The sequence below is a fragment of the Papaver somniferum genome, chromosome 7 (assembly GCF_003573695.1).
Source record: "Papaver somniferum cultivar HN1 chromosome 7, ASM357369v1, whole genome shotgun sequence".
NCBI lineage: Eukaryota > Viridiplantae > Streptophyta > Magnoliopsida > Ranunculales > Papaveraceae > Papaver > Papaver somniferum.
The window spans coordinates 190900821-190972909 of record NC_039364.1 but is presented as its reverse complement, the minus strand read 5'-3'; the positions used below and the strand labels follow the sequence as shown (position 1 = coordinate 190972909).

Genomic DNA, 72089 nt, shown 5'->3' with positions numbered 1-72089 from the left:
CTGTAAGAGGGAAAAACCTTGCCAACCGTCCCAAGCCTATTTTCCTGTGCTTTCATGTAGTGCAGCCGGCATCCTGACGAATTAATAACATGCCGACCTGGGAGGGCCGGCAGGGTCGTGTGACAAATACAATGCCGACCAAAGGAGTATACACAAAAAAAACCACATCCATTTCATTCATTTGTAGTACGCCAAAGTACATTACACAAAACACGAATGCGATTACAAAAGTACTCCAAAAAGATCCTTTAGTTCCTACCATAATCAATCATCACTCAAATTTATTGGAGGGAGTTCATTCAAATCTATTAAACCTCCTTTAGTCAAATCTATGGGACATTCCTTAGACTCATTTAAAACATTCCAAAGGTCCATGTTGTCCTCATAAAGTTTCATCCATTCCTTGCTCTTGTTGTTTGTGAACTTCTCCCAAAAACTAAACCTACAAAGAGGAGGTAATGGACATTCCTTGTTAAGTTGTAGACCAATAAAATGATTTTTATCCACCAAAGCCATGACAATTATTCTATGCTTGAGTTGCTCCACGCAAACCGCATGTTTCGGTGCAAATGCTATAGATAGTCCCTTACTAAAAAAATGTACCACGCAATTCCACGTATCCGCCAATAGATGGCCACACTCCGGCATTCTCATCCAATGATCCCATTTGACCGGTGCATTTATGTAGATGGGGAAAAACGATTTGCTGGTTTTTACAGAATTGAGGAGACGACCGTACGGAGGAAACTCCTTGAACCGAGCGAAATGCTTAACCTCACACAGATGCACTGCAAGAAGGGAGTGCTTTAAGTTAGAGAGATCAATCTATAGGACTCCGTCCTAAACCAAGAAAATGGCCGTTCCAGAGTCAATCCGGTCACAAGAGAGGATGGGTCGATCTGTAGGAGGGAAGCTGAGAAATGTGTGAGATCAATGGTGATCGAAGATTGTGGTTGTGTTATGTATTCTGTGAAGAAATAAAAATAAGCTCTGATTGATTGAATTTTCTCTGTTGAGAGTAAATGCTCAGACGATGAGTTGTTAATCTCGTGTTGTCTGTTTGACGAAAGATTGTCCTTGTTTTCAATCGTGATTCAGAGACTTATTTATATTGCTAGAATTGTAAACACCTTGATCCCATGAAGTGTGACAGTTGTTGGAGTCAAAGAGTGGGTAAGTGGAAATCGTGTTAAAACCAGTTGCTCATCGTGCGGAGACTTGGTTAATTTTCTACCCACTACTTTGTTAACTCCTTCAACTGATTGCACGACTTGCTCACATTCTCATCTTGTGTATGAATAAACATTTCTTAGACCGCCAGACCAAAACCCTAGTTAATGTCCCCCCATGTAACACGATTGATGTCTCGTTATTGTGGAGTCTGCAAGGCAGACATGTATTTAGTTAGTCAGTTGTTGACTGTATGGGACGATGAGTCCTGAGTCGAACGTGATTTTCTAATGTTCTGAGACTCATGAATTGAACGCGTCTGTTGAGATAGAAGTATAATTGTCGAATAAATATTGATAGTTAAGGTGAGCAAATATTGCTCATGGATCGTTGAATATTGATAGTTGAACCAATACTCCTTAGTCTGAGCAAATATTGCTCATTTGATCAAGTGTTGCTCGTTTGATGAATTATTGGTAGCATGACCAAATAAAATATTATTTTAAGATACTGGCAACTGAACCGAGTATAATTAATAAAATGTTGATCATGGGATCGTCGTAAAATTATTAGTGTTTGAATCTGCTCGGAATTATGTTTTTGCAGAGCTTTGGATTCGAAACCCTAATTTTGATCAATTGCTGATCAATTGATGATTTATTGAAAATCAACCATGGAGTGAAGGAGGGACATGCTATATGGGATGATGAATCGACCATGTAGCTCCCAGATGCTCGAGTGAATAAAATACCAAAGTCTCTTGAAGACCAGTTGGTGAAAAGATGATTAAATGCTGATTTAATCATTTATTCAAACAATGTTCGTCTGAACCTTAGGTGATAAAACCTAATAAATTATGAAGAGATGAGGGACCGACAAAGGGGTCATGAAACCGGCCCTGGGTGGTCATGGGATCGAATGACGATCATTTTATGAAGTTCCAAATTGTTTGTAAGAGTTTGAACCTAATATGAACAAATTAGGTCGAATGATGAAAATATGTGGGACCGGCCTCTTGCAAGCCAAAGAGCCAACCTTAGTCGGTCAAGGTAGTATGCTCGCGTCACCAAAGTGTTTGTGTCTCAGTCCTGAGGGTTTTGATATTTTCTGATGTGCGTTTGAGCAATCATTTGGAAAATACGAAGAAATCTGGGATTTTTTACTGAGACTGAGGAAACTTCATGAGATGAAGGAAAAATAATAATAAAATGAAGGAATCATGAAATATGGGACCGTCTACGGCCAAGGCATGGCCGTCCGGCCAATGAGCCCATCCCATAGCATTTTCCTAATTTTATTATATTTTTTCATGATTTTATGGAAATATCGTAAAATCAAGGAGTTTGTTGAAACTAAAGAGTTTTGTTGAAATCAAGGAGTTTCCATGAGATGAAGGAAACAAATAATATTAATAATAATAAAATAAGGGTGTGTGGGACCGTCTTGGGCATGTCTGGCCGGACGGGGCCCGATGCCGTGAGTTTTCCCTAATTTTATGTATTATTTCATGATTTGAAGGAATTTTCATAATTTGAAGGAAACATCATGAAATCAAGGAATTTCATGGGATGAAGGAAACATAAAAAATTATAATAATAGAATAAGGGGCGTGTGGGACCGGCTAGGGCATAACCGGCCGGCTAGCGCCCGTCCCCACGAGTTTCCCTAATTTTATACTATTTTTCATGGCTTTAAGGAAAAATCATGAAATTAAGGAGTTTTCATGAGATTGGGGAAATAATAATAAAATAATGAGGAATCATGAGGTGTGGGACCAGCCATGACTAGGGCATAACCGTCCGGCTAGTAGACACGGTCCCAGGACATCTTTCCCAATTTTATATTATTTTCTTGATGCGAAGGAAACACCATGAAACTGAGGAGTTTCCTTTAAACGAAGGATATTTGTTCAAATGAAGGGATTTTCATGATATCAAGGAAAATAGTGAAAATATGATAAAAATATAAAATTGGGCGTGGGACTGGCCATGGTTCGACCGGCCGGCCGGTGGGCCCAGTCCCCCAGCGCCTTGATTAATATTTTATTATTTATTATTTTGTTCCTATTTTGCATAGGTTCATCGTTCCTTCGTATTTTGGAATGCTCGTTCGTGCATTCAGATGTTTGTTAGTGCATTATTGCTAAGTACACTTGCACCATTTTGGTCGGGGCTTACTCGATAGTGGCTCAGATGCCCGTATGTTGAGTATTTATTACTAACCCATGGAATTCTGCTGGGAAGAACCATGAATTTAAGTAATGAAATATTATGGAAAACATAGAATATTTTCCAGGGATTCAGTTAATGAATCTAATGATTTAGGAATAATTGATTGATGGCTCTATACTAGTACGATCGTCTAGGAGCATTAATTATTCATGAATTGAGTGATATGAGCCTGTTGAAGCGTCATATTTCTTTTACATAGTCAGGGAAAACGTTGAAACATCCTGAAGACGTTATTGATCTATACTAGTAGGCAAGCTGTCTAGGAGCCGTCCAATCTTTCGATTATATATATAAGTAATTACTGAAATTTCTCAGTATTCATGAGATATGCCGTTGTCTCAGCTGAGAGACTACACATCTGCATATACTCTGAGAGACCGTTGTTTATGGGTGAAAACTATTTCTGCTGGTTTTGGTAATTTTGGGTGTGTGTGGATGAGAAATGAATCTAAACCCTAAACAAATGCACTGCACGGGAGTGCTTTTGATTCGAGAGATCAATTTATACAATTCTGGCCTAAACCAAGAAATGGTCGTTACAGACTTGCTTCGGTCACAAAGTGAAGGAGATGGGGTTGATCTTAGGGAGGGAAGCGAAGAAGGTGTTGAGATTGTGAAGGTGTTGGCTATTTATGACTTGTATCCGAATGTTGAATTGGCTTGCAAAATGTAAGCTGTCAGCTCTGGTGTTTTCTGGATACTGTGACAACACTCGGTTTTTCTGTGCTTGTCTCTTGTGCTTTGGAAATAGGTAAAGGACCTATTTATACAAGTCATTGAGCGCAAAACCCTCATCTCGTAGGAAGTGTATGAAGTTGAGTTATGGAGTATTGGGGTCGTGTGAGTGATTGCACGATCACGTCTTGGCCCACTTCCCTCATCCTCTTAACCGTCCATGTCTCCTAACACGTTCTTGTAAATGGGTGTGTTGCACGCCGCACGCTGTAAACCGCCAGACCAATACCCCAGTAAGTATCCCCCAGTTTGTGACATGCTTGATGTCTCGAATGAGTGGATCGTGGGACCCACATGAAGTAGTATACGATGCTAGGTTAAATAACTGAATTATTTAGGAAATCGATATTCATAAAATATCGTGTATACTTTATGCATGTAATGCATCGAATACAATCAATATGTATGAAGCATCATTGTTTTAAAGCTTGGCCGAATAAGTCGCGGATCAAGCGCCTTAAAATAGCATCACGTCCAACCATCTTCAAGTGATTGTTTGGAGGCTGCTTGGGCGAGCCATGCTTTGGTCGGTCACTCCCCGTGGAAGAGTGGCGGACGGTGATCATCGGGATGCTTTATTGGTCGTCTAGCTTTTAACCTAGGTTGTCCAACCAAGCTAGCAAAGTTGGACGGACGAGATGGTTTGCGACTCTCATTTGCGACCGTTGATGGAATTTTAGGGTTTTTAAGAGGTACGCAAGCATCACTCTTTTGCTCGATCGAATTCAAGCATGGACACCATTTGGTGGGACCGACCAGGCATGCGTGTAGTCGGCCTGCCGGTGTACATGTCCATTTTGTCTCGTCTCACGAAGGTGCAATTTAGGCCACTCAATTTGACCGGCAAAGGTGAGTGGTTGAGATCGGTTTCGACAGAAATCCATTGCCGCAAAGGATTTGGAAGCTGCGCGACATGCCACTTTTGGGCGTGCGTTTCGAGGCGCTCGGCCATGGTTGGCCTAGGCCGATCGGTCACACGCATAGGTGGGCCCACGGTGATCTCGTTGATACTCTCTGGACCTCTTAAGTCTGCATCTACACCCTCCATCTAAGCTGGCGGAGATGGATGGTCGTGATCAAACTGCGACACATATGCCATGCCGCAACCTAATTAGGGTTTAAAACGGTCACGCACGCATGGTTTTGGCTAATCGATTTTGCAGGTTAGGCTTCTCCTTTGGAGAGGTTGATCATGTGGGGTCCATGTTGGGCCGACGGTGAACATATATGTACTTGTTCGATGGCTCTAGGCGCGATCTAAGCCATCCAAATATGCAGGCGAAGTTGGATGGTTGTGACCGACTTAAGATGCTAGTGGAGTTCCCACGACCCTTTAAGCATCACGCCAGCCTCACTTCGAGCAAGCGTTAATTTCTCTAGGTCTAGGTCGTGAGAAAACCGATCAGGTGGGTGAGGAGTGGGCCCGCTAATGCGTGCATTAGCGCTTCACTGATCAATCGTGGGATGATCAAAGCCGTCCAACCAGGCTGGTGAAGTTGGACGGTCATGATGACTTTAAGGCTGCCTTGAACAGTCTAAGCTCGTCGAGCTTCTTCCAAAGCAGCGCAACCACCCTATTTTAGGACTGGTGTTTGACGTGCTGGGTGGAGTTTGTGTGATGTTCGACCGGCTAGGGCATAAGTGGGCCCGCCGGTGGTCATCACGATGCTCGCCTACTCTTGCCAAGATTTGGCTAGGATTGTTAAATTGCGTGACCAACTTGTGTGGCCGCGATCGTTTCTGAGACTGATTTGGACAGTCTAGAATTCCCTTAAGGAAATTAAGCATGCTCGATCGGGCTAACCAAAGAGCGTCGATGCGATACTCTCCCTGTCAGAGAAAATGGTGTATCCTGTGTGGATATTTCATGTATGTCTCAATATTTGCATGGACATTCGTGCTACTCTGCTGAGAGTGAACACTCAGTCGTCATGTCATGCTAGTAATTAGAGTTCAACTAGGAACAACATATGAAATACCAGGCTAATCATGCATTAATTAATAATATTAAATGCTAAAAAATTCACAGAATATTTGGGATTGTTGCTACATGCACCATTCCGGGTGAATTTTATGTGCTTATTGAATTGTTTCTAATAAAGCGAAGAGATGCTCATCACTTATCAAACGTCTTTACCCTTTGCAAGATGTCAGCGCATTAGACTTGGTTTTACAATTTTAGCCCTGAACTAAAATCCACCATCAATAACAGTATTCTCAGTCAGAGATTCTTGTGGCATGAGCTTTCATGCTTTCGATAAGAGACATGAGCCTCGATATCCATCTGATTGCTGGATCAGGAGCATGTACAATTATGGGTTTACGATTTTAGCCCTTGTCAAAAATCAATCATCTACGTTGAGTCCCCTGCTTAGTGAGGGACAGTCATGTTCCTCAGTCAGCACTGAATGGTGATTTTATGGTAACAAACAATATAAGCAATTGAACTTAGTCGTAAGATGAGACCTTACCGTATTTTTGATAGTACGAGCAAACCACGGCTTGAACAAATATTCTGGTGGCATGATAAAGCATCGCCTAATAATCATGATTTGGTGTTGAACCGCTAATTTTGATGACGGGACCTGGGTCGTTTTAGGATTCACAGGTCGAGCCCAATAAGGAAATCCTTGTGAGATTAGGTGAAAAAGCGGGGGTCTAACAACACCACCCAATATTTCGCTTAGCAATCTTTATGGACTAACTCCTAAATACTTTGCTAGAGAATCAACTAGACAGTCAGACTCAATTTAGATAAAAGTATCTCAAGGAGTTAATATCTCTATCTTGATTTGATTTTTACTCAAGCTAAAAACAATAGCGAGTCTTTATCAAATACAAGGAATAACTTGGACGGTACCAAAGACCAATGTCCAAGTGTTAATCAATGAAATCAACAACCACAAGGTCAGATCTCTAATCGATTAAACTTTAACGCACAACATGTGTTATTTCAACTATAAAGATAAACAATATAATGCGGAAAATGAAATAACACAGACACCAGAAATTTTGTTAACGAGGAAACCTCAAATGCACAAAAACCTCAGGACCTAGTCCAGATTGAATACACACTGATCCCAATCTAAGCAGCTACAGACACTAGCCTACTCCAAGCTAACTTCAGACTGGACTATAGTTGAACCCCAATCAGTCTCCCACAAATTCAAGGTACAGTTGTACTCCTACGCCTCTGATCCCAGCAGGATACTGCGCACTTGATTCCCTTATCTGATCTCACCCACAACCAAGAGTTGTTGCAACAATCGCAGACTTGATAATAAACAAATCTGTCTCATACAGAAAAGTCTATCAAAGGATAAATCTGTCTCCCACAGAAAAACCCTAGGTTTTTGTTCCGTCTTAAGATATGAAATCAAGGTGAACAGGAACCAATTGATAATCCGTTCTTATATTCCCGAAGAACAGCCTAGATTAATCAATCACCTCTCAACAGTCTTACTTGAATACACAAAAGGACGTCGAGGAATCACAAACAGTGAGACTAAGATGTTTGTGACTTCTTTATCTTGCATATCGGAGAACTCTCAAGATCTCAATCCAATCAAAGATTGTACTCGTACGATAGAAGATGGAAGATCAGATCACACAACTACGATAAAAGTAGTATCGGTCTGGCTTCACAATCCCAAAGAAGCATTTAAGTCGTTAACCTGGTTTTAGAGAAGAAAACCAAAGGTTAGAGGAGAATCGACTCTAGCGAGCGCACTAGTATCACACATACGTGTGGGGATTAGTTTTTCCCAATGCTAGATGTCTCCTATATATAGTCTTTAAATCAGGGTTTTTCCTTAGTTACAAAGCAATCAATACTCACCGTTAGATGAAAACCTGATTTAGATTCAAGATAATATTTCTCAACCGTTAGATAGAAAACTTAGCTTGTCACACACACTTGAGATATACGTTTACTGGGTTTGTGAAAACCGTGCCCAAACGTGTACGTGTATGTTGGTTCAACATAGTGACCCAAAAGGTCAACCATATGAGCATTTCATATTAACCTTGTTCTTCTTCACCATAACTAGTTCAATTGACTCAAATGAACTAGTTAGAGAGTTGTTCAATTGCTATGAGATCTTATGTAACTACACAATTGAAACAAAGATGATTCGATTCGATTGAATCAGATCATGAACTTTATAGCCACGGATTGCATACTGCATTCCTTAGTAATTTAAGTTTCATGTTCAGAGCACATCTTTAGATCATAACCCACTTAAGTACGCAAACAAGTTAGCGTAGTTAAGACAACCGACAGAGTTTTCCAAACTCAGCAGAAAATCTCGGCAAGGAGACTTCCACCAGTTCGCGGACTAAACACGCAAACGAGTTTTTTGGAAAATCCCAGCAGAAATTCTCGGCAAGAGAACTTCCGTCAATTCGCGGACTGAGTTCGCAAACTGAGTTCGCGGACTTGGCAAAGCTAATTCCTCCGGTTTCTCTCAATCAATAAAGTTCGCAAACTTCGGATTAAGGAATAGGACTTATGCACATATGTGTTTCCACACAATGCTTATATCCATCATTAGTTATATAGACCTAAAATCTCATTCCAACCATTGAAACATTCTTAGAGGACGTTATATAGTTGTTACACTATTTCTCGTCAAAGCGATTTTCAAAGCGATTGAAACAATATGACTTTCGTCATTAGGTGAAGATAAACCCGATCAAAGCGAAACGCTTTACCAACACATGATTTCGAGATATAGATAGGCGAGATATACTCAGCTCGAAATATCAAATGTGTATGATCCAGTCTACATAGCTTACGACTTTTGTCTCATAAGAAGTAGGAGATAGAAGAGATAGACTTTTGAGTGATAGATAAGTTCAAGTCTCCACATACCTTTTTGTTGATGAAGTTTCACGATTCCTTGAGATCAACTACACTTTTCTATCCTAGTCCGAGACTTAACTATGTAGACTAGAAATCAAGACTCATAGTTTTGATCACTAACATTGACAAACATGCTTGAGATATCAACGCATGTGAGGTCGACCGAGCTATGCTCTAACAATCTCCCCCTTTGTCAATTTTAGTGACAAAACTATTAATACATATGAAATACAAAAAATATAAACTTTAGCGGCTCCTATTCCATAGTCTACTCTTCAACGTTCCCTGAAATCTTCGTCCTTCCAAGTACTCCAATGATCCCAAAGGTTGTAAGTTTAGCATCCCCGTTGTTGAAAATCCGTAGCTATAACAATGAGAGAATTCGAGATTCTCGATCATCATTATACAGTGACATAGTATTAGAGTTATTTAGCGTCTGGGTCGTATATTTAGGTATGCCTTAGTGTTTGGGTCGTAAGTTTGTCCAATTTAGTGTTTGGGTCGTTGACCCGTTAGTCAACTAGGTCAACTAGCGGTTTGGTCAACCTGTTAGTCAGTTAATCATGGATGATTAAGCCTCTCTTGAGCATTTTTTCGAACATGTAGTAAGCAATTCCATTCTTCTCCGATGATCAGAAAGTCAAGGTACATCAACATACTAATCAATTCCATTCTTTTCTAATGATCATAAACTCAAGTTACATCAACATTAAAATCAAAGAAAAATAAATATGAGATTCATAACTATAAATTATGAATTCATGAGACCCGTTCCATTTCAACACAGACTTTGACTACCATGAGTTCTGGTCCCTCTGGAATGTGAGGAACAAAACTAATTCCATAAAAATGTAACATCGACGTGTAAATTGACCGAGATAAAAGTCCGCAACAACTTTACATATAAGAATCTTGAGCACAGACCAAACAACTACTTTGCATATAAGAAATAACATGAAACTTGTGGGAGCTAAAGTGTACGGATGATTGTGGTACCTGTACCAAAAGGCTTTGAGTGGCCATGGCTATCATCGATCAACTTCTAAAAAGAAAGGCGCATGTTACTATAATCATCCATTTCTTCTCTTCATTTTATGATTTTTGTCTTTATCGTTATCATCACACCACCTTCTTTATCAAAAAATAATAATAATAATAATCATCACACCACCTTAATTTGAATCCTGAGAGCATCCACAGTCATGGAGTCGACCAAATGCCAAATAGCAGACCAAAAGCTAAAAAAAATTGGCATTTTACACTGAGCAACCACAGTCGTGGAAGACTATTTTTAGTCAGGCGGAAGTATAACAAACGCCCCAGTTCAGGCGCACTTTTAATGACCGTCCCAGTTCAGGCGCGCTTTTAATGACCGTCTCATTCAGGCGCATTTTTAATGTCCGCCTCATTCAGGCGCACTTTTAATGACCGTCTGATATCAGGCGCATTTCAGGCGCACTTTTAATGTCCGTCTAATTCAGGCGCACTTTTAATGATCGCCTGATTTCAGGCGCACTTTCAATGACCGCCTGATTCAGGCGCACTTTTAATGACCGCCTGATTAGTGAATTTACATAAATATTAGCCACTAATCTTCTTCTAATAACGTATTAGCCCACTAATCTTCTTCTAATAACGTATTAGCCCACTAAACGAGTGAATATACCAACGTCCCATTGGGGCGTACATTAAAGCAACGTCCCATTGGGACGTAAAATATACCAACGTCCCATTGGGGCGTACAATATAACTACGTCTGTGTTGGGGCGTATGTATTACATGCGTTTGGTTAGGCGGAGTTTATAGATGCGCCTGATTCATACGTTAATTATACTTCCGTCTGATTTCATACGGTCACTAAAATCTCGTCTGCTTTCATACGCTATTAATACTTCCGTCCCACTATATTTCGTTTAGTCTGGGTTAACGACCACATTTGGTCTCAAACCCTAATTTTGGCGATCAAATTTGGGTTTGGTCCCTTCCGTTGCGGCATATTTTGAGACCAAATTTGAGTTTAGTCCCCAAATTTGGCCGTGACTGTGGTTGCTCTGAGTAATAATTGTTATTCACCATTTGTTCTTCTTATTATTTTCATCGTTAATGGTAGTGGTCAACTGGTTGTAAGAAGAGGAATCAGTTTGTTTTCTGTAACAGAAAAAAACCAACTCCGAGCCACTTAACTGAAATTATCTAACGGATGACAAACGGGTAAATATAAAGATTAACTGACGTTAGCTATAGTAACTGTTTGGCCAAAAAATGAGGTTGACTAACGGGTCAACGACCCAAACACTAACTTGGACAAACTTAAGACCCAAACACTAGGACATACCAAAATCTAGGACCCAAATGCTAAATAACTCATAGTATTATTATGTAACATCAAAGTCCAATTGCATCACGACTTTAACAATAATACTACGGTGATATGTATCACTCCCCCTTAGTCAATACTCCATCTCACATGGAAACCACTCCCCCTTACACAATGATCCGAAAACCATATGTATATGTAGTAGAATTACGCATTAATTCTCCCCCTTTTTGTCAATAAAATTGGCAAAGGTACAAGAACGGGATCCTAATGAAATTTCCGAGAAGAGACGTTTCATAGACTAAAAGAAGAAAATACATACCAACTTAATTTAGATGCAATCATAAAGCCGAAGCTAAATGCATTCATCGAGGAGTTTTAAGATATTAGATAACCCCTATAAAATTCCACAGCCGCACACCCTGCAAGATATTACCAATAATCACAAGTTCAAAAGAACTCTCCCCATTTGATGTCATTCCCGAGAGAACAACAAGAGCGACCTTAATTTCGAAGGAAAAGAAGGATTTTTAATTGGACACCAAAAACCATAGGAAAATGATTTTCTATATCAATAACTCAATCAAATTAATCACAAGTAAACCCATGATTAATTTAATTGGAATACGCAACTAAATTAAACCACAAAAGTGATCAATTTAATTGATTGTGCTCAACATAAGTAAACTTACGGAGCTACGACTAAGGTAATCATACGGAGATGACTAACTTAATCGTTCACATACTCAACATAAGGAAAATATTACGGAATATACGACTACATCAACCAATAGAACATAGTTAGTATAGCCGTTCATATACTCAACACAAGAACTTGTGGAATATATGAAAACTCAACTAGACTAATTACAAGAGAACCCATTATTAATCTAATTGGAATACAAACAACCAAACTAATCACGAAGGTAATCAATTTAATTGTCAAAAGTTTTGCTCGATAAAAGAAGACTTTCGGAGCAAATAACTAAATAACCAACCAAGATGATTAATTTAGTTCATAATGCTCAACATATAGCATCTTATGGAACAACCAACAAAGCCAGTAAGAATAATCGACTTAGTTGTATCGTGCTCAATATAATATACACAATGGAGCCTTCACGGTAATACAAAAAGAATGGATCAAAGAAGATCAATACCGTGGATAACATACAAGGATTTATTCTATTTTCTATCACTATATGCATAACGACATAATAGACTTTATCCTTGTCTTACAAAAGATTTCATCCTATTTTCCATCAAATAAATGATTGCATAGGCATAACTTTTGTATTTGTCAAAAGTCCATTCGTCCTTTCATCAATACGAATATCAATATATGAACGACTTTACTTTTGACAACATATGGGACCTTCAAGTTCACGGACGCAAACAATACATATCCCATAAAATATTGCAATACTTCAGAATCAAACAGATTAATACTGCAATAACATCATTCTTCAAATATTTTTAGAATTTAAAAACAAATAAACCTAAAAAACATGAAGATGAAAAAGTTGGACATAGATATGTGTAATCACAATAATGTCTATTCCAAACTCTAGTAATCCTTCTCAAAAAAAAGAATAAATTCTCATAAGAAGTTTCCTAGGCATCAAGACAAACTCGTAATGCACATATAAGATGATTTTTCCTTAGAGGGTAGAATCAATCTTTTCCGCCCGGATTTATACCAAGAATATCTACCAAAGGCGTATAAAAATATTTTCACAAAGAATAACATACAAAGTCACGAACGACCATGCACCATAGTTCACAAAGGATGATTGTGAACATTCAAGAATCTGATAGCAGTGCGTACTAATTTCCATTCTTGAACTTCCTTCTTTGTGATTTCCCAACAACATTCTAGTAAAAGCTACAAATTATCTTAGAAGAGTATTACTCCAAGAATCCAAGTGCCCAAGTCCAAGAGAAGTGGAACAAGTGCGACGAAATGGAGCAAAACACTCAAAAACAATATACATGACAAATACCAATCTTAACTCATCCAAAATCAATAATTCTCATCTTCATTTTGAAGAGAATTCAAAGGGGAAGATAATTCAGAAAGAATGAGTTCATTCCGAGTTCGTACGAAGAAGTTACGGCCAAGACAAGTTTACCGAATATCGACGTCAAGTATGCATACGGGTTTGCAAACGAATTTTCATGACAAAAAAAATTGCAGACTGGGTTTGCGAACTTAAACCCCTTAATTTTGATTTTAAATGATGGTATGCATCCCTGGAATGTGTACCATGAAGTCCAAACATCCCGAATAACTATTTTCAAACCTAAACATATAAGAACCTTAAACACAGATCAAGTTAGGTAGAAATGAACGATAAGCAAGATTATTATAAGTATTCTAAGCAAATAAAAGTACAAATCTTTCTCAAGTTTATAGACAGACCTTTTTAGATGAATCCAATTGAATTTTACCGCCTTATCGAACATAATCTGTGTGCCCCAGTTCTTGTGCTTCCCTCACCGTATACAAAGCAGTGCATTCCTTGGTGACGATGCACTTCCAACACAATCAAGTTGCGTTGGGTGAACAAAGTCTTGCTCACCACAAGTGACCTTTGGATTATCATGAAAGAGATCACTTTTAGAACCTTTCACATCCAATTCCATTTTTCCAAAAAACTTGTTAAGTTCCAACATCATGGATACTTCCTTTTCCATAGTCATGGAGTTTTCTGGAAGAACATTCCTTTTCACACTCAAAACATCATTGTCTTTCTTCGGTATCCACTTATGAGTGCGTTTAGGAACAGTCAGAACCTTCTTCCCATCACTCTCTTCTAGAATTCTTGGAAGAGAATTGGATTGACTATTCTTTTGCAAGTTAGTCTTTCTCCAATTGGGAGCATCGGATCTTGTCTTCGTCTTTACAAAATTATCCTTTTGATAACCATTACGATTATGAAAATGATTCGTACGACGTTTATAGGCAAATCTAGGTCTATCATAGCACTGATTCCTTTGCCTAAAGGTTGGACAATTACAACCTATAACGTTAAGAGGATCAGTCTTAACGTATGATCTTGGTTTCACAACTTCTTGTGATGCCCAAAAAAGAACATCATGAAGTTTCTCATTCCTTATACGGAAACGACATCTCCTTTCCAGGTGACCTTTATTTCCGCAATAGTGGCAAACATAAGGAATGTTCTTACCTCGATCCGTGTGTGCTAACTTTGGAGGTTGATAGACTTTGCTCTTTTGAACCTTAACTGCCGGAGAAGGTATTTCACTTTTGCCATTAGTGGAAACCTTTTGTTGAGAAAAATCACTAGCCTTGACAAATTTTACCTCTTTGCTAGTACTTGGAGCATCTATTCCTTTATAGCCCAATCCTCGTGTATCACGATGATTTTTACTTGCTCCTAGCATAATGGTTAATTTGCTTGAACTAGTATTGAACTTTTTCAAGTCATCTTCCAACATCTTGATTTTATCAAGAGAAGCAGCTAAATCAGCCTCAAGGCGCTTTTCTCGAGTGAGATAAGCGCTTTCTCTGTTGTCAAAACTTGTTTGCTGGAAGTTAAACCTTGCTTCAGATTCTGTAAGTTTCTCTTCCAACAAAAAAGTACTTTTGATAAAGATTATCACATTCAAGTGACTTTATACGTAGGTTTTCCTCAGAATCCTTGAGGATCAATTCGGTAGAACGATTCGAAAAATAAACACCTGCGTAACATCTTCTCAATTTCTTGTTTTCTCGACAGAGAGGAGTCAGAAGAGGTGTGACTCTGAGACTTCCTCATCAACATCTTTATCAATATCTGAATCACCTTCATCAGAAAGTTCATCCAACTGTTCTTCTAGGAGTGTTTCCCAATCAATAGTTTTTACATCAAGAGAATGTTTAGATATTAACTTAGATGTGACAGTTTTCTCAGGTGAAACGAAGCTTTCAAAATTATCTGGTGATTTCTGAATTGGTACGTTATTAGAGATAGACTCGTCCATAATCAGATCGCTACAAACACAGACTTATAAGGTCTTTAATGTGTTTGCCTGCTCTGATACCAATTGAAAAAGAGGGGGTCTAACAACACCACCCAATATTTGGCTTAGCAATCTGTATGGACTAACTCCGAGTTACTTTGCTAGAGAATCAACTAGACAGTCAGACTCAATCTAGATAAAAGTATCTCAAGGAGTTAATATCTCTCTCTTGATTTGATTTTTACTCAAGCTAAAAACAATAGCGAGTCTTTATCAAATACAAGGAATAACTTGGACGGTACCAAATACCAATGTCCAAGTGTTAATCAATGAAATCAACAACCACACGGTCGGATATCTAATCGATTAAACTTTAACGCACAACCTGTATTATTTCAGTTATAAAGATAAACAATATAATGCGGAAAATGAAATAACACAGACACCAGAAATTTTGTTAACGAGGAAACCGCAAATGCAGAAAACCCTTAGACCTAGTCCATATTGAATACACATTGTAGTAAGCCGCTACAGACACTAGCCTACTCCAAGATAACTTCGACTGGACTATAGTTGAACCCCAATTAGTCTCCCACTAATTCAAGGTACAGTTGTAGTCCTACGCCTCTGATCCCAGCAGAATACTGCGCACTTGATTCCCTTAGCTGATCTCACCCACAACCAAGAGTTGCTGCAACCTAAAATCGCAGACTTGATAATAAACAAATCTGTCTCACACAGAAAATTCTATCAAAGGATAAATCTGTCTCCGACAGAAAAACCCTAGGTTTTTGTTCCGTCTTAAGATATGAAATCAAGGTGAACAGGAACCAATTGATAATCCGTTCTTATATTCCCGAGGAACAGCCTAGATTAATCAATCACCTCTCAACAGTCTTACTTGAATACACAAGAGGATGTCGAGGAATCACAAACAGTGAGACGAAAATGTTTGTGACTTCTCTATCTTGCCAATCGGAGAACTCTCACGATCTCAAGCCAATCAAAGATTGTACTCGTACGATATAAGATGCAAGATCAGATCACACAACTACGATAAAAGTAGTATCGGTCTGGCTTCACAATCCCAATGAAGTCTTTAAGTCGTTAACCTGGTTTTCGAAAAGCAAACCAAAGGTTAGAGGACAATCGACTCTAGCGAGCGCACTAGTATCACACAGACGTGTGGGGATTAGTTTTTCCCAATGCTAGATGTCTCCTATATATAGTCTTCAAATCAGGGTTTTGCCTTAGTTACAAAGCAATCAATATTCATCGTTAGATGAAAACCTGATTTAGATTCAAGCTAATATTTCTCAACTGTTAGATCGAAAACTTAGCTTGTCACACACACTTGAGATATACGTTTACTTGGTTTGTGAAAACCGTGCCCAAACGTGTACGTGTATGTTGGTTCAACATAGTAACCCAAAAGGTCAACCATATGAGCATTTCATATTAACCTTGTTCTTCTTCACCATAACTAGTTCAATTGACTCAAATGAACTAGTTAGAGAGTTGTTCAATTGCTATGAGATCTTATGTAACTATACAAGACACAATTGAAATAAAGATGATTCGATTCGATTGAATTGGCTCATGAACTTTTGAGCCACGGTTTGCATACTGCATTCCTTAGTAATTTAAATTTCATGTTCAGAGCACATCTTTAGATCATAACCCACTCAAGTACGCAAACAAGTTCGCGGACTTAAGACAACCGGCAGAGTTTTCCAAACTCAGCAGCAAATCTCGGCAAGGAGACTTCCGCCAGTTCGCGGACTAAACACGCAAACGAGTTTGTTGGAAAATCCCAGCAGAAATTCTCGGCAAGAGAACTTCCGTCAGTTCGCGGACTGAGTTCGCAAACTGAGTTCGCGGACTTGGCAAAGTCAATTCCTCTGGTTTCTCTCAATCAACAAAGTTCGCAAAATTCGGATTAAGGAATAGGACTTATGCACATATGTGTTTCTACACAATGCTTATATCCATCATTGGTTATATAAACCTAAACTCTCATTCCAACCATTGAAACATTCTTAGAGGTTGTTATATAGTTGTTACACTATTTCTCTTCAAAGCGATTTTCAAAGTGATTGAAACAATATGACTTTCGTCATTAGGTGAAGATAAACCCGATCAAAGCGAAACGCTTTACCAACATATGATTTCGAGATATAGATAGGCGAGATATACTCGGCTCAAAATATCAAATGTGTATGATCCAGTCTACATAGCATACGACTTTTGTCTCATAAGAAGTAGGAGATAGAAGAGATAGACTTTTGAGTGATAGATAAGTTCAAGTCTCCACATACCTTTTTGTTGATGAAGTTCCATGGTTCCTTGAGTATATCTTCGTTGATGTATGATGAAGCGCCATGAAGTCCTTGAGCTCAACTACACTTTTGTATCCTAGTCCGAGACTTAGCTATGTAGACTAGAAATCAAGACGCATAGTTTTGATCACTAACATTGACAAACATGCTTGAGATAGCAACGCATGAGAGGTCGACCGAGCTATGCTCTAACATCAGGTTTTGGAAATAAAATTTGATATAAAAGGGAATTAATCCCTTTTTTTTATTTCACCTACACGACCACCAACCTCATCTCTTCTTCATCTTCACGTCAGGAAAAAAAAGAGAGAGAAAAAATTGTTGGAGCATCTCCGCCGACAGTCGCCGTCCGATCACCGTCCGACCATATTCCGGCCGGCGCCGACCAGGTAAGCGAATTTTTTTTTTGCTGGTCTCATGAGTTGTTCATGCCTTGATCATGTTGAAGTTATATACATGTGCATATATGAGTGTGAGTTTTGTATAAAACCCTTGTTTTTTTAGAAAACGTATGTTCGTTCGATCGTTAGTTTAAGAAACTAATAATAATCCCTGACTTAGGAGAGATTTTTTTATACATAGACCTGTGTCCAGTGATAAAATTTTGTTTATGAGCTTTCACGGAAACCCAAAACTTTATCTTAAAAGATGTGAACTTTTCACAAAACCAAAATAAACCCTCGTTTCAAAGAAAGACGTACGAAGGAAAAGAGTTTTTTTTTTTTTTATAAAACCATGACTTGTTTACGGAATATTTTTTTTGAACCGTGGAATATCCACAAAATTTACGTGAGCTTTGCTCACGTCAATTTTTTTTTTTATTCATGTAAGTAAATCACGTTTTTTTTTTAATTTATTTATATATTAAAAATCAGAACTTGGATTTTGTGTAGTCATTAGAAGTAAACAATTATTGATGATGAAATAATGTTTTAGTTTTCATAACTCCATGGTGAATGTTCATAACGTAGAAATGTTCATGATTTTATGAAAATCTGAGTTTTGTTCGTCTTTTTGTAGATTTGAAGAAACGAGCGAGTTTTGAAGTGTTAACTCTTGCATCACAATCACTACTGTTAGTGGAATCGTAAAAAGGTAAGAGTTAAGAGTTACCATTTCGGTAGATGCTAGTTGAGCATTTTGCCATTTGCATGATTCCATCATCTTGTCGAAGTTTGTATCTGGATGATGTACTGAAGTAGAATGTTATGTGAACTTTACAGCTACTTCGCAAAGATGTCCGATTCTCAAGCTAATGATGCCTCCAAAGATGATACATGTGTAGATAATGATGCTTCCAGGGACGATACATGCATGTGAGACTTCTATTAGTGAAGAAGAAGATGAAGCACCTGGAATCAAGAATGTTCCAAATATAGAAGATGCATTCTTTGTGGATCAAGGGTCTGAAAAGCGTCTCAGAACTCCAGAATTTCGTCTTCTGATAAATCCTAGAGAGGTTACTCAGAAGGAATTGGTGACTCCTCAGGCAACCATTCGGTTCTGTCTCGAACGAAGATATTTTTCTGCATCGATCATTGAATTCAAGCTTTCTAGACGGCCTTTAGAGAAGTTTTCTGGATGGGCGAGGTATATGATGGGTTTTCCTCGCGTTCGAGCCAAGTTGCATGATGCACAGATAATACGGGTTATCCAAGCTTCTGGAGACTTGTTCATTTTTCACGATGCGCGAGGTATTGTAGCTCTACTTGCTTGTTGGTGTATTCAAACTCATACCTTCATATGCAGATGGGGAGAGTTTACTATTACTTTAGAAGATGTAGTTGCTTTGTTACATCTTCCAATCACGGGCAACCTTCCTGAAGGTCTTTCTTCCTTAGAGGAAACTGCAATCTCTAACATCTTGACAGCTGCAATGGAGGATATCAATAAGGCATCTGGCATCAAAGATTGTTATGCTCATTGGTTAATACATTGGTGGACGATATATACTCCTCTGGAGTGGCCTATTGACGGTACGTTATCCATTGCTGCTTTCTTGTGTTTATGGCTGTCCAGAGATGTATTTGAAGATACTGGAAACTTGTTGAAGCCGTTCATGATTCCTTTTGCAATTAAGATGGCTCAGGGTGAGCAATTCGCAATAGGTAGTCTGTTCTTGGGTTCTTTGTACTCTAACTTAGACTCTCTGATTATAGACTCCAACATCTCGAATGGTTTTATGAAGATTGAATGTTATGCTAATACGATGTTTCTTCAAGCTTTGATGTGGGAACGTTTCAAGAATCCTATTCCACGTACCATCTTGCAAGGATTGAATGATGATGCTCTCCACGTTTTCTCTGAGAAGACCAATGCTAGGATCATGAGATGGTCCACAAAGCAACCTCGAATCAAGACCCGATTCATTGATGTGTTAGACCGTGAATCTGAATTCAACTTTCGCCCATGGGTGTCAGTTCCTTCGTATATTTCTCAGTCGACAACTTTCAATGATGAAGAGAGTATGGCTTTGAAATCTGGTGCTGACTTGAGTGACGGCTGATAAAAACGTAAATGCTACATTTTATACCCATATTTATATTAGCTAGGACTCGATATTTGGCTAATGACATGATCTTGGGGATTTTACAGGGAAGACAAGAAAATCTGTTCTCAGACAGATAAAGAGCTAAATAAGAGCTCAAATAGCGTTTACGACGAAATAATAAATGTCGTTGCAAGATCACTAGAGGAGTCGGAGCTCAATTAGTCAGTGGTGGGCTGCAGAGTCAACACATGTTTCAACACCACCACCTATCCTATGAGTTACAGCCAGGGAACAGTACCGCAAAACAAAGAAATGTGCTTCTTTGCCACAAGAGATGCACAAGGGAGATACATGGCAGCTCTCTCACCACGTTCCTTTTGTGGTCTGTGATAAGCCCAACATTTACATTTCTTTTCATATCAGACTAAAGGTTCAAGCACCGTTCACATCTTCTCATGGTGCTGTGTTCGAGAGTTAAACACGGATGATGGAAGAATCATTTGATGGGTTCGTTGGCAGAGGAATTGACGATGAGAAACGCAGAGAGGGAAAGTATCAAGAGCTACTATCGGAGTTCTTGTCGTCGGTGACTAGGGGCTGGATGATATTAGCAACTGCAGTTCTGCCATGAGTTTGTGATCGCAGTTGGTGTTGTAGACGAGATGCAGTTGGCTAAGAATGATGTTGTAACCGGAAGTAAAGAATGCTCATAACGTTCAGGTCTGCAGACGTATTAGAGATGGTCCTGATGTTGGCTGGCTTATGGGACTTGGTCGTAGTGGAAGATATAAGAGTTATCTGAGCTTGTTCCGTTTTATGTTGCTGTTGTGGACCGAGGATGGGTTTTGGTCTGAAAATGTTTATGAATGTGTGGTGTGCATGATTATCGTGTTTGCAGGGGAAAGGAAGCTATACAAAGGCAGCCTTCCACGCGTAGGAAACTGCATGTAACCTGCTTGTGAATAAGCCTAGAAGAGAATAGTGAATAGTCCATGGGTTCTGAATTTTGTCAGCTGGAGTTTACAGGCATGTACGAAAAGTGGTGCATGTGGTTGGATGTTGTCGAATCGGTGTTTAGATTGAACGTGATTGGAAGATAAATGGAAGCAAAGTTAGAGTTCAGAATTTAGATGGCATTGATCTTATACTCGAACTGAAGTCGATGGAGTTGCTGAGTGATGGAGCAAATAAGCGCAGGCAATGGAGTCTGTGCAGTCGATGTCTGAAATCAGTGCAGGCAGCAGTGGTTGATGGCAGACGTTCTTGAAGTCCAAAACAGATTGAAAGTGGCTGGATTCAGTTGAGAGAAGATCTCAGGTCAGATAGAGATGGTTGCAGTCGGAGTTAGTTAGACCTGAAATGCAAACCAGGTTGATAAGATACTCAGATGGCCGGAGTTTGGAGATGGGTTTTGTACTGATTTATAGCTACGGTACCCAATTGGTGATGAAATTTAGATGGCCAGGAGTGGATCGAGTTGGAGTTTGGCTGATGCTGAACTGGGGTTAGTCCAGAGCTATGCCATCGATGGCTAAAGGGTTAGACTATGGATTCGTATATGGGGGGTACTGGACTGGGCCTTTAGCAGGACTTGCTAGGTCTTATTTTAAGGCTCTTCGCAACACTATAAAAGCGAACAGAAACTGAAGAAAAGGGGGGGTCGGCCTCTGGAGCCGAAACTGGGAGAACTGAACAGAGAAGGTAAAGAAGACGACGGCCAGAAGCGGCTACAGATCCTTGAAGGGATAAGGGTTTGCGTTTGGGTTTGCGTTCTTTCGTTTTCCCAACTCCATTTCGATTGCTAGTGATTCTCTTTGATTTATTTATGGTTTTTGAGAAAGCCATGTGTTTCTAGATTTTGTACCTAGGGTTTATCGCAGAAACCACTTGTAGTTTTAGGCTATTTTGAATTGAATAAAAATTGAGCAAAAGACTATTATGAATTGAATAGATTAATTCTTGAATATTGTTTATTGGTTTATTGATGATATGTGTTGTAGCTTCACAGGTTTTGTATACAATAATCTTTGCACATAATTGTTAGGAACACAAATATGTTTGTCTACTTATTTGATATTTCATACTTGGGTTTAAATCTTTTGATGGGGTATGCTTAGAATAGTCGGGTATCATTTGTGAACCTAAATTTAGTTTCGTATAATTTTCTCGCTAATGCAATTTGATGGTGTATGCTTTGGCTTAGTCTTTTGATATGCCATGCTTAGGGTGTCCCAGCGATATTTGCGATTCTAAAACTTATAATAGGTGATGTCGATAGAACGAACAATAGACAAATATTCAGGAGTTATGTTTCATTTCAGTAATTGAATAGAAATAGTGGTGGATATTATAAACCCTGGTTACCTGCTCTCACTCTGCGAGTTCACTTTATTACTTTACTTTAATTTTATTATTCATTTTCAATTTTAAAAATCCAAAAATATTGTTTCTGTTAGTTCTATTAGAGATATTGATTACAGTATTTCCACCGTTCCATATGGGAACGACCCGTACTTGCCGATGTCTACTAGTTGGACGCCGTGCGATTGCGGTTATACATATAGGCAATCCCGAAAGCCTATCAATTTTTGGCGCCGCTGCCGGGGAGCGGTTGTGGAATATTGTGATTGGTATTTTTGATTTTGTAAATATCTTTTTATTTTTATTCTTTTGTACAATATTCTTTTTATTTTTAAGGATTTCTTTTTCCTTTTGACTTGTTTTGTGCTTCAGAAATTTATTTCAGGAGCCTTTTTGAGAACGATGAATTCTTTGCACCAGACATCTTAGATGACGCTCGGTGAATACTAACACGGAAGGTCATCCTCTGTTCGGCAAACACTCTGAGGAAGTCAGAGGAAACCCACCACCTACCAATGTTGATCTCATCAAAGTGCAAGAGACCCTTGTACAGAATCAAACCGATATGGCTACAGCACAGAAGGAGTTATTTAATCAACTGAAGGCTCTCACTGATACAATGTCAGGGAAGACCCAAGGAAAAGGAAAAGAGAAGGAAAAATCCTCAGACGCTGATCCTGAGGTAATTCTGATTCATACAGTAGATGATGATGAAGTCCGCAAAGCTGCAGACGATCCATCGGCGAAGGAGTCATCAAACTTCATCACTCAGGAGGATTTGGAACGCCTTCTGGAGAACCGCGGAAAGGACAAGACCCCACATGTCCATCGTCACCAGCCTCCATACCATGTTGCTACGCAGAGGATTCCTCTTCCAAAAAGTTATATCTTTCCAACCTTTACTTTGTACGACGGAACCGGCAATGCTCGGGAACATGTTTCTCGGTTCCTGCAAGCTTTGGGTGAACATGAGCATAACCATTTTGTTCGCCACAAAGAATTTTCAAAATCCTTGAAAGTCAGAGCATACACCTGGTACAACAACATCGTACCAGGAACTATCAACGGTTGGGGGAAAATGGTTAATGCTTTCTATAGGAAGTATTTCTTCGTTTCAGAGCAAACTACCCTCTCTGATCTCGGAAGGATGTTTCAAAGGAACAACGAACATCCTAACGATTATGTGAAAAGGTTCAGAGTTCAAGTGTTGGATTGCCATGATTCGAACGTCACGGAGCAGCAACTGGTAGACTTTTGTATCAACGGCATGATACCGGTCTGCAGAGCTTTATTGGAAAATATCCGTTTCCATACCTTCTCAGAGCTTCATGAAGCGGCGAAGAGATCGGCAACTACTGCACCCGCTTTACTGGAAAGAACAAAAGCTACAAAGGCTGAAGAACCGTGAGACACTCGAGGTAACAGACGTCTGATCAAGAAGCAGTAAAACCTTCAGCCTTCCATAACTAATGTTGCATAAGGGAGCAAATGGAAAGCCAAACCGCCGCGCAATCATACCTCAGCTCCTTCAAAAGCACAAAGGAAGGATAAGCAAGATGCACAAGCCTCTGACCAACGCACAAGAGTTCCTGATCAAGAAGCACTTGACTTTCCTTTTTCCATTAAAGAGGTGATCGACCTCCTGGATGTCTGGTTCCAAGATGGTGCAATCAAGTTGCCATATGTCAAGAAATAACCAACTGAAGAAGACATGGAAAGTCCTCGTTACTGCCGCTTCCACAGGTTCGTCAATCATCCCACAAGCGACTGCGGAGTTTTGAAGCACATTTTCATAGAGAAGGTTGATCCACAATAACTTCAACTGGGGACTAAAGGAGTACACAAGAATCCTCTCCCAGTCAAAACCTTACACTCTCTGAACAACCTATCAAAGAGGCAGTTCAATCCTTGGTCAAACATGAATTGCATTATCTGTCGAAGGCACAAAGGAGAGACATGTTCACAGTACTGAACCACATCGTGTCAAGAAGTCCATTACGAAAATACTTCTTGAGCCTCCAACCAAAGACCAAGATATGTATGACTGGGGACTGCTTACCACAGTCAATCTCAGAAGAAACAAATTTGGAAGAACGTTGATCGATGCTAACACCTCCATCAACAACATTACACTAAAAACCATCGGATCCACATGCATCACTCGACAAGAAGATACTCATGCTCCATCTCAATCAGAGACCTTGAAGGAGCGCTCGGAAATACTTATGGCTACATCATTCTTAAAGTGAACATAAGTTCAACCTGGACAGAAACCAAGTTTCACATAATCAATCAAGAATATCCAGGATATGACATGTCCTTCAGACGAGCGTGGATCCATGCTGAAAAGATGAGTACTTACAAAGCGCCTTTGATTACACATCTCTCCAACGAAGAAAGTTCTAATCCAGAAGATTTGACGTACATTCCATCATCAGAGTACTTTGAGTAATTTCGACGAGGTTCAAGCAAGAACCTGCCAAATATGCATAGAAATTCATCAAGAGGTTCCGCGCTCAGGCAAGTCTCATTCCATGTCTATGTCATTTATTTCCCCACATGCTATCCTAGCATGGGGACTTAATTATGCTAGAAACTCTACAAGACGTTATGAATGGTAGCTTCACCGCATTAGTATTTTACCAAGTGGTTGAATCTGACGTTTATCCGAATCAAGCGCTGAAATATTCATTACTGACTTCCAAACATGGCAAAGAACACTTTGGGTGTTTCTCCTGCAAGTCCATGTGTTCCACAAAATCAGAAAGCTCTGATATCTGCACAAGTGTCGAATCCCACTACTGCAACGAAAAGGATTCTGAATCAATAGAAGATACTCCAGGGCTGAGACGATCAAACCCCTAAGACATTCGATGCTTAAGGAATATACGCTTCAACGCTCAAGCATCTAAAAAAGCCATCAAATTGTACTCCCAATCAAAGAGTACAACATCAGCACAAATATCTCGACGATGACACATTGATTCAACACCAGCACGATCAAAGTGTAACTAAACGATAAGTCTTCATTATCCCATGGTAAGACTTCTGAAGCATATGCAACATCATGGATGGCGCTAACTCCTTCAATATACACTGGGCAACCTGAGGTGATTCCGTGAAACTTCATCAACGGGTTTTCGCTACATCACAAGCCCCTGCATGATTGAGGAACTTTCTCTCTTCACCAATCACATCCAGTATGAAAACTCTTGATGCCATCTACCGCAACAATGTCGACTCGCTGACAAAGCCAGTTCGTGGTAAAGTTATGCTTTCAGGAGCATTCAGGTTGAACTCTCAGTACACCTTCATCTTACGGACGCTCAACTCATCAACTAGTTTGTGAATGTAAAAGGCTCACTGGATGAAGTAGCAAAGATTATATCTATAATCATGGTTCTAGCCTTTCCGGTCTTTGGAGCAACTTCAACCATGGTATCAACATCAACAATAATCTCTAGAGGAACACCATCCATGATCTCAGCATCGACAAGGATCTCTGGAGCGTAATCATGGTCTCAGCACCAACAACGGTCTCAGGAGCAACATCCTCAGGGCTTCATCAACTAATCATTCTCTGAAGTGTTACACATGAAGCGGACTCCTCTAAGAACCAATGATTCATATCAAGATGTGTAGACCTGATAACATGCTCACATGAAAGTCTTCCCAAAGCTGGCACGACTGGTGGGCATAATCCAAAGTCTTCTACAAGATGTTCTCATCACCTCTACAAATGAGATACAACACATTCAGGCCATGGGTTTGCAAAAACGTACCAATGGGTGAGGAATGGGACAATGCTTCCTCAACGAAAGATGTTTCTATGTCTCTTCTACAACATACCAAAAGGGCGCATTGATCGGACATACGAGCTGAAAGATATGGCCTTTACAGTCAGGTTTATGAAATATGAAAAATGTACGGGATTACAAATCACAAATGTGCACGCTTCGTTGGCTGACCTCTACAACTCCGAATTGAGTGATTCTTTTCTCATGTGACAACTCAGTCTCTTAGCTTCAAAAGTTGGGGTCAAGCATCAGATTCCGACGTCGTATGAGGTTCCTACAGCTTCCTGAGCATACAACATGCAAGCAACAATTCTTAGACGGGATTCATGACTTCCACAGTCGATCGGTGTCCACCAGGTCTTTTCGCTAAGTCCTTCATCAAGGTACCTCCAATTTCGACTACCTGGGTCTTTACATCAATTTTTCTACCCGGATCCTCTATTTAGGTCCTGCCAGAAGAAGGGAAAACGAAAGAGAGATTCAACAAAATACTGGGGATTGACGGTCCACTGGTCAAGACGATCGATTTCACAATCCAAAACCAACCAAGAAATCAAGACCAGAATAAAACCTCACATCTCTCAGAAGTCCAAGGTTCAAGATATCATGGAAAGAAAACTAAAGAAAGTCAGCAAAAGATTTGCTTTTCTGCATCCTCCAAGACTTGCAAAGCAGCTTTCTCCGCCTCCAGCTTCTTGGTCAGCTCAGCAACTTCATCCATCTTCTTCAACACGGCATCACTGGTGGTGAAAGGAGTGTCACCTTCCACTGCTTTCCTGATAGCATCAATCTTTTGACGAAGCCATTTCAGATTGAAGCCAAGTTCTTCAGCTTTCTTCAAGTTGTACTCCCAATCAAAGAGTACATCCCGGGTGACAGTATTTCCAGCTGTGATGCGGATATCATTTATAACACACAAGATGGCTTCTACTTGCCTCGTCAAGAAATAACTATGCTCCGGATCCTTGGTAACGACGATGTGCCCATACGTCTTCCACGGTTTCTTGTACATAGCAACATATCTAATGGGAACGCTAAATCCACCAACAAACCTGCGATATGGGAGTATCTCACCAAATGGAGGAGTAAAAGCAGTCCCCGCATTTGGATACTCATGCACTATTATCCGGTTCTCAGTCGCTGGAGCAGCGTCAGCAATCATAAGAACAACTTCGGTTGAAGCAGCTTCTTCCATTCTCGATTCGGGTTCCACCATCTCACGCAAAATTGGAGTTTCAGTAACCTCCACGGCATCAAAAACGATCTTTCCATGACCTTGAGGTACAGGGATGGAGGTCTCATTATCAACGGCTCCATAGTTGCTCAAGTCATCATTGTTGGATCCATTATTCCCAACTTCAGCATTTGGCACCTAATGTGAAGATTACATGGGATTAGAATGATTCAAGCGTGGAAACCCAACACAACCATAAAATTCAGAATGTAAGTGAACTAACATCATCTAAGTTCCTTATTATGCACCCAAGACATGCGCAAATAGTGTAGAAGTCATGAAACACGTTTTCAAACAAGCTCAGCTGAAGAGATTTTACACTGCCCTGTATTCAACGGAGAACTGGGAGAAATTGATAAGGAATTTAAGGTTGGTCATATACCATTCTCTTCGTATGGATGTTGACTACAACATATCAAAATTTCATAGCAATCGGATGAACGAGCTAACAGATGTGGCCAAAACATCGGACAACATGCAATCTGGAAAAGTTCTGAAGGTCTCCTGGAAGTTCACTATTTCGCCTTTTTCAGGCCCTAAACATGCTCAAACTTCAAAGATTCTTTCTAAAGCTTGGAAATTTCCTGGGCTTGAAGATACATATGCAAACCGAGAAAATCTGACTTCGGACGAGGATTCTACAGCGTTTCTAGTAAAATCTGAAGTCTGAAATTTTCTGGTGACGTATTTCGGCAAAGTTATCCATAAATTCACATGGATTTTCATTCATTCATTCACGAATCAGCGATATCATACTTCTTTGAAGAAATTACAGGAGATATACTTACTAAGGGAGTCTCTAAATCATTTGAAGCCTCGACAATGCCAGAATCTCCGTTGACAACACCGTATCTCCATTCGGTTCGGGATTTCGGGAATTCTCCATATTCCCATGTCCCAAAGAAGAGTGCGCTTCATCAACATGCTTCTTATCTACAATGGTTTCTTCCTGGATTCATCAACAAAAATTATTATTATTTCATTCAAGGAGATGCGCGATCACCTGCACGAAAGAGATATTTACATCGACTTCTTCATCAGTACTGGATTCCTGAATTGTTCGCCTGGGAACAAGTTGAAGACCGTCAATCGATGGAGAAAAGGTCTGAAAAGAAATAACAAAACCTTGGTCTCGTGATCCTAATTGCACGGGCAGGAAAAAGTCATGACACAAGGAGCGCTAACAACTCACCAAAGAAACGGCTGGGGACTGCACGTCATTTGCTAACATCCTGTAGTCCTTACTTCTGGGTGCTCCGCCCCGAAGACTTTCTTCCATTTGAGGAGTCTACATTGATCTGAAACCTCACTACACGATCATCCTGTGGTATAGTTGATGAAATAACCAGGAGTACAACTCAGTATGAAGGATCTCTCACCATCACTCAGAGGTCCCAGAAGTACCATTTCTTGAAGTTGCACCCGCGGAGATGTCATCCCTGGAAACATCGTCTTTGAAAGTGTCATCATGGGAGTCAGTCATTCTTGCAAAGTGGTGTGACAGATGCATAACATTCAGCGCATCATTCAAAGCGCAGGATTCAACAAAACAACGAATCATGGAATAAAGATGCTCACATCAGCGTCTGCAAAAATGGTAACTTTCAACTCTTACCTGTTTACGATTCCACTAACAGTACATGAGTTAATACTTCAAATCTTGCTCGTTCCTTCAAACCTGCTAAGACGAGCAAAATTCTGACATGATTTTCATAAAACCGTGAACAACCCACGTAAATTTTACAATGTGAACATTCACTGGTTTCTCAAAATCTGGACAGACGTCCATTCTACGATTGTGAAAACTCACATATAGACATTATTTTACCATGTATAATGGTCTACATTCAACAGTTGTTCAAAATCAAAACATGATTTTACAAACTATATAAATATTTAACGTGAAACTCACGTAAATTTGGAAAATATATCTATATATTTTTGCTCCCTCGCACGAGCATCTGTCTCTGAAGCGAGAGTATATTCTCAAAGATTTCTGAAAGCTCGAGATAAAAAATTTCATGAAAGCTCATAAACAAAATTTTATTACTAACAGAGCACGTCTATTTAAAAAAAAAACTTTTCTCTCGTACGAGCATCCACCTTTGAAACGAGAGTTTATTCCACTTTGTGAAATCTCACATATTTAAAAAATAAAATTTTGTTTTTCGTGAAAGCTCATAGACAAAATTTTTATCATTAGACTCAGGTCTATTTTGTTGTTTCTTAAACTAACGAACGAACGAGCGTCCGTGCTAAAACGGATTCCTTTCTTGGGCCCGGCCCGAATCCTAAACGACCAAGGTTCCATCACCAAATCAGCGGTGCTACCACTTTATGCTCATCAAACGATGCTCTATCATGCCACTGAGATCTTCATTCAAGTCATGGTATGCTCGCACTATCAAAATCCGGTAACGTCTTAACTTACGACTAAGTTCAATTACTTATATTGTTTATGACCGGAAAATCACCATTCAATGCTGACTGAGGAACACGGCTTTCCTCACTAAGCAGGGGACTTAATGTAGATGGTGGATTTTCGACAAAGGCTAAAATCGTAAACCCATAATTATACGAACTCCTGATCCAGCAATCAGATGTGAGTATTGAGACACGGGTCTCTCATCGAATCCTCTGACTGAGAATACTTTCTCTCAGAGTACATGCAGATATGTAGTCTCTCGGCTGGACAACGGCATATCTCATGAATACTGAACACTTCAGTAATTATTTCTATATAGAATCACGAGATTGACGGCTCCTAGACAGCTTGCTCTGCTAGTATAGAGCGATAACGTCTTCAGGATACAAACAACAGTTTCCCTGACTATATAAAGGATATGAAGCTCCAGCAAGCTCATGTCAGAATAATTAATGCTCCTAGACAGCTTGCTCTGCTAGTATAGAGCCATAAGTTAATTATTCCTAAATTCTTGGATTCATCCACTGAATTTCCGAAAATATTCAAATATTTTCGCATATTTCGTTACTTCAATCTATGGTTCTTCCCAGCAGAATTCCATGGGTTAGTAATAAATATTCAACGCACGGGCATCTGAGCTACCTCTGAGTAAGCCCCGGCTCAAAAGGTGCAAGTGTACTCACATGATACACTAACAATCACCGCACGAACGAGTATTTCAAAATACGACGAAACGATGAACCTATGCAAAATAGGAAAAAATAATAAATAATTAAAATATTGACCAAGGCGCCAGGGATTGGGCTCACGACCGGCCGTTGCCTGGCCAATCCCACGCCAGTTTTATATTTTATCATATTTTTTGTTATTTTCCTTGATCTTATGAAAATCCTTTCATTTGAACAAATATCCTTCGTTTTGAGGAAACTCCTCAGTTTCATGGTGTTCCTTCGCACCAAGGAAATAATATAAAATTGGGAAAAACATTGTGGGGCCGTGATTATTGGCCAACCGGCCATGCCTTGATCCCGGCCGGCCCCACACCTCATGGTTCCTCATTATTTTATTATTATTTCCCTAATCTCATGAAAACTCCTTAATCTCATGGTATTTTCACAAAACCATGAAAATATAATATAAAATTAGGGAAACTCGTGGGACCGGGCCCCAGCCGGCCCCATGCCTCAGCCGGTCCCACACGCCCTTATTTTATTATTATTATTTTAAGGTTTCCTTGATCCCATGAAATTCCTTGATTTCATGGTATTTCTCAAATTATGAAAATTCCTTCAAATCATGGAAAAAATACACAAAATTAGGGAAACTTGTGGGACCGGGCCCAAGCCACCGGCCATGCCCTAGCGGCCCCACACGCCTTATTTTATTATTTTAATATTATTTGCTTCCTTGATCCCATGGAAACTCTTTCACTTCAAGGAAACTCCTTAATTTCAACAAAATTCCTTGATTTCATGATATTTTCATAAATCATGAAAAATATTATAAAATTAGGAAAAGGCACCATGGGACCGTGGTCACTGGCCGGCCGCCATGCCTTGGCTCAGCTCCCACGCCTCATATTCCTTCATTTTATAATTATTTTCCTTCATCTCATGAAGTTTCCTCAGTTTCAGCAAAACCCTGATTTTGTCATATTTTCTCAAATGGTTGCTCAAACGCACGCCAGAAAATATCAAATTCTCAGGACTGAGACACGGACGTGTTGACGACTGAGCATGTTACCTTGACCGACCAGGTTGGCTCTTTGGCTCGCAATGAGCCAGTCCCCATATTTTCATGATTTGACCTAATTTGCGCAATTGCACATATTAGGTCCAAAACTCTTCCAAATAATTTTGGAATTTCATGAAGTGATCGTCATTCGATCCCACCCACCAGGGCCGGTTTCATGACCCCTTGGTCGGTCTCTCACCTCTCTCATAATTAATTAGGTTTTATCACCTAAGGCTCGGACGAGCATTTTTCGAATAAATGATTAAACCAGCATTTAATCATTCTTTCATCAACAAATCACCAACTCTTCAAGAGATCTTGGTATTTTGCTCACGGGCATATGGACGCTACTAATCGACCCACGGTCTCATGTAGCCGGTCCTCCTTCATTCCATGGTTAATTTCAAATAAACCATCAATTGGTCATCAATTGATCAAATTAGGGTTTCTGAGTCCAAGGATCATAATTCCTCGAACACTAATAACTTTACGACGATCTCATGATCAGTATTCTTATTTATTATGCTCGGTTCAACTACCAGTATACTAATTAATGTTTTATTTTGGTCACGCTACCAATAATTCATCAGACGAGCAACACTTGCTCAGATGAGCAATATTTGCTCAAACCAAGGAATATTGGTTCAACTATCAATATTCAACAATTCATCGATGAGCAATACTTGCTCACCTCAACGTGAGAATTATACCTCTGTCTCAACAGGCACGTTCAATTCATGAGTCTCAGAACATTTTCAAATCATGTTCAACTCAGCAAATACATGGACTCATCGTCCCATAAAGTCATGAAGTCAACAACTGACTAATTAACCACGAGACGTCAATCGTGTCACATGGGGGATATTAAAGGGTTTTGGTCTGGCGGTCTACGGCACGTGTGTTCATACACACGATGGAATGTGAGCAAGTCGTGCAATCAGTTGAAGGAGTTAACAAAGTAGTGGATGGAAAATCGACCAAGTCTCCGCACGATGAGCAACTGGTTTCAAACACGATTTCCATCCCCACTCTTTGATTCCATCAACTGTCACACTTCATGGGATCATGGTGTCTACAATTCCAGCAATATAAATAAGTCTCTGAAATCATGATTGAATACAAGAACAACGATCTCACGTCTCACAGACAAACGAGATCAACACTCAACATTGAGTAATTACTCTCAACAGATTCAATCATTCAGAACTTATCTTATTCAGAATTCACAACACACCCACAATCTTTGATTACCATTGATTCCACACATTTCTCAGCTTCCCTCCTACAGATCAACCCATCCTCTCTTGTGACCGAATTTACTCTAGAACTGCCATTGTCTTGGTTTAGGCCGGAGTACTACAGATTGATCTCTCGAATTCAAAGCACTCCCTTCTTGCAGTGCATTTGTGTGAGGTTGAACGTTTCGCTCGGTTCAAGGAGTCTCCTCCGTACGATCGTCTCCTCAACCCCGTGAAAACCAGCAATCGTTTTGCCCCATCCACATGACTTTCACGTTATTTGTTGACATCTAGCATGTAGAATGAATAACTTTGATGTTGTTAGACCACTTGTGTGCTGTGGTTTATGATTTCTTTTGGTTTCATGCTTGGATGATCCTAATCTCATGTAATCTTCGTATTAGATGTCAAATACCGAAGTTGAGAATGAAGGAGCTAATAATGATGGCCTGAGCAACACATAGGTTATTGATGAAGAAACAACCATCTCTGCACTCCAAAGTCATGAGGGAGTTATTGTTGATGTTGTTGAAGAGACCGAACTTCAATTGTTGTTGCTTCAGTGGCGAAAGAAGCTGAACCACGAGTAGAGAAAACTGAAGAAACTGTTGCTATGACCGTGGAAGTTGCTACAGTAATCGAGAATCTTATAGTAGTGCATGAATACCCGAGCGCAGGGATTTATTTTGATCCTCCACTTGATGCATCACTCCCATATCACGAACTGGTTGGTGGATTCAACGTTCCCATTGGATATGCCGGCTTGTAGAAGAAGATATGGAAGAAATTTGGTCACATCATCGTTACCAGAGATCCCAAGCGTGCTTATTCTTTAACAATGCAAGTAAGTGTTATCTTGCGTGTTGTAAGTAACATATGCGCTAGGGCCAGAAATATTGTTACTCCAGATGTACTCTTTGATTGGGAGTTCAACTTGGAGAATTCTGAGAGACTTGGCTTCAACGTGAAGTGGCTTCGTAAAAAGATAAATGCTATCAAGGACTCATGTGAGAAGAACATACCCTTTCCAAATGATGTTGTGATAGAGAAGGAAGACAAAATTTCCAGGTTGATTGAAGAGATGAACATGGAGAAGGCGGCTTTACAAGTCTTGAAGGATGCAGAAGAGTAAAAGTCTTTCTTTGCTGATTTTCTTTGATTTCTTTTCATAATCTCTTGAACTTCTGAACTTCTGAGAGATGTGAGGTTTTGTTTTTGGTTTTGATTAGTTTTGGATAAGTAGATGATTGAGGATTTTTTGGGTTTGATAGAGATTTTCTTTAAGTAGACTGAATTTTGATAAATTGTCGAATTCAAATTACTGAATGCAAGTATTGCAAATATTTTGGAGGAATTGAAAAAAAATCTAAACGCCAGATATTTGGGGTGTTCGTGCCTTGAACATCCAATACCTCGAATATCCAAAACCTTAAACATCAAAGGACTTGAGCCAATTCTCGTGTATTACGGTCACAATCTCCTTGCTATCCATGTTGATTAATTTTTAGTCCACCAGCAACAGACTTAGAGATCATAAAAGGTCCTTCCCAGTTGAAGTTCTTTGCAGAATAAAAGTTACGCTTAGTTGCTTTGAGAACTAAATCTTCTTCCTGGAATTTGTTAGACTTGATCATCCGTGCTCTGAATATCTTATGTTGGTTTGGGATTCTTCGTACAGTGGAATTCCATTTTGTTGAAGTCTTCCCACCTTGCGGCACATGCGGACATTCGTGCAAAGAAGAGTATTTGGGATATTGTTTGTCGAATTCAGCCATTATTTCAGCAATGACTGTATTAGTGAGGTGTTCGATTCAGAGAGGTTCTGTATCCAGCCACTTGGTGAAATATTGCTGAGGTGAGGTTATCCATTCATAGCATTTTGTAATAGCTAAGTTGTTGGTGGAGTGAAGCCCTCGGACCAAATAAGCATATTTGAAAACTGATGATGTGGACATATGAGGAAGCATAAGACTTGCCTGAGTACAAAATCTTTTGTTGAAAGCATTTGTATTTTCTTCAGGATTTTGTGTTAGCCTGTCAGGGATTTGACCTCCTCCAGATACTCGAACGGTGAAATATCTTCTTTTTCTTCTTCTGAGTCAGAAGTTTCTACAACGGAGAAGTGTGCAATCGAAGGTGTTGGTGTTAACTTTCCAGCATGAATCCACGTACACCCTAAGATCATATCATATCCTAGATCTTCTCGGATTATGTAAAACTTTGTTTCTGTCCAGGCTGAGTTTATGTTCACCTTGAGAGTAATGTGGCCATAAGCCTCTCTGGGCGTTCCTTCATGATCCATAATTGATGTTGGAGCATGAATGGCTTCTTGTCATGTGATACCGGCGGCTTTGAGAGTTTTTAGAGGGATAACGTTGACAGCAGTGCCAATATCAATCAATGCTCATTTGAATTCGTTTCCCTTGAGATGGTCTGTGGTGAGAAGTCCCTAGTCATATATTTCTTTGTCTGTTGCTGCTGAGGGCTCATGTGGCGTCTCCTGGATCGATAAACGTTTTCCTGACACAATGTGGTTCAATGCAGCAAACATGTCTCCCCTTTGAGCTTTTGATAAATACAGCAATTCGCAAACATGCTCAATTAAGGATTGAACTGCTTCCTTCACAAGCGGTTCAGAAAGAGTGAAGGCTTTGACTGGGAGAGGATATTTGTGTACTCCTTCAGTCCCCAATTTAAGCTCTCCTGATTCAATATTTTCCTTAAATATGCGTTTCAAAGTTCTACAATCACTTGTGGGATGGTTGATGAACCTATGAAAGCGACATTAACGAGGATTTTCCATGGCCTCTTCAGTTGGTTCTTTCTTGACATATGGAAACTTGATCGCACCGTATTGAACCCAGGCATCTAGTAATTCAATGACCTATTCAATGGGAAAGGGGAAGTCAGGTGCCTCTGAATCAGCTTCCGCGTGTTGAGCAGGAACTTGTGCATTATCCTTTTTTTGTGTGTTTGAAGGAGTTGAGGAAGTATGCTTGCGTTGTGGCTCGGATTTTTGTTTCCCTCCTTCTGCAACAGCGTTTGTGGAAGGTTGGAGATTGTATTGTTTGTTGATCAAACGTCTGCTACCTCGAGTCTCCCGTGGTTCTTCGGTTTTTGTAGTTTTATCCCTCTCCAGTAAAGCAGGTGCAGTAGTTTCCGACCTCTTAGCCGCTTCATGAAGTTCGGAGAAAGTATGAAACCTGAGATTTTCCAGTAAAGCCCTATAGACTGGAATCATTTCGTTGATGCACAAGTACACAAGTTGATGTTTTGTGACATTTGGATCATGTCAGTCCAAAGCTTGAACCCTGAATCTTTTCACATAATCGTTAGGATGTTCGTTGCTCTTTTGAAACATCCTTCCGAGATCATACAGGGTGATTTGCTCTGAAACGAAGAAATACTTTCTGTAAAAAGCATTAACCATTTCTCCCCAATTTTTGATACTTCCTGGTACTATGTTGTTGTACCAGGTATATGCCCTGCCTTTCAGAGATTTTGAAAATTCCTTCAGTCGGACAGTATGGTTTTGCTCATGTTCACCCAATGCTTCCAAGAATCGGGAGACATGTTCTCGAGCATTACCCGTTCCATCATAAAGGGTAAATGTTGGAGAGGTGTAAAATTTTGGCAGAGAAATCCTTTGTATGGCAGCAGGGTATGGAGGTTGGTGACGGTGGACAGAAGACGTCTTGTTTTTTCCACGATCTTCCAAAAGACGCTCAAGGTCTTCACAAGTGATAAAACTAGATGATTCTTTCGCTGGTGGATTATCTGCAGCCTTAGGGATTTCTTCATCATCTACTACATGGATCGGAGTGACTTCAGGATCAGCGCCTGAAGATGTTTCCTTAGATTTTCGTTTCTCCTGAGTTTTCTCTGACATCTTGTCTGTAAGAGTCTTGAGATAATTGCATAATTCTTTCTGAGTAGCGGCCATGTCAGTCTAATTTTTGGCAAGAGTCTCTTGCACCTTCATGTTTTCACCAATGGTAGGTGGATTTTCTCTGATTTCTTCAGGAAACCGACCAAAGAATGGATTGTTGATGGCGCCAGTGCTGTCACTTGCAGGGGTGATCACCGGAGCATTTGGAAGAGTGGTGGTGGAAGGCTGCACCGGAGGAATAGTAATGGCAGTTTGCGTCGGAGGAGTGGTGTTGGCATTACCACTAATCTTGTAATATCGGGGTCGGGCATTGAACCCAGATTAGTAACTGAACCAGACCTAAGACCGACCATCTTTGTGAGAATTGAGATTGCAACCGAGAGAATGATCTCCCACTGTGGTCGCCAATCTGTAGATGGGGAAAAACGATTTGCTGGTTTTTACAGAATTGAGGAGACGACCATACGGAGGAAACTCCTTGGACCGAGAGAAATGCTTAACCTCACACAGATGCACTGCAAGAAGGGAGTGCTTTAAGTTCGAGAGATCAATTTGTAGGACTCCGGCCTAAACCAAGACAATGGTCGTTCAAGAGTCAATTCGATCACAAGAGAGGATGGGTTGATCTGTAAGAGGGAAGCTGAGAAATGTGTGAGATCAATGGTGATCGAAGATTGTGGGTGTGTTATGTATTCTGTTAAGAAATAAAAATAAGCTCTGATTGATTGAATTTGCTATGTTGAGAGTAAATGCTCAGACGATGAGTTGTTAATCTCGTGTTGTCTGTTTGACGAAAGATTGTCCTTGTTTTCAATCGTGATTCAGAGACTTATTTATATTGATAGAATTGTAAACACCTTGATCCCATGAAGTGTGACAGTTGCTGGAGTCAAAGAGTGGGGAAGTGGAAATCGTGTTAAAACCAGTTGCTCATCGTGCGGAGACTTAGTTAATTTTCTACCCACTACTTTGTTAACTCCTTCAATTGATTGCACGACTTTCTCACATTCTCATCGTGTGTATGAACACACGTGCCATAGACCGCCAGACAAAACCCTAGTTAATGTCCCCTCATTTAACACGATTGATGTCTCGTGATTGTGGAGTCTGCAAGGTAGACGTGTATTTAGTTAGTCAGTTGCTGACTTTATGGGACGATGAGTCCTGAGTCGAACGTGATTTGCAAATGTTCTGAGACTCATGAATTGAACACGTCCGTTGAGACATGAGTATAATTGTCGAATAAATGTTGATAGTTAAGGTGAGAAAATATTGCTCATGGATCGTTGAATATTGATAGTTGAACCAATACTCCTTAGTCTGAGCAAATATTTCTTATTTGAGCAAGTGTTGCTCGTTTGATGAATTATTGGTAGCATGACCAAATAAAATAATATTTTAAGATACTGACAACTGAACCGAGTGTAATTAATAAAATGTTGATCATGGGATTGTCCTAAAATTATTACTGTTTGAATATGCTCAGAATTATGTTTTTGTAGAGCTTTGGATTCGAAACCCTAATTTTGATCAATTGTTGATCAATTGATGATTTATTGAAAATCAACCATGGAGTAAAGGAGGGACCGGCTATATGGGATGATGGATCGACCATGTAGCGCCCAGATGCTCGAGTGAACAAAATACCAAAGTCTCTTGAAGACAAGTTGGTGAAAAGATGATTAAATGCTGATTTAATCATTTATTCAAACAATGTTCGTCTGAACCTTAGGTGATAAAACCTAATAAATTATGAAGAGATGAGGGACCGACCAAGGGGTCATGAAACCGGCCCTGGGTGGTCATGGGATTGACTGACGATCATTTTATGAAGTTCCAAATTGTTTGGAAGAGTTTGAACCTAATATGAACAAATTAGGTCAAATGATGAAAATATGTGGGACCGGCCTCTTGCAAGCCAAAGAGCCAACCTTAGTCGGTCAAGGTAGTATGATCGCGTCACCAAAGTGTTTGTGTCTCGGTCCTGAGGGTTTTGATATTTTCTGATGTGCGTTTGAGCAATCATTTGGGAAAATATGAAGAAATCAGGGATTTTTTACTGAGACTGAGGAAACTTCATGAGATGAAGGAAAAATAATAATAAAATGAAGAAATCATGAAATGTGAGACCCTCTATGGCCAAGGCATGGCCGGCCGTCTAATGAGCCCGTCCCATAGCATTTTCCTAATTTTATTATATTTTTTCATGATTTTATGAAAATATCATAAAATCAAGGAGTTTGTTGAAACTAAAGAGTTTTGTTGAAATCAAGGAGTTTCCATGAGATGAAGGAAACAAATAATATTAATAATAATAAAATAAGGGTGTGTGGGACCAGTTTGGGCATGGTCGGCCGGCTGGGGCATGGTCTCGTGAGTTTTCCCTAATTTTATGTATTATTTCATGATTTGAAGGAATTTTCATAATTTGAAGGAAACATCATGAAATCAAGGAATTTCATGGGATGAAGGAAACATAAAAAATAATAATAATAGAATAAGGGGCATGTGGGACCGGCTAGGGCATGACCGGCCAGCTAGGGCCCGATCCCACGAGTTTCCCTAATTTTATATTATTTTTCATGGCTTTAAGGAAAAATCATGAAATTAAGGAGTTTTCATGAGATTAGGGAAATAATAATAAAATAATGAGGAATCATGAGGTGTGAGACCGGACATGACTAGGGAATAGCCGGCCGGCTAATAGACACGGTCCCACGACACCTTTCCCAATTTTATATTATTTCCTTGATGCGAAGGAAACACCATGAAACTGAGGAGTTTCCTTTAAACGAAGGATATTTGTTCAAATGAAGGGATTTTCATGAGATCAAGGAAAATAATGAAAATATGATTAAATATAAAATTGGGCGTGGGACTGGCCATGGAACGACCGGCCGGCCGGTGGACCCAGTCCCCCAGCGCCTTGATTAATATTTTATTATTTAGGGCTATTTTGCGTTTCCTCCCCTATAAAGATCGCTAATTTGCATTTCCTCCCCAAATAGATCGAAATTAGTGTTTCCTCCCGTCGTTAGTTTTTCCATCCAACTTCCGGTTAGCTGAGTCAGCGATACTGTACACGTGGCATACATAAAAATTATTTTATTGAATTTTCTAAATTACCCTCATCTTCTTTACTGATAGGGATTACAAAGCAAAAGTTGCAGACTTAGGAGATTAACTCAACGGTAATTCCGACAGATAAAACTCAGTTAAGCACACTTGTTCATGGCACATTAGGGAGAAAAGAAACATATACAACTTCCTGAGAGTAGTTTGGTGAGGAGTAATGATAACGAACGGATCAGTAGTATACACGGACATCAACAGATCCAACACATGGCTGAACTAGCCCAAAAATGCTTAAGAACGACTGGATAGTTCATCGGAAATTTCTTCAGCTGATCCTGCTGGTATATCACGTGCAACAACAGATCAAGATACCTTTTGCAACTCAATTTAATTTACCAACAATACACCGTGTATCATTCTAGTTTTCTGTTTCTGTCAAATACAAACACAAATAATCACTAGATTGTACAAATTAATATTAAACCAAATAAAAATCATAGAGAATCTGTCCAAATCCATTCGACATTGATGTAACATAAATCAATTAAAAGAAGTGGGGAACCATGAGAAATTATTGAACAAATTAATTAGAACCCTTTTTATATGAATTGGAGATAATGACGAAGAACCCCAATAATTCAACTTAACTCCATATCTATTCAAAAACACATCCCCTTATTCACCACCACCGTTCGTATATAAAACTAAATTAAAGCTCCAATTAAAATTAATTTCTAGTTAATACCTAAGTTTGGCTGAGTGTCACCTTCTCATTTGAATTCGGATGATATTGATTTGTTAGAATCGTGTGAAATTGAGGAAGAATTATATCGACTAGAACGAATCTAATTGTGCAGTACTTTTGGATCTTCATAACTTATTTCAACAGAATCACAAATCACCCTTTATTTAGACGTCTGCAAGCAGCTTCTTTCACCATTAATTCCAACCATCAAGTTATTTTCTTCCTTCACCATTAACTCGGGCTATTACCTTCCTTCTACTGTAACTGTTTCATTCTTTCATGAAGAACTGATGGTTTTTTTCTTTTTTTGTTTGGGACGGAAAACCAGTGGAGAAGACGAAGAAAAGAAGAAAATCGATTCAGATTGTGACTTAGGTTTAATTTACTGAAACAGATGAGGATATTTTGGTAATTTTATTCGACATGTGTATATTTTTGCCACGCGTATATCCTTGCTGACTCAGCTAACTGAAAGTTGGATGGAAAAACTAACGATGGGAGGAAACACTAATTTTGATCTATTTGGGGAGGAAACACAAATTAGCGATCTTTATAGGGGAGGAAATGTTATTTATTATTTTGTTCCTATTTTGCATAGGTTCATCGTTCCTTCGTATTTTGGAATGCTCGTTCGTGCATTCAGATGCTCGTTAGTGCATTATTGCTAAGTACACTTGCACCATTTTGGTCGGGGCTTACTCGATAGGGGCTCATATGCCCGTATGTTGAGTATTTATTACTAACCCATGGAATTCTGCTGGGAAGAACCATGAATTGAAGTAATGAAATATTATGGAAAACATAGAATATTTTCCAGGGATTCAGTTAATGAATCTAATGATTTAGGAGTAATTAATTGATGGCTCTATACTAGTACGATCGTCTAGGAGCATTAATTATTCATGAATTGAGTAATATGAGCCTGTTGAAGCGTCATATTTCTTTTACATAGTCAGGGAAAACGTTGTTACATCCTGAAGACGTTATTGCTCTATACTAGCAGGCAAGCTGTCTAGGAGGCGTTCAATCTTTCGATTCTATATATAAGTAATTACTGAAATTGCTCAGTATTCATGAGATATGCCGTTGTCTCATCTGAGAGACTACACATCTGCATATACTCTGAGAGACAGTATTCTCAGTCAGAGATTCTTGTGGCATGAAATTTCATTCTTTCGATAAGATACATGAGCCTCGATATCCATCTGATTGCTGGATCAGGAGCATGCACAATTATGGGTTTACGATTTTAGCCCTTGTCGAAAATCCACCATCTACAATTTCCCTTCGAGCCTTTAACACTACTTAGCAAATCTTCCGCCCTCGTCTTTGTGGTAGGTGGTCTACCGTTAGGATCTTGTTTCGTCGGTTCTTGAAGTTCTTCCATAAAAGGGTAAACAATCGGCATCAACTTATGCTTCATAGTTTGTTTGTCCAACCTATTCAACTAGGGGTACTTTTCAAGGATTATTCTCCAAAGTTCCATGTCGCCAAACTCTTCACCGGGATCTTCTCTTGGAGACGGTTTGAAAGATAATTGCTTCCAATAAGGATCAATATCATCAAGAGGAATGGGAGTTTTATACCTACCAAGCATATGAAGACATGGAAGTCCGATAGCCTTCATTATCCTACACTTACAAGGAGTGCTCGGGTCATCATACTTTTTATACTTTTTATACAAAGCGAGATGTTTCATCATAAAACGTATTGCCCAATGCGAGACGTTGCAATGTATACCAACAAGCATCCGATTATCCTCCTTAAACTCCCTCAACTTCCGGAAGCTACTTTCTTGGAATTGCTTTTTTATCTTGTTGATATCATTATTAGTGTACTCATGGATAGCATGTTGCACCTTCACAATCCCATTTTGACTCGTGAAAAGTAGACCTTTTAGTCTCCCATAAGCTTGCTCTACCATACTTGTGGATTCAAGTTTGAAATGTTTATAGTCATAAGTAAAAGCATACACAAACCTCTCTTTGTGTGGCCTCAACCATTGTTTCTTGCAATATTCCACTACTTTGGGGTAATTAGTCCCCCAATCTTCCTCGAACTCCTTCAAGTTTATCTCATATCTTGCAACACTCATCGACCAAACCACCTTATCCCACGCTTTCATGAATAACCCAAACTTGATCTCACCTTATTTCCATTCTTCGTATTCTTTCTCTTTCTCCTTCTCTCGCTCCTCTTTAGTTAGTTTGCTAAGATGTTCATCTTCCTCTTTTTCACATTTAGTTCTTTTCTTTGCCTTCGGTTTTTGGATATGACTTCTACAATTCTTTCTAAGATTGCATTGTATATGCCAAGTGCAAAGGAAATTTTGTGCATTGGGAAAGACTATCCTCACGGCATTCATTATTGCTTGCTCATTGTCGGTGACTATAACCCCGGGAGTCTCGTCTTCGTGGTAGAGAAGCTTCAAAGTTTCCAATGCCCAAATATAACTATCATCATTCTCACGATCCATAAAACACCATGCCACCGTGAACGATTGCTTATCCGAGGTTTGTCCAACAATGTTCAACAAAGGCATGTTGTACCTATTCGTCTTATAAGTACAATCCATGAACAAAACTTGGTAAAAGCAACGCGCCAATTGAATCATATCGGGATGCGCAAGAAAAATATGATCCACCTTCCCCTCCGATGACTCATGGTGTCTCACCGTGTAGTTGTATTTGTGTATTAACCATTGTGATTCTTTCATCACCTTTCTTCCATCCCGTTCAATTCTTTTAATTTATAAATTCCTTTATTAATTCTTTTAACCATTGTGTATTTTCCTTGGCCGCATAAATTGTAGACAATGAAGAAAGATTACCCGGGTCGTCCCTCTTGAACTTACTAAGGAGCTTGCTTGGTTTAGTTCCCCAACTTGTTCTTACTTGTTCGAACTCGTTCGGTTTCAACTTGGCAACTTGACAATGCCCAACAAGAGTTTCCGGATATTTATGGTTATGCCAACCAACATAAACTCTACTTATTCTTCACACGTTGTCGGTTTCTTTGTTCCTCCAAAAAATAATCTTGAATGGGCATCCACACTTCTTTGACTTCGTCTTGTACACCCTGGTCGTCTTCTTATCATACACATAACCCTTTCTCTTGTGACTTTCTTCCGGCGACCCATAATACTCGCATACCATTTCAAACCGCGTAGATTTTTGTTGGGTGTTTTTCACTAGAACGCACATCTTCTCTTTTGCTTTCTCAATAATCCATTTGACCGCGTCATTTTTATCCTCCCATTCCAAATCATTAACGTAATGTGCGGAAGTATCAGGACCCCTAATTTTCTGAGCTTGAAGCTGATCCGTCATCAGTACCAATGCAATAATCTACAAAACATCAAAAGTTAGTTGATATGTATTACCAAAGTCGGCAAGGTCGACATATATAACCCTGCCGACCACAAGACAGCCGGCATGGAAGAAAAATTTAATAGTGCTGACTAGACTAGAGTCGGCAGGGTTCAAAAAGATTAAAATGCCGGCTTAAGCATTTTCAAGTAACGACTCCTGTGTTGTAAAACTGAAAGTCGGCATGGTTTAAATTTTCTACCCTGCCGACACGAATACTGCTCATGAAAATTCGGCACGTTGTTGAAATACAAACCACGCCGGCGTAGTCGGTCGGCATGATCGACAATCGTCGACCCTGCCGACCCTGTGCAGCAAAAATGAAAAAACAAAACCAAAATCCATCATTTGCATGGAAAAATCACATTCTTCACCACGTATGTTGTCTACCTGATTACTTGTAGCTCCATTCTCTTCTTCTTGGTCATTGGATTCCACGTTTGGCTCAAGATATTCATCTCTTCCATACCCATCATGAGTTTGAGGAAAATAAAAGTGAGGGTCATGCATGTAATCCATTTGAACATGGTCTGGTAGATCACATACAAGTACTCATCTGTAGGAAGAAAGTTAGAAGACTCCCCACTTCAAAATCAGGATTTGAATCACTCATCACTCATATCACAAATTTCTCAAAAACCCTAACTTCCTCCCCCCCAAAAAAAAAAAACTTCCTCTACTACTTCATTCTACTTCTCTCTCTAAATTATTTCTAAAACCCAACTTATAAATCAACTAACTAATCTAACTAATTTAACTAATCTAATCATTTTAATTAAATTAGTGTTAATCATTGTGGGGGCACTTTAGCCATTTAGAAAATACAAGGTTAAGGGATGACTTGGTTTTACTTCATAATGACCAGATTTTATCTTATTGGGTATGCCGCAGTTAGTTTGGGTATACGTATACCCCAACCAAGCCGGGTAAACAACCTCTTCTGCATTTCATACAAAATCGCAACTCCTTTTTATATCCGTTTGGAATGATACCTATCTTTAAGGTTTAACAAAAATTCAAATTCAAACTCCATATCATTTTCCAATTTGAACAAACAACGATACATAATTTGAATCAGTCAAATACGAAAAAAAAATACACATCTCATCTCCCCATACTACAATATAAACTCTTCTACAGAATTCTTTTTGCATCATCAATGTGTGAAGAGAAAGTCAGAAACAGAGCAAGAAATGGAAACATCAAACAAGAACAAGAAATCATCAATCTCTTCACCAGTACTAGTTTCAACAAACTGTTCAGGTTTCAAATCATTTTACATTACTTGTTGTCACCTTCTTTGCAAGGATTCCAAAACATATATCCGACCATCGATCAAACCGGTCTCAAAGAAGGCTTCTTCTTATATCTCTATAAATACTTCCAACAAAAAACCGAGCTCTCCACCTCCTCCTCCTCCCCCAACCGAACAATATCCTCAGAATCACTTCACTGATGGGAAAGAAGCTGCATACGTTTATTGGAAAAGAGTCCGGCAACTAGAACTCGATCTTCTTCAAATTAATAAATGGATAGATATAGAGAAGAATCTTAGAGACTATATTGATAGTAGAAATGAAAAAAAAAATGATAAGCTCGAAGGAGATCACAGAAGTGGGATTAGCAATAATGTCCTCCTAGAATCTAAGCTTATGAGACTTGTTAGTGGGGAATACGTCTATGTCACCAATAAAAGTAGACCCTGGGGAAGAATGGCCATGCAGATTTCTGCCCCAAAAATTGTGTACAAGGAAACTGGATCTAGTACTGCTTTTCAGGTTTACGTTTACTCTAATTCTTTGTAGCGATCGTCTATTCTCCATTTCTCCTTCAAGAAATTTTCATAATCGTGTAAACTTTGTTTTTTTTTTTTTTTTGAACAGGTCTTGCAACAAATGGCATCCATGGGTGCAAGCCGTATGAGCTGTTGGTTGCTCGAATCAATGCCAATGGGGGAATTTGAGTGCGAAAATTTAACTGAGAAGGTGTCACGTGGTTTTGAAAAGAATTTAATGGAGAGCATACTTAGAAGCTCGATTAAGAAGATGGAAGTTTTGGCTCTGGAGGGTTTATCCATTATGATGGGCGCAAAAGGAAAGCCCGCTAAAGAAAAAACAGCAGAGATGGGAAAAGAATGTGTTATTATTGCTGTGCTGATACAAATGAGAGATCCAGAAGAACGCTACAAATCTTTTGGAGATGTGATGATCGGGTTGGTTGAGGTTTCTGTTGCAGAAGAAAGTGGGTTCTACATTGAGGGGGTTCATGTTGCAGGCATCTGGAATGGTTTTCAGGGACCCAGTGAGAAGATCAGGGCTGGAAAATGGAAATCAAGGACGAAGAAAATCATATCTGGAGTGTCACTTTAAGAAGTTGTGAAGGGAAGTATAACTGTACCTGTTGGAAATGTGTCAGGAACCCTAATCTTGCTTTTGTTCCATGAATGTAGTAATAAGTGATTTGTATTCAACACAACGCTATTAATTATTTTCAATTTAATTTAATTTTTGTTCGAACGAAGCTGTTAGGGAATGCATTCAGTGCAAACGTTAACTCTTGGAATCTTGAATCCGTTAGTTAGGGAACAACTAAGAACTGTTTAATAATGGTTCGAGAAATTCATGGCAGCAAAAACTCATCAGAGAAACATGAATATGTACCACAGTTCCTGCATACCAACTTCTGCACCTAAGCACCCCACAAAATTATCTGATAGGTCAGGCTAAGCAGCATCATCTATACCATGCCTACCTTTCGTTCCCTCTTCTGAGTTTCTCAATTGACAATGTATAAAATGTTCATATCCAGTAGAATTAAGATTTTATATTCAGCTAATTGACTACAGTACTTGAATCTAATTTTCTTCAGTTACAATGAAGTCCTGAGTGTTTTGGAGGGTTTACAAACAGTAAAAGAGGAAAAAGGGATGCAAATACAAACTCTCATATAAACAACTAATTTCAATAAAAGAGCAGTTTTGAGTTCGATAACAAATAATCTCATAATACAGTACGCTAATTATCCTACAATGCCTGTCGCAAAGGTCAAGGAGACCTTAATTAGTGCTATCAATCAGAGTAAGTTTACAGAAGTTTACAAGCTTAGTTCTTTGTTGGCATGACGGACTCTCAGGGCTTCTGAAGAAACCTCTACTCATGTTTCTAGACTCCCTGGAAGAAGAACAAGGAACAAATTTCAGTAAAGAATAACACCACTGGGAGTAATGCGGAATGTATTTTCACTATATTTTAGAATTTCAAATAGCAGGATACAATTTGGAATGTATTTTAACTATATTTTAGAATTTCAAATAGCAGGATTCTAAAATTGTGCGCTTATACTGAAAAGAAGAAATTCTTATAGCAAGTTATTTTGTTTAAATTCAATATATTGTACGTACTTTATCAATAAAAAAAATGTATATAAGTATTGGCCTCAAAAGCAATATATCATATGTAGTTAGGGATTTGTCTTGGAAAGAAGTTCGTTCAAGCTTTAGAAATCAAGTTCGTTAGGAAAGAGGTTTGTTTAACTGTCAAGAACTTATTTACAAAAATACGAATAACACAGAAGAAAGGAAGATAAATTTTTTTTTCCTGTTTATCTCAAATAAATAAAAGAAACTTGCATTTATTTATTTTTTGTCGAAAGATAATGAAAGATGGAGAGAAGGGACAGATTAATACCTTAGCTGGTGTTGAAAGGATTAACTCCCTGCCAGAATCTAAATGGTCATTCATTCGTCTGCATAAATAAATGTAAGTGCATAAATATGCATGAAACTGAAGAACCGTCATCCAAAACAAAGTCGTGTTGCTACCTCGGCCTCTCAGATTTGGACAGATGCTTGGACATTACCGAAGCCTGCATCTAAATACAGAATGATCAGAAAAAACCAACGGAAAGCTCAAACAGAACTAACACATCCGTGCAAATTTCAAAAAAACAATTAATAAAAGAGACAGAGAGATGTCTTAGAAGTGATAATGCCAACTACAAACTCTAATAAAGCCACCGCTCACCAATAGTCTTAATTATCTTGGCAACATTTCAACATCTTTAAAAAATATGTATTTCTGCTAACTACTACCTAGAGAAGCGTGGATATTGAATAACCAAGATAATTCAGGAAAGGAAAAAGCCAACATATCTTTGATATCTAGCTAATGAAGTTCCAATGTATAAACAGTCAATTCTCAACAATGCCAAAAAGATGGATACCAAAACTAAATAAACAGAAAATTACAGCACCTGCTCCTGGATAATGCTCCTCGCCTCAACGAGCTGAGCTTCAAGTTCAAGTTCCCTCTCACTTGCCTCTGACGTGACATCTGCTCCTTTTTGTGCATCTTGCAGTTGAACCATCCGCTCCTTCAAAGCGATAAATACATGTGATATGATGAGATACAAGAGTTTGAAGACAATAGTATTATGGAAGAAAAAAAATACATGGGTATAAAAATGCATGTAACAATCTATTCACCTTTATGGAAGTCATTTTAGTTCGCAGGCTCTCTTCAATTTGATTTCTAGCCATGGGAAATGGTAGGTCAAAGACATCCTGGAAATTACACAGATAAAAGAATTTACAAATCCGCATTACATACGCAATATATCTAAACTGTCAACTTAAAGAAAGGACATAACTATCAATTTGCATTATAAACAAAAAGGGGACTGAATAATACCGTTGTACCACCCAATGGAGACTGCGGTGGATCAGCATCAAGTCTTTCATTGCCAGCCAAAGTTTGTTTAGATAACCCATTTGGAGCATTCAAGAACTCCCGCATATCCATCTGCAAACATCAAGAACTTGGTAGTAGCTTAGTGCATCCCTATAGACATTATTATTCTCGTAGACAAAGAGCAATTAAATTAACAAGGGAGTAAATGAACAAGTTCATGCATAAAACGATTATTTATCAAAGGAAATTCAACCATTTTTTTTTTATTTATTTTTTTTGCGCAATTTCTATCCTTCCAAAGGAAATGAAGAAACTCATGGTCGACTGAGACAAGAAATAAGCAACATTATTAGCATGTTTTATAAAGCCATTTATTTTGATTCTAGAATATGTTATAAACTGTATTGAACCCAAACAACAAAAAGTTTGCTGATAAATCTAGTCTCCCAATTTTTAGAGCGCAGTAATCAATACCATAGTACAAGCCTATCAAATTGATACAGACTAGCATAACAGATAACTCTCAAACACGGCTCACAGTCAGTCAGGTACCTGCATTGAACGTAATAAAGCCCTCAAGTCAGCATTCTCGGCCATAAGCTCTTTCTTCTTCACCTCATAAGCATCCACCTGTTGATTGCAAGTGGTGTTAGTAAAGAACTAATAAGCAATATGCACCAAAAGAAGTTCATAAATTAGAATGAAGACATATATTTCGTACAATCATTTTATAAAAGTCGCTGTCAGCCTTCTTTCCGTTCCAAGTCCCACGTTGACGCCCTTCTTTCTGTAAAGATGGATATATAAGCAAAGGGTTAGATGCCTCACATGGCATTCCCATACTACTGCATATGGACATATGAGTACCTGAAGCAAATTCATTATCTCCATGCCCGATTTTGACTCCTTCTTTTTCTCCATAAGAACTTGGTTTAACCTCTCCTGCAGAATAACACGTTATGCACATTTATGAAATTAACACCATTAGGTAAAGTCACGGACAAGCTTTCATAAGGATAGAGATGGCTAATATGATCTTACCTGCAGCTTTATGTACTCCTTCTCTTTTTTCTTCGTTTCATGTATCTGTTGAGTTCGAACTTGCTTTCAAGTTTTATCGAGTACACAGAGATGACTGTCAGAAATAATACACCGACAGATAACAAAACGGAATATAAAAAATGAAAAGTAACTTTACGACTTATGGTTACTAACCTGATTACCAATGACCATCCGCTGAAATTCATCTCGCTCCTGCTGCAACTTATCAATTTGGGCCTTGAAGGTAGCAGCAGCTTTAGCTTCCTAACCATGTAAACAGTCGTGGGATGTTAAATGATGGTTCTAACATAATCGATACAGAATGAATTATCCTTGATACACCGTTAGAAATGGAACAGAACCTATATTTTTACTCTCAAAAGATAAGTTTATGAAGCTAAGTGCCTAAGAGTTCAGACCTTTCTGGTTAGTGTAGCCAACTCTCGATCTTTCACTGCTACTTGCGCCTCAAGCCTTTCAACTTTGGCTTCTAATCTCGACATGTCAGATAGCAGCCTACAACATGAGAAAACAAAAAATTATTAGGAAACTGCTAGTTAACCACATAAGTAAGAAACGTTGACAACCTAAAACTACACTACATAATGCAATGAATGAAAGAACTTCTTCACATTTACTTTTTGTTATATCTACCTTTTGTTATATCTTACTTTGACACTCCAGAGAATATTAATGGTTATCCACAGAACAATAAGAAAATTCTTTGAAATTACAGTTAGCACCATACATGTCATTTATAATGAGTTACAGCATACAACCTCAATTGGGCAAGTCATTTCAACAATGCAATAGCAACAAGTGTATTATGGAGGTTACCCTCTTATTGGGTTGGTGGCTATAGCAATACAATGATCACAGACTCACAGTCAACATCTCCTGGTTACTTATTCTTCAAAACTATAAGGCCGCATGCAAAGTTAGGTTAACTCATAATAATTACCCCCTTGCAAATGGGTGAACAAAATCGCACTCCACTAAGTACTATGTACTGTTAGTGTCAGCATTATTATTCCACATGGCAAAAGTACTGAACATTTCTTTTTACTATTTACCCTTACTCAAAAAACAGAAACGAAGAATAGCCAACCAAAGAAACCGGAACAGAAGGAACAATGTGACAGAGATTGGGTGGATATTCGACCAAATGGCCAATTGAGAAGGTCATAACAGTCCTCATTGACCCTAATCATGCAACTATCCCTCCACATTGCAAGTGTAGTACCTACATTTGTTATTTTTCACCAGACACCAATTAAAATAGAGGATTGCATCCACAATTTTTTCCGAGATTGAGGAGACATAACACATGAATACACCAATCAAAAAGTAAAACAGAAAATATTGAATTTTCTCAATTTTCCTATACCACATAATTTTTCAAGTAAAATTAAGAAGACGAAAAGAATTACATTCACCTCTGTCTCTGCTCATTAGTAGATTCCCGGAAATCGATATCACGTTGTCTTTGTTGAAGAAGTGAATACATACAATTGCAAGTACGAGCAATTGAGATCTAAAAACAAAAAAGACCAAAAAAATTTAAGAAATATTCGAATGAAAACGCATAAATGAAGATAGAAAGTGAAAAGAAAACTTACTGGATCATTTGCAAAGAGATCAAGGGAAGCAGGAAATCCAAATGTAACGAGTGTTTGATTCAAATACTTTGCACAATGATCTAGGTTTTCAGTATTTGCAAATGCATATTCCCTGTGTAAACAAAAATGAACATCACTCAAACCCCTAAAAACGAATTTGGACTGAACCCTGCTAAAAATAAAGAAAAGAAAAATCACCCTAACCCGAAACTCGACTGGTTGTTAGATGCCTGCAAAAGAATTTGACAAAACACCATTAACTGAGAAATTAGAGTTGCGAGAAGATAAGATATTGTTATTATCAAGGTTTTTGGATTTCTTACTCTACGATCGAAGTCGGCTTCAGTTGAACCCATTTGATAAAAGCTTTGTGCTATGTAATGGAGATGTTTAGAGAGAGAAGAGGAATTTTTCAGTGGAGTCTTTGGTTTTGAGTTTTAAGAGAGAGTCAGAGAGAGAAAGAGATCTAAATAGTGTGTGAGACTAAGAGAAAATTTGAAATTGAAATTAGCGATGATAGGTTGGGTTATATTATGTGCTGCACGGAAACGGACACGGGATACCACGACCCGGTTAGAGGTACACCGTACACGTAAAATCTCAGCAACAACAAAAGAAAAAAGATCATAGGGACACGGACACACAGTATATGTTATGCGTACCCATTAAAATTAAAATAAGATTCTACGATAATCTATTCAATACAATAATTATTTTTATTTTTAAAATAGATTAAACAAAGTTAATATTGATAAGCTTTTTATGAATAATAATGTTTAGATTTGATTAAAAGGAGATTAAATTAGCATTTTTGTTTATAAATAGAATAAACTAGAATCACACAAAAGGCTAGTTTGATATTGTCGTGCGTTTTAGAATAGTGTTCTTCTGTTGTGTTGTGACGTACGTTGACATGGCATTTGGTAAACTATATATAATTTGAAAAGCGCTGTGAAATTTATAAACTAAAAATTATGTTTGGTAAATTGGTATTTTAAAGTGTTGGTGATGCAGTTAATGACGAGAATAAACCTGCTTTTAAAAATTAGTTTTAAATAAACTTTAATTATAATAAATTAAATTTTTAATCTTAATATATAAGATATAAATAATATTTATTTTATTTATTTTATTTATGAAAAATGTCACAGGGGGCTTTTATTAAGAAAAGCAAATCATGTCAATAATTACACAGTGCGTGCTGGCAACCTAGCAACCATCTGGGCACCAACAACCTTTTGAATAGTAATGACTATTTTATGAAAGAGAGAGCCTCCAACTTTATAGTTAGCATCGTGACTAATGAAACAATTCTTTAACCTCTTGAAAAATGTGCATGTCTCTTCACCAAGTTCACCAGGGGTTGAGAAAGCCAAATCACCGAACTCATAGCCATGTGTTGTGCATTTGTCCAAATACTTGTTGTGTTTGTGGGTAGCAGCAGCGGAGATAGCATGTCCAGGGGTGAAATTGTTAGTTGTAGCACTTTTGAAGGGAGAAACGCCTGTGACATCAAAGCAAACATCACATCCATTTTCCCAATTGTAGACAAGTATGTCTGTGGGCCGTAATATAATAGCATCCGACAAGAAGCCCATAAAAACTTCTTTACGAACGGCCACACCGGCTTTATAGCAAATATCGGCAAGAACGTTACGCACTAAGTTGTGTCGAAACTTGAGACCGACCTTCTTGGCACAGTGTATGGCGTGGTCATCATAGATGTCCATGGTACGGCCACAACAAGAGCAAAGACTATCTTCTTCAAATAGGGGTATACCCATGCGGTATTGCAGGACTGACCTGAATTGACGAGGCCCGGTAGTTTGCTTGAGCCCAGAAATGGGAATGGCTTTAAGAAAGTCCATAGCATGGTCAGTTCTGTTGCATTGCCAAATGATAGCTTCCTGGGCAGATAATGGATACTTGGTGGTCAGTTCCTTTTTAATCACATCAAAGTATGTTGTTGCCAATGACTTCATGAAATGGGGAGTAGCATCATTGATGTTAAATTCAGAAGGAGAGATACCACAAGTTTGAGTATATACATGCAAGGCTTGTTGATATCTCTGACTCGAGTCAAAAGTGGTTATACCCTGAAAAATAGTGTCTTGCAGGTTCTGAGTCTGTGAGCATGATGCCAAGAAACAATACTGGGAAGTATCGGTCATTGTGTAACACATCGTTTTTAAACAATACCAAAACCAGCACCATCACCGACGACCAACTGTCTCAGATATCGAAGCAATTGTTTTTCAAACTGAGGTGTGGCTGCTTGCAGAACTGGAGGGGTAGTTGTACGGATATTAAAATAAAGTCGTGACACGCCTGTACATCTATGTAGAAGAAGCAACTCACTCTGTCGGTCTTGCAGCTTCTTAATATTGTGAATACGCTGGTTTGTTTTCTCCACTCTGTCAACAACCATATCACTACAGAATTGTACATCCAAACTCACGAGTCCACCGAGAAACTTGACACCCTTTGTGGATTTGTTTATATTGGCCGAAAAACACCAGCCATATTCCTTCTTGGATCAACAGTTGGCCAAAATATCTCAGTTTTACTGGTGTTAAGGTGTAAACCTGTTGCAGGTCCTTCACCTGTATAATGTTGAGAGCTTTAGAAACTTCAAGGGTGTTACCAACAAGAGTGACGTCATCCAAATATCAAGCATGAAGGTCACGGGTACATTCTGCAACAATCTTATTGACAGTGGATGTAAAATCATAGCAAAAAGGAGTGGACCTAATGGTCACCTTGTTGAACACCACGAGATGAAGATAAGACTGAGTCATTGTAATATAATTTTGCAGGTTTGGAGTAGCATAACTCAACCCAGTAAGATATGCTAAGGAATCTTGCTCTAACTTCACTGACAAATACAGTTATATTTACCAAGTTGAATGCGTTTTTGAAGTCAATTAGCAGCATCGTCAAATTTTTCTGACTCCCCTTCATCTCAAGTAAATTGTTTGTTGAGTGTAGTATACCTTCACTACCACAAGAAATCCCGAGTCCAAACTGGTGATTTCCTAGATATCTGGTCATATCCTTGTATACAACTGAAGCATCCAACTTGGAGCATAGTCTTCTCCATATAGTGCCTGCTGCAATGGGTCTTAATCCACCACCATCCTTGAGCAAAGGCGTCAAGGGTACGCTGGATATATATTCTCCAAGAATTGTAGGGGATATACCATCCAGCCATAAGTTGACAACACCACAATGGACTGCAACAGATCATTAGCTACGGCAGCAGCATCGCCACTGAGAGCATCCAACAAATGCTGAGCTCTTAGGCCATCCCTTCCGCAATATGTTCCTTTTGGAAAACTTTTAATTGCTTGTAAAACAACCTTGGAATCAACAGATAACACATGTGTAGATATGTTGTCAGATGGGATGATTGGAGGTGGTGCAGGTGGATGTTTTCGTTGAAATTCGTAAAGTGTGTAAGGATTAGAAGGTGCAACACCATTGGATGACAACACACGAATTGCAGTTGTGTAATGTCCATAACCCAGTTTCCTCTGACAGGCGTGTAAATTTGCATCTTTCTTCTTCTTATTGTTAGGATGTTTGTGCTGGTGAGTGGGTCTTGAAAAATCAAGCAATTTTTGTACCAAGACAAAATATCCATTGGATTCTCTCCAAGTCACCAAAGCCTGGTTCATTGCTGCTAATTGTAGTTTCTTCCTTGTACCATATCTTTCCTCAATGGAAGAGTTGGGCACATACATATTCAAAATAAAAACGGGAAGAAGTAAAAGACACATCCAAGCCTCTAGGTCCAATGGTTTTGCAAACACATTGTCTAGGGCTGCCTTCAAGGTTATAGAAAACTGCAATCTGCATGGTGGTGGGACATTTACCGTGGTAGTAATCTGCCGTTGAAAAATTAGGTCAAGCATCTCCACTGTGAGATTTCCTATAACATCCTCATCCACAGGAGTACCAGCCTCTAGGTCTCTACTCGATGAGGGTTTCACAATACCATGAATTAAGAAGTCAACACTGTTAGAGCACTGCTAGTTCGAACTCGCAAGCATTGCTATCTCAAGCCTGTTTGCCAAGTTTAGTTGATCAAAACTATATACTTGATGTCTAGTCTACTTATAGCTATGTCTCGGAGGAAGAGTGTATTTGAGCTTTAGACTTCACGGCATTCACCAATTGAAGAAGAAGATCTACTTAAGAGCTTTGAGGGACTTCGTCAACAAAAGGTATGTGGAGACTAAACTTATCTATCACTCAGAAGTCTATTATATTCTATCTTCTAAAAGAGACTAAGTCGTATAGTTATATAGACTTCTACATTATACACAATTGAAATTTTGAGACGAGTTTATCTCGTTTATATACTTCTCGAAATACGTGTTAAAAGCTTTTAACTTTAGCTTAAACTTCATCATCTACTTGACGAGTTTAGTTAGAGACGATTTACTTGTTGGAAACTAAATATTAATAGCTTGTTTGGATAAACAAGTAGAAGTAACTTATTAACTTCTGGAAGTCAATAAATCGAAAGTCAGAATGGATGCTTCATTTGTAATTAACTTTTAGAAGCAAAGAAGCAGCTTCTACACAGAGCAAAAAATCTCGACTTTTCTCTTCTATTAGAGGTAGCTTTTTTGCTTCTCCTCGATCTGTATGTGTAAAAAAAATAATTTTTCTTTCCTCCTCATCTTCCTTCCCTCTCGTCTTCCCCAAAACCATGACCTAAAATTCTGTACTTTGACATGAGAATTAAAATCAAAAGAAGAACAAGCTAGAGTTTTTTTTTTCTTTCTCTTATCATCACTAATTCAAGGTTAGATAGTGGAAAAACTATACGAAATCCGTGTTTCGTTTTTCAATTTAATATTTCTTTCGTAATTTTTCTCTGATTTTTAATATTATGGGTTTTTCATTTTGTTTTAGGGTTGAGTTTTCTATATGGGTCTTGATGTATTAGGGGAAACTGATTTTTAGTTAACCCATTGAACTATTGCAACAACTGCAAATACTTGACGAAGCCTAAAGCCGGTAAAAGTTCTCAATTTTTCAGAGATTTGAAGATAAAGAAAAAGAAGGTACATCGTTTAATCTTGTTCTTGTAATCATACTTTGGCTTATACCTGTAATCGTACTTCAATTTTAGAATGTATGAAGATCTGTGTTAATTTGAGATTTTTTATTTATCACTTGGGGATCTCTAAATTTTGATGTAATAGTTTAAATAGATTACAGTCGGGTGATTCATTGCATTCCATGCTTCTCATATTGGAATCTTAAATAAATTAACGAACTCAATTTTTGAGTACATGAATTCTACCATCTTGTTTTATGATTTTGGGTTGCACAAGGGAATGAAATGTCACATGTCTCTTGTATTGGTTATATATGTCGCATTATGATGTATATTTGGGTTCTGTCTAAACTGATTTTGGCGCTTGTGGTTGTATACAAAACTTAGACATGGGAAGAAAATACTATACATCTTGGTGGTTGTATACAAAACTTAGACATGGGAAGAAAATACTATACATGTTGATAGCAAGTGACTGAGTTGCAAGTCTTAGTTATTTTTCTTTCTCCATCTTTTTGGTCTCTTGTATATACGTACTGGCAGTTAGTTTTTAGGAACCGTAGTAATTGAAAGTGAGACATAAGGTTGAGTGGTTATTACTATTTGTGCTCTGAGTTGCACTATCATATAATTTGATTTATTAAGTGACTGTATCTGTTGTCTAGTGTCTACATGCAGTTACTTTAGATGCATTTGTACATGACGCGATCCGTGCTCGGTTTGTATTGTTGTTAGTGCATGAAGGGATATGGCGCTCTGCGAAGCATCCATTTGTTATCCCCGTCTTACATCGTTAAGTTACGTTTTGTAGGTAAGGCCCTCTCTTTAATCTATTTACTTGTGTTCTTTCATTAAGGTGTTGGGCTCAAACTAAATTTTTTAATATAATAGTGATGCCAACTTAAATATGATTGCTCGCTTGCCACTACTACGTTCCCTCTTCTTATCTAGATAATGATTTTGATGTCCTGCCAATTTGTTGGTCCTGATGGCCTATGTTGGATATCACATTAACGTTCCTTGGTTAATCATGTACTTTCTTGATTAATATTCAACCAGTTCTCGAATCTTGTTTGTAGATCCCTCCTGATGTATCTTTAGTAGTTGTTTGTTCTTCCCAATGTAGATTATCCAGGTCATATAGTAAAGCAACTGCAACCGTTATCTAATACAGTTTTCTTCTCTTCTGTAGGTGCTTAAATTGCAGGCTTGCAAGTTGAAATGACTCAAAGAAGGTGCTTTTTCATCCCTCAAGAGAGTCATTTTTCTCCATATCAAGGAGAGCAGTAGCATCTCAATGATTACAGATGAAATATTGTATACTCGTAGCATAACGGAGATTTCTTATTCTTTTTGAAACGTTTCGCAAGGGAGATGGCATAGTATAAGAACATAAAAACATAAATTTCAATATACAAAATGTATTTCGACTTCTGCCTTTGCTATGTTGCCAAACATACTTATTAACTTTTTTACTTATAAGTCGAGCAATTGCCAAACTAACTTATCCACTTTTTTGCTTCTGAGAAGTCTTTCTGAGAAGTCCAGAAGCACTTCTGACTTCTACTTCTGTATCCAAACATGCTATAAGTCAAGATAATCATGTGAAAATTACCTTGAGCATCTTACATGATTTGTATGATAAAATCATTTGATGTTAACTTGGGAAGTTTCGTATTGATCGATTAATCACTTGAAAATTACTTGAAGCTAGTGGTATGTGTAAGATTACCATTGTTGTCTTCTAAGGATGTTTCAATGATTAAATGAGAGTTTGGAACCACTACCAATGCCTGGATATAACACAGGTTGTATACTTTGTATGCTAATTGTGAAGCTCTAGTTCAGGTCCGGAAATCTTGTTTGCGAACGGATTTACCTGTGAAAGATCCGGTACTGTAGTTCGTGTACTCTGTTTGCGAACGACTAGATAAGGCTAGGTCAGAAACTGTGGTTCGTGTACTCTGTTTGCGAACGACACGAAAAGGCCAAGTCCGGAACTATAGTTCGCGTACTCTATTTGCGAATACAGTGGTAAGGTTCTAAAATCGGTAAGTATGAAATTCATACTCATGAACTCAGGTTTGTTTGCGAACTAAAGTCCTTGGAACTTTAACGAAATAAGGTATGCGAACTTGTTTTGCAAACCGTGGCATTATGTTCATGAATTGGATCTTATATAAGTACTTTGTACAATTACAAACCAAACCGAATATGTTTCAAATGATTCATATATATTTCTATGAGATAGTGAACATTTGAACAACTCTCTTGAAACACATTAGATTCATTTGATTATCTATCATGATTGATTGATCATCATATTTGATCTAGAAGTATTAGATGAATGTGGATAAACTATAAGTGTTCATATGGCTAACTTCGGTTAAATATTATTGAGCCAACGGTTATACACGTTTAGGTACGGTTCATCCATATCTAAATATAAGTATATTTCATTTGTGTGTATAAAGCTAATAGTATCTAACAGTGGAGATTAATTGCTTAGTTTCTAAGCAGACTTAGCTTGAATCTTAAATTAGGAGTTTATATAACGGTGAATATCAGTTTCTTTGTTACTAAGCCATCTTAGCTTTGACTGTAAGCAACCCTGATTTGAAAGACTATATAAGGGAGAATTCTAGCATCTGGGAAACCTAATCCCGACACTCTCTTGAGTCCTGCTGGGATTCAAGAGGCGTAAGGAATGCGACTGTAACTTAATCGGTATGAGACTCGTGTGTCCTAGTTGCAAACTAGAGTCGATTCTCCATTAACCAAGGGTTTTCCAAAACCATTATTAGGTTAACAACTTGAAGACTTCATTTGGGACTCGTGAAGGCAGATCCAACTATTTTCTCTGTGGTTGCGTATTCTGATCTTACTTTTTCTATCGTATTGAGTTTTATCTTATCTAAGATTTACTCGAGATTTATCTCCGATAGGTAAGATATAAATAGTAATCACAACAGTTCTTCGTCTTAGACTCTTGTGATTCCGCAATAACTTCTTTTGTTAATCAGTTAGGTTATTGTGAGGTGATTAATATTTCTAGACTGCTCTTCGGGAGTATAAGACCGGATTATTAGTTGAGTTTCTTGTTCACCTTGATTTATCTAAAGACGGAAACAAAACAAGTATAGACATATCTGTGGGAGACAGATTTGTTTGTAAGTCTTCGCCTTTGGTTCGTAGCAACTCTTAATTGTGGGTGAGATCATCTAAGGGAATCACGTGCGCAGAGTCCTGCTGGGATTCAAGAGGCGTAAGGAATGCGAATGTACCTTAATCGGTGTGATACTTGGTTAGGGCTCAACTACATTCCAGTCCGAAGTTAACTTGTAGTAGGCTAGAGTGTGTAGCGGCTTAATACAGTGTGGTGTTCAAATATGGACTAGGTCCCGGGGTTTTTATGCATTTACGATTTCCTCGTTAACAAAATTTCTGGTATCTGGGTTATTTTTTTCCGCATTATATTTGTTTACATAATTGAAATATCACAGGTTGTGTGTATTTCAATCACAGTTGATAAATCCGACCTTGTTTGTTGGATAGAACTTCATTGACACTCGGACATTGTGTTTGGTACCACTCGAGTTATTCTCATATCAATCAGTCTCACGGATTTATATCCGGTTGATTTACTGATTGTATTGAGAAAGAGATAAAGCTCTTTGATATCTTTCTTGAATGAGTCTCACTTTTAAGTTGGTGCTATCAGAATTATATAAGAGTTTGGTCCATACAGATTACCGAACGAAATATTGGGTGTGGTTGTTATACCCCCGCGTTTTCAAACACCATTATCATTCCGAGGACCGGCAATAATGTCATTACGATGGCTGTCATCACGACAAGGCTTCTTCCTTGCAAACGTACGGAAGCATTTAGTGCAAAGCCATCATTGCATGTTCTGTAAAACCCTCTCCCAAGCAACAAAATTATAGAACCATAAGTGGACTTAGAATCATTAGATAAATTTGTATGATTTTTGTGTGAGCCATTTTGGCTAGATTCTTAGACTTCTTCTGTGATTAAAAGTTAGTCTATATTAACAACGATCGATTCAAAAGATGAACCAGTGGATCGTGGATCTCGAGTTAGGCGTGGCTTGTCATCAAAATAGGTGGGAATTTATATTTAACTCTTTTGTGATTATTGTTGTTTTCTTTTACCAAGTTTATGTTTAACAAATTCATGCATTGTCTGGTTGTGCTTTCCATGCATTGTTTAATTTTGAATTACGAAAGTTCTGTTATTTCTTTTAATCTTTTCATTGCTTGGAAAGGAATCGTAATGCTTTGTTCGTCTTTATGAAATTGTTTGGGAAATAAGAATTTCCATTTGATTGTTTGAAAATAAGAATTTCCATCTGTGGTATATAGGATACTGCTCCTTCATTTATTGGTGCGGGACGAGTCACCATATTATTATCTAGGTGCGGGACGAGTCACCATATTATTATCTATGTGTGGGATGAATCACCATATTATTACATTGTTTAGAAGGAGTTAGTTCCATATACATGATTGTTTACCTCTGTGAATTGGTTGTGTTTTTAGTGTTAGGGAAAACATGAATTGTTTTCAAATCATTTATAATAATTGCATGAAAGTTAAATGTTATTCCTACGGGGCACCCCTTTTAGGGATGATGTGCTCACTCATTCCTACTTTCAGTTTGAGAGACAGATCATAGTTGCGCAGCGGAAGCTTCGAGGAGTTGAGTTCGTTTGTTGATTAACTTCGACTATGATTACTATGTTGTATATTTTATTTGGAAACTGAATGATTATTGTTATATGTATCATTTGAGAGAAGTATATATATATATATTAGAGTGGGGTTAGTTTTTGGGTTTAGTTTTGTAGAAGATTTCTTAATGGAATGTTTAAGTTTATGATTTAGATCTTTAGTGCCTTTTTATTTAGTTAATCTCTTGGATTACTCAGCTGCTAGCTTTGGGGGCGCTACAAAAATAATTTACATCATTTTGAATTATTTCTCTGCACACAGCCTTACTCTCATCATTGAGAAAGTGTTTATCTTTTATATGCATGTAGATTGCACTCGTAGCATATCCTCTACCCACAACTCCATCTTGACATCTATCATAATTTTTAAAGGGATAATGCAACTTGTCATCTTGTGATGAAGATGATATCCGTGAAAGAATAGGGGAACTTAATGACGATTCATCATGATCTTGAGAACATGAAGAAGTTGAAGGTCGATGACTCTGAGAATATGATGGAGTTGAAGAACGAGTTTTAGGCATTGCGCTGAAAACCCATATAAGTAACTGCATGTAACTGCTTGGACTGTCACCCAAAAATCAATGATAATGAAAACCATGACAGGAAAAGCCTCCCTAGGGTCTAAAGTTAATAACAAATCGTAAACAAAAGAAGAAGAAAACAGATTGTATGAATTAAATTCAGGGGAAAGGGAGAAAAGTTTGCAGACTTTATATAATTACTTTTATCATCATATAAAGAACTGTATGATTACGATTTGATAGAAATAAAGCAATTCCAAACGGGGCTAAAGTTTATTTTGATTCTCCAAACCAAATTTATGGCATCTATGAAAGTTTCCCGTGTTAATTTTTACAGGACACGTGATGTGGGGGTGTCCATCGTGTATCGGGAAAGTGTTTTAACCGTATTGTATCTGACAATATGGTTACAACATCTTTTTAGGCGTGTCCTTCAACAAAGGTTGTATTAATTAGTGTTTTGTTTTGAGGTTGATTCCTACGGGAAAATGCAAACTTTTTCATTTGCTATACCAGGTGGCTTGGAAAATTAGCGTACCATGCGAAATGTGTGTAGAGATAGACTCCCTATCGAGCGTTCATGTGGACAGCGCCAGAGATAAAGTCTATACTGGCGATTTATGTTAAATTGCTCGATCACCATTATGTCGTTAACGACTAGCATTTTCTTCCTAATTCGTTCCTACATATACACCCCTTCTTCATTTATTTACTCACACCTATTTTTACTTAGATTTTATACTATTTATGTATTTATTTATTTATACATTTATTATGCTTAATTTACTTACTTTAAATTTCATTAATAATAGCTTATTCTGATGAGAGATGCAAATTTAAAAGGCCCATTTGCCTATTTTGCGCCCATCTACCGCAATATCATGTGGATTCCTGCACAGTACAATTCTCATTTCTGACGGTTACTCATATTTTGCGTAGAGCTAAAAAAGTTTTCTACGGATGTCACTTCTCATGACGGGCTGGGCCTCTCTGAGAATTTTAGCCTCTATCCCGAACCACGTTGTCATAGTGGAATTTTCGAGCCAATTTTCGAGCCTGATATTGAAAGATTGTTGTTGAAGGGTTGCTCTGGGAATAGTTGGCTAGACTATCCGATTGTGATCCTTCGCTTTATGGATACGATGGTTCTTTGGTACGTACCTCTTTAATATTGGAACATCAATGTTTTCTCTAAAATAGAAGGATCAAACGTCTTAGGTTGTCCTGCAATCTCCATCCTCCGTATCCTGATTTTAAAAAGTGTTTATGCAGCATCTTGGAAATTCGTGGTCTTCCTTATCCTTTAATTAATACCTGCCATTTATGAAGAAGATGGTGAAAGAAATAAAATTGGACTGTATTGTCCAAGAGCCATTACCACCAGGTGATTGGTCGCTTCATACGATGCTACAGGGTTTATTGACGTTGAGGGTGTTGCTCTCGCTTTTTCTTTTGATTGAACCATGCATTTTTTTTTCATTGATAAGTGCATAATTCACATATTCATAGTATCTTTTTCTTATATTTATGCTAGATTTTATATAAAGTTACCTTACATTACTCTTCTTTTATATTCTGTTACTTTCTCCCAGGTTATTCATTTAAAACCAATGTAAAGAGTTCCAAAATCATTTATGGAATAAAGTACCCAAGGACCCAAGACCAAGTTAGGTGAAGAAGTTATCACGAAAATGAAGAAGAATGCATTCAGGACATTCTCGTCCAACGAGGATGAAAAGAAATTTGTCATTTGGGCATGTGATAGAGAAATCAGAAATTTTTTACCTTCATTACATTAGCGAAAATGAAATTTAAAGAAAAAAAATATTTCGTTAACATGAGTGTGGATGAGAAATTTGGAATCCTCTACCACTAGTGTTGGTAGTGAAGCGTACACGGTTATTTGGTGGGTTTAGATGCTATAAAACCAAATTCAATTGGGGTTCGAGCAAGCATATTTCTACTTTTTGGATACTATTTAAGCGCACTACTGCAAATATTTTATATAATAATATTATCATCTACAACGCAAAAATCAAAGGAGTTCACAGCGGGTTAGGGTTTTTCCTAAGAATATCGTGACACTTTTGTTAGAGAACTGCTCGGTCGAACTCGCAAGCGTTGATATCTCAAGCTTGTTTGTCAAGTTTAGTTGCCAAAACTATAAGTCTTGATTTCTAATCTACTTATAGCTAAGTCTCGGATTAGGATAGAAAGTTTAGTTGAGCTTTAGACTTCACGACGTTCATTAATTGAAGACGAAGAACTACTAAGGGGAGCTTGTGGAACTTCATCAACAAAAGGTATGTGGAGACTTGAACTCATCTATCACTCAAAAGTTTATCTACTCTATCTCCTATTTGAGACAAAACTCGTATAGCTATATAGACTTCGATTATACAATTTGATATTTCGAGTTGAGTTTAACTCGCTTATATATTTCTCGAAATATGTGTTGGTAAGCTTTCGCTTTAACCAAGTTCATCTTATATTCTTGACGAAAGTCAAAATATGATCATGTGAAAATCGCCTTGTAACATCTTACATGATTTGTGTGAGACAGTAATTTGATGTAGACTCAGAATGTTTCGTATTGATCATTCGATCACTTGAAAATTGCTTTGAAGCTAATAGTTTGTGTGAAACAGCTATTGTCGTCTTCTAAGAATGTTTCAATGATTGAAATGAGAGTTTAGAACAATTAACCATGATTGGATATAGCACAGTATGCGTACTTGTATGCTAACTGTTGCAAGTTATTCCAAGTCCGGGAACCATAGTATGCATACCCCTATGCGTACTGGTTGGTTAATAAAAGTCCAGAAACTTAGTATGCATACCGGCATACGTACTGGCGTGAGTTACAAGTTCCGGGATTTAACTGAGTTTGGAAGGTATGCGTACCCGTTCGCATACTGGCAAACCCCAAACTTAGTCCGGACACTTAGGTATGTGTACCCGTATGCATACTTGAGTAGGTTATGTTCTAAAATCGGTTTGTTCATGAACTAATACATTTATATAATACGAAATGCAATATTTTGAAAACCGTGGCTATAATGTTGATGAATTGATTCGAGTGAATCAAAATCGATTTTGCTTCAATTGTGTCTTGTATACTTCTATGAGAATATAAACAATTGAACAACTCTAGAACTAGTTACATTTGAGTCATTTGAAGTAGTTATGGTTAAGATGAACAAGGTTGATATGAAAGTGTTCATATGGCTAACTTCGGTTCACTATTGTTGAGCCAACAAAGGTATACACGTTTAGGTACGGTTACTCATATCTAAATGAAGTCACTTTCCATTTGTGTGTAACAAGCTAAGTTTGATCTAACGGTTGAAAGATATTAGCTTGAGTCTAATCAGGTTTTCATCTAATGGTGAATATTGAATCCTTTGTTACCAAGGTATCATTGATTGCAAACCCTGATTTAAAGATTATATAAGGGATAACTCTAGCAACTGGGAAACCTAATCCCCACACCTCTTGTGTGATACTAGTTGCGACTAGAGTCGATTCTCCTTTAACCTTAGGTTTTCTCCAAAACCCTATAGGTTAACGACTGAAAGACTTCATTGGGATTGTGAAGCCAGACCCCAACTATTTTCTTTGTAGTTGTGCGTTCTGATCTTGATGTTTTCTATCGTGTTGACTACTATCTTCTCTAAGATTTGCTCGAGATTTAATCTCCGATAGGCAAGATAAAAAGTAGTCACAAATATCTTCGTCTCATCATTTATGATTCCACAATATCTTGTTTCGCTACCGTACTAATAAGATTATTGTGAGGTGATTGATGTTACTAGGCTTTTTTTCGGGAATATAAGTTTGATTTATCAATTGGTTCTTGTTCACCTTGATTTATCAAAAGACGGAACAAAACTCATAGGTATATCTGTGGGAGACAGATTTATCTATTCAATAGACTTTTCTATGTGAGACATATTGGTTTATCAAGTCTTCGACTTTGGGTCGTAGCAACTCTTAGTTGTGGGTGAGATCAACTAAGGGAATCAAGTGCGCAGAATTCGGCGTGGTTCTAGAGGCGTAAAGAACGCGACTGTACCTTGATCAGTGTGAGATTGGTTAGAGCTCAACTGCATTCCAATCCGAAGTTAACTTGGAGTAGGCTAGTGTCTGTAGCGGCTTAATACAATATGGTGTTCAAATCTGGACTAGGTCCCTGAGTTTTTCTGCATTTTCGGTTTCCTCGTTAACAAAACTTATGGTGTCTGTGTTATTTATTTTCCGCATTATATTTTATATTCTATATAATTGAAATATCACACGTTGTGCGTAAGTTCAATCAATTGTGAATCTTTGGTTGTTGATTAAATTGATTGACACTTGGATATTGGTTTTTGATATCGTCCAAGTTATTTATTATATTCAATCAGGCTCGCAAATTCCTATTTGTTTGATTGCAGATTTAATTAAAAAATTGAGATATAACTCTTGGATGTACTCTTCTTAAGATTGAGTCTGAATGTCTAGTTGATTCTCTTGAAAGTATATTGGAGTTAGTCCATACAGATTGTTAAGCGAAATATTGGGTGCGGTTGTTAGACCCCCGCTTTTTCAAATGGTATCAGAGCAGGCAAACACGTTTAAGACCTCATAAGTCTGTGTTTGTAGCGATCTGACTCTATGGACAGAAGTGTTATCTCTATAAACATACTTCCAGTCTTCGATGGCTCGAATTACCTTGGTGGAAAATTGCTATGCGTGTCTTTCTTCAAGCGCGTGATTTTTAATCATGAGTTTATGTTGTTAATGGCTATAATCCTCCGGTTGTTACAGAAGGCGATTGTTGTATTACTACAACAAATTAACAAACATAAATGGAAATGAATGGTGTAAACACCTCCTGAATCGATGATCCAGGCCAATATCTGGATTTAAGAAGCGCAACCAACAAACTCTATTTCATAAAAATCATAATGAAGGAGATAACCCTTCTCTTACGGCTTATAACAACCAATGATTAACCCTAAGGTTTACTCAATTGATGGATGACACGTTACATAACATCAATGGACAATAACAAAGTACTAAAGGCACTCTATTCTTAGCTTGAGGCACCCAACGTATCTCTCATAAGTGGATTAAGGAGTGTGATGTTGCACAATAGAATGCAACATTGCCTTCCCCTGAAGAGAATCCTTGTCCTAAAGGATAAATCTAGGGTAATGAGCTTTGATGTTGGAGATTTCTTCCCAAGTAGCCTCCTCCGGTGAAGAATTAGTCAATTGAATCAAAACCTGTTGCACCAGCTGCTTTCCGATGATGATAGTTCTTGTCTGCAGCACTTTCTCAGGAAACATAATGACAGTTCCACTTGGATCGACAACTGGTAATATAGAATAAGGAGTATGTTGGAGACCAATATGTTTCTTCAGCTGTGAGACATGGAAAAAAGGGTGGATACGAGAACTAGATAGCAATTCCAATTTGTAAGCTACATTGTCAATCTTCTGCAGTACCTTGAAAGGGCCATAAAACTTTGCTGAAAGTTTAAAGTTTTTCCTCAGGGATACAGAGGCCTGTCTGTATGGTTGAAGCTTCAGATAGACAAGATCTCCTACCACAAATGATCTTTCAACCCTGGAAATGTCAGCATAGAGTCTCATACGTTCTTGAGCCTTACTCAGTGATTCTTTGAGTAAGTCTAGCATATTAGCTCTGTCCTTTAAGTATGATTCCACTGCAGCTACAGATGTGGTTGCAGTAGTTGGAAAAGCCATGTGAGGAGGTACATACCCATATAATGCTTGAAATGGTGACATTTTCAGGCCTCTATGATAGCTGATGTTGTACCACCATTCTGCCAGAGTTATCCATTGACTCCAGATGCTTGGTTTGTGTCCAAAGATACACCTCAAATAATTCTCCAGGCAGGCATTAACTATTTCAGTTTGCCCATCAGTTTGAGAATGATAAGCAGTGCTCAAGTTCAGTTCAGTTCCCAAGGCTTTGAAGAAATCTTGCCAAAAATTGCTGGTGAATACCTTGTCTCTATCTGATACAATGGAGGAGGGTAAACCATGTAATTTGAACACATTAGTGAGAAATGCTTGTGCCATAGAAGCAGCAGTGTATGGATGCTGCAGAGCAATAAAATGAGCATACTTTGTGAGCCTATCAACAATGACTAAAATGACAGATTTTCTGTTGCTGACAGGGAGGCCATCAATGAAGTCCATGGTGATGTGTTTCCCTGCTTGATCTGGAATAGGGAGAGGTTGGAGTAAACCAGCAGTAGTTGTTTTGTCACTCTTATTCCTTTGGCAAATGTCACAATGGGACACCAACTGTAAAATATCCTTAAGCATTCCTTGCCAATAAAAATGGCTCTTAGCTCTAATATATGTGACCTGTATACCGGAATGGCCACCCACAGCAGAAGCATGCAAAGAATCTAAGATTTTATGTCTGACCTGACCACCAGTGCCAATGTAGAGCATGTTCTTGTATCTTAAGATGCCTTCCTTGTAGGTGAAGTGAGGAACACTATCGTCTTGGAGAAGTAGATGTGAAATAAGTTGTGATGCTTTGTTATCTTGTTCATAGCTGTGGATGACATCTTGTACCCATGATGGTGTAGAAAGATATATTGCATTGCAAGCAGCTTCAGGCATTGGTCTTCTAGATAGAGCATCAACAACAATATTTGCAGCACCCTTCTTAATTGTATTTCATAATCAAATCCCAAAAGTTTAATGAGATATTTTTTTTGTAGAGAAGTAGTAATTTTTTGGTTAAGAAAATACTGAATACTTTGATGATCTGTTCTGATGATAAACTTGTGGCCTTGTAAATATTGCCTCCACCTTTGCACAACCAGGAAAATGGCTAGGAATTCCTTCTCATAAGTGGAAAGTGCTCTAGCTCTAAGTCCTAATGGCTTGCTGAAGTAAGCTATAGGTTCACCTTCCTGAAGTAAAACAACTCCAATGCACAGGTCACTAGCATCACTTTCAACCACAAATGGCTTGGTAAAGTCTGGTAAGGCCAAGACAGGTGTAGTGCTCATGGATAATTTAAGTGCCTCAAATGCAGTTGTAGCAGCTGAGCTCCATAGGAATGAATTCTTCTTGAGAAGGTTGGTGGGTGGCTTGGTGATAGCTCCATAGTGCTGCACAAACTTCCTATAATATCCAGTGAGGCCAAGGAAACCCCTCAGTTCCTTAAGAATTTTAGGTACTGGCCAAGATTGCATACAAGCAATTTTTGTTGGATCTGCAGAAACCCCTTCAGCTGTAACTATATGTTCCAAATATTCCAATGAAGGTTGTCCAAAACAGCATTTAGACATCTTAGCAAATAGTTGATGTTGTCTGAGTAAACAAAAAACTAGCCTTATATGGTCTAGATGTTCACTCATGCTGTGACTGTAGATGAGAATATGAACAAAGAACACCAATACAAAATTTCGCAAATATGGCTGAAAGATTTCATTCATCAGTGCTTGGAATGTAGCAGGAGCATTGGTGAGGCCAAATGGCATGACTTTAAACTCATAATGTCCTTGATGAGTTCTGAATGTTGTTTTGTGGATGTCTTGATCATGCACTCTTATTTGATGATAGCTAGCTCTAAGATCAATTTTAGAAAAAATTGCAGACCCTTGTAGTTCATCTAGGATCTCATCTACAATGGGTATAGGAAACTTATCTTTGATAGTAATGTTGTTGAGTTTCCTATAATCAACAAAAAATCTCCATGTGTTGTCATTTTTCTTGACCAAAAGTATGGGAGAAGAAAATGGATTGTGGCTTGGCTGGATGATTCCAGTATGGAGCATTTCTTTAATGAGTTGGTCAACTATTCCCTTCTGGACATATGGGGACTTATAGGATCTTTGGTTTACAGGTGATGAAAGTGGTAGTAAGGGAATTGAATGATCAAGACTTCTTTTAGGTGGGAGTGTAGAGGGTTCCTGAAAAATATCAGTGTATTCTTGTAATAGTGGAATTATAATTTCTGGAGTTTTAGGGGTTGTGGAGGTGGAGGATATGGAGAATAATTGATCCACTAAGCCATGAGAATTGTTGTAGAAGTACTTTTTCACTGCTTCACCACTCATCATCAAGAATGAGTGTTTAGGAGTTGTGCCCTGTAAAGTGATCTTCTTATTTTTGTAGTGAAAATAAATACTGAGTTTTGCAAAGTTGAAAAGCACATCACCTAATTGTTTTAACCAATCTGCTCCAAGCACTATGTCACAACCCCCTAGTGGCAAGACTCTTAAATCTTCTACAAATTTGTGTCCCTGCATGCTCCATTGTAGCTTAGAACAAATACCTGAGTTGATTGTCTATTCTCCATTAGCAACATGACCCTCATAGGTGGAGTTGGTGTGACAACACACTGAATTGAAGAAACCAATTTACTATCAATAAAGCTTGTGGTGCTACCTGTGTCAATAAGGACAGAAACAGTCTTCTTGTTGATGAGACCTGGTATTCTTATTGTCTCACCAGTGGCAGAGCCAGCTAGAGCATAGAGAGATATTTCAACATCAGATTGTAGGGGAGATTCAGATGCTTCCTCAAAAATTTCTTATTCTTCCTCAGTATCCTGTGACTCAGGAGAATCCATGTGAAGCATATAGATCTTCTGTTTCCCTTTACAAAAATGGCCTGGTTTATATACTACATCACAATTGTAACACAATCCCTGTGCTCTCCTTTTGTCCATTTCCTCCTGAGTAAGCCTTTTAATGATAGGAGGTGTTGGTGAAGACCTTTGTGGAGGTGTGAAAAAAGATTTTGGTGTTGTAGGGTTGGATTTAGGTGAAGTGATAATTGGTTTAGGTGGTAAAGGGCCAAGAGAATATGTTTTATTGGAACTGTAAGGGGTATTGAAGGATTTTGAAAATGGCCTGGGTGATGGGGTCACTAATTGAATCTTTTGTTCTTGTAGTCTAGCTAATAAAAAAGCATCAGCCAAAGTTTATGGGTGAAACATAGACACATATTTGCCAATGTAATCCTTCAATCCACTTAGAAAGTTCATAACAAAGTAGGATTCACTCAAAGATGGGTTCATTCTTAACATTAAAGCCTTTAGTGATTCAAATTCTTCATAGTACTCATCTACAAAATTAGTTTGCACTAATTTATTGAAACTGCCAACAAAAATTCTCCTCCACAGGGTTTTCAAATCGAGCACAAAGATGAGTGGATAAATCCTGCCATGTAATTCTATTTCTATTAACTTGAAAACTTAGAAACCATTTCTCGGCCTTACCTTCAAGGTAGATAGCAGCTATGTCAACCTTCATGTGTTCCTCAATGTCGTGAGTTGAAAATAGCGTTCACTCTTTTGGATCCACCCTCTAGGATTTTCTCCATCAAATCTTGGAAAATCGAGCTTTGGAATGCGATGGTGGTGATTGACAAAGTTAGAATGATGTTGATGGAAGTAATTCGAGTTGTCATCCTCATGGTTATGTGAACCACTTGCATCATCAGGTCGATTAGGAATGTTGGACTTACTGAGTAATTGAATGAGATTTCGATTATTCTCTTGTAAATGTTCCTTGAAACTAGTCTTCACTGTGTCGATCTGAAGAGTAAGATTTGTGGAAAGTGATTTAAGTTCAGATTTAATTTGAACGATAACAACTTCATTTGCAACAGCTTTATCAGCAATATCTTTGATCGACATTGAGAAAAAAAAATTGATGGATAAAATGGCTCTGATGCCAATTGTTGTATTACTACAACAAACTAACAAATAGAAATGAAAATGAATGGTGTAAACACCTCCTGAATCGATGATCCAGGCCAATATCTGGATTTAAGAAGCGCAACCAATAAACTCTATTTCATAAAAATCATAATGAAGGAGATAACCCTTCTCTTACGGCTTATAATAACCAATGATTAACCCTAAGGTTTACTCAATGGATGGCTGACACGTTACATAACATCAATGGACAATAACAAAGTACTAAAGGCACTCTACTCTTAGCTTGACGCAGCCAACGTATCTCTCATAAGTAGATTAAGGAGTGTGATGTTGCGCAACAGAATGCAACAGCGATGTAACTGTTCCAAAGGATATCGGTGATTATGAAGCTGTCGAGATTCTTGCCGCAAAGCAAAATTCTGACGGATTGAAAGCAATAATCCATGCCATTACCCCAGATCTTCAGCACCATGTGACTATGTGCACTCGGTCTAAAGATGCGTGGGGTATCTTAGAAACTGTATTTGATGGGAATACTTTTGAAAAAGAAGCTAGGCTTCAAAACCTAAATTCTGATTGGGAAAACCTTCGTATGGCAGATGAAGATTCATTTGATGAGTTTAATCACAAAGTGTCTGAAATTGTTAATGGATCTTTTGCGTTGGGTAAGACTATCCCTGAAAAGGACAATGTGATGAAAATTCTCAGA

General features: G+C 38.4%; 2 protein-coding genes across 4 annotated transcripts; one reads left to right on the top strand and one right to left on the bottom strand.

Moving 5' to 3' along the window:
* The first annotated feature begins 45153 nt into the window (after window positions 1-45153).
* On the top strand, window positions 45154-46444 carry LOC113293235. The gene is made up of 2 exons (XM_026541934.1): window positions 45154-45757; window positions 45863-46444. Exons 1-2 carry the CDS (start codon window positions 45173-45175, stop codon window positions 46346-46348), a joined length of 1071 nt encoding a protein of 356 aa, XP_026397719.1. The 5' UTR covers window positions 45154-45172; the 3' UTR covers window positions 46349-46444.
* Window positions 46445-46903: 459 nt separating this feature from the next.
* Window positions 46904-51809, bottom strand: LOC113299251 (afadin- and alpha-actinin-binding protein-like). 3 transcript variants are annotated; one of them, XM_026548239.1, is made up of 16 exons: window positions 51651-51809; window positions 51526-51557; window positions 51328-51439; window positions 51145-51242; window positions 50128-50224; window positions 49883-49972; window positions 49709-49771; window positions 49535-49609; window positions 49389-49454; window positions 49220-49297; window positions 48668-48778; window positions 48463-48540; window positions 48231-48350; window positions 47800-47849; window positions 47666-47723; window positions 46904-47149 (listed from the first exon to the last, which is right to left on the bottom strand). In XM_026548239.1, exons 1-16 carry the CDS (start codon window positions 51681-51683, stop codon window positions 47141-47143), a joined length of 1170 nt encoding a protein of 389 aa, XP_026404024.1. In that variant the 5' UTR covers window positions 51684-51809; the 3' UTR covers window positions 46904-47140. The 3 variants fall into 3 exon arrangements, with proteins under 3 accessions (XP_026404024.1, XP_026404025.1, XP_026404026.1); XM_026548240.1 differs by having other exon boundaries at window positions 47800-47843; XM_026548241.1 differs by having other exon boundaries at window positions 51532-51557.
* Between the last annotated feature and the right edge of the window lie 20280 nt (window positions 51810-72089).

Bases quoted from the DNA above. Each gene is read 5' to 3' on its own strand.
- LOC113293235 (XM_026541934.1), top strand. From the start codon at position 45,173: ATGGAAACATCAAACAAGAACAAGAAATCATCAATCTCTTCACCAGTA. The intron at 45,758-45,862 runs GTTTACGTTTAC...TTTTTTGAACAG, and splicing joins GATCTAGTACTGCTTTTCAG to GTCTTGCAACAAATGGCATC.
- LOC113299251 (XM_026548239.1), bottom strand. From the start codon at position 51,683: ATGGGTTCAACTGAAGCCGACTTCGATCGTAGA. The intron at 49,455-49,534 runs GTACTCATATGT...CCATCTTTACAG, and splicing joins AGATAATGAATTTGCTTCAG to AAAGAAGGGCGTCAACGTGG. The intron at 48,541-48,667 runs GTATTATTCAGT...TGTAATTTCCAG, and splicing joins CTCCATTGGGTGGTACAACG to GATGTCTTTGACCTACCATT.